Below are 72,089 nucleotides of genomic sequence, written 5' to 3'. Positions count from 1 at the left end.
AATTACCAATACATACTAATATAAAAAAAATCAGTAATCTATGTATTTTAAATTGATAAAATTGAAACTGAAACTGACCATTTTAAATTAATAAAATTGAAACTGAAATTGACCATACATGAAAAGCTTGGCATTTTATATATTAGTTTCAGACTGACTTAATACAAGGCTATCTTATTACATCAAATTATTAATATATAAATAAAAATAAAAAAGCATTACGTACTAATATAAAACAAATCACTAATCTATATATTTTAAATTGATAAAATTGAAACTGAAACTGACCATTTTAAATTAATAAAATTGAAACTGAAACTGACCATACATGAAAAGCTTGGCATTTTATATATTAGTTTCAGACTGACTTAAAATACAAGGCTATCTTATTACATCAAATTATTAATAAATAAATAAAAATAAAAAAGCATTTAATAAAGTTAAGGAATTATAATATTATAAAATTTGAAATTTTATAATGATTAGTTGTTTGATTTGTTTTTAAAATAAAATTGATTAATAATTAAATACTCCATAATGGTAATAAGAAGTTTAAAGACACTAATAAAAATGTTTAAAAAGTATAAATAAAAATCATGAATCAAACATGTCAAAATATTAACGTTCCCATTTTTATACATATCAGATTTCAAGGATAAAAATGAAGATTTCATTTGTCCTTCGTAATTCAGGAAAAAGATTGTTGATAAAAGGAACTGTAATATAATAGGATAAGTTGTTTTTCATAATTCAGGGAAAGATACTTATAGAGGAATTGCAATAAATTATGGTAAGGAAAAGATTCTTCATAAAAGAAATGTAATAAATTATCGCAAAGAGGCATTAATGGTAAATTAATGTTTAATAAGGATGGGTTTTTGGGTTCATTGGAATAATATTTAAAATAGTAAGAATTTATATTTTATAAATAATAAAATTATTGAAAAATTTAATAAGTAATTTGAATGGTTCTAATAATTTTATAAGAATAGAAAATATATTATTAATATTAAATAAATTAATTTAAAATTATTTAATTTTATTAAAAAAAATTATCTTTCAATTCTTTATAAAAATAATATCATCATATAAATGTTATCTTAGAAATATTTAAGTATTAATTTCAATTTCCATTTAAAATAAAATTATAATGTCATTATTTATGGTAATTTGAAAAGTTTATTTTTCCAAAAATAATAGTAGTAATAGGATAGGAAAATCCTTCTTCAATACATGGTTTATGAGAGTTATTTTTTAGAAGTGTGATGTTTAGGATGGTAGGTTTTGTGATTACATTTAAAATAAAAATAAATAAATTTAAAATTATTTTATAATTTATTATTTCAAATTAAATATAACTTTTATGGCTTAATTCTCTTCAAAAATAACAATAACGTTTCTATAAAATTTAAAATTATAATTAAATATTTAGATTATATAAAAATAAAAATTATGATGTTTTTAAGATAAACGAACTATATATATTTAAAAGTGATGGCTCTAGATATTTTAAAATTTGTTTAAAATAATAAATATAATTACTAATATTTAAAATATTAAATCTTATATTTATATGAAATAGAAATAAAAATTTTATAAAAATTCATAAATTTTAATTTAAAAAATCAAAACTATTTCTCTAATATTATAAGTTTGGAAAAATAATGAATAGTACCGAAATATAACAAAATATTATGTTAACTTAAACAAATTTAAAATAAATAAATATTTATAATTTATAAAATATTTATTTCATTTAACTTTTTACATATTTAATAATATAATATATATCTTTATTCAGAGAGAGCACAAGGCTAGTTAGGGTTTTTAGAAGTTAGTTAGGGTTTTTAGAATATTTGTAGACGAGTTTTGGTTCGAATGCTTTTCAGAGGGGAGGGGGCGGGACTCCCTCTTACAGAAATGTTGTAGTGGCCTAAGGTAAAGGATTCAAGGCAAGATTTAAAATTTTGGTAGAGGGATCAACAGACACATGTCGGGGAGTAGGTGAGATAGGTAGTCAAGGTTTGAATGGTCAAAGAAGAGATGAGGACCGAGGTACAACAAGAGACCAATCAAATCAACAACAAAAGCCAAAGGGGGCTAATGGGAATGGCCCATGCAAGCCCAAAATAACAATAATCCCAACAACATTAATCACAGATCCCCAAACCCTGGCTTTCACGAATCACATGCGCACATATGCAATCATATGCAAGTTCATGGGTTTATGGCCCATAGAGAAAGCTTTATGTGACTGGATGAAGCATCATTGGAAGCCACATGGTGAGATTGAGTTGCACTTAGGGTCAAAAGGTTTTTCTACAGTGGTCTTCGCTAATCTGGAGGACAAAGACTAGGTGTTTGATGGAGGACCATATTTCTTTGCCTCTGCGAGATTATACATGTGACCATGGAAGGAGAAATTTACTCCAGAAAAAGAGACATTCCCTAATGTTTCAGTATGGGTCAAGATGTATTCTTACCCCCGGATTATTGGTTACCATCGACCTTGAAGCTCATAGGTGACACCTTGGGGAAGTTCGTAAAGATCTCATATGCGACCTTGCAGGGCAGATATACCTCATATGCAAAAATTTGTGTGGAGATGGATGTATCTACAGCATTACCAGAAGTGATCAAATTGGAATTTTGTGATGAAAAATGGATGTAGCCTATTGATTATAAGCATATTCCCTTTAGGTGCAGGTGATGCCATGAGTATGGACATTTGAGCAGTGATTTCCCTTTAAACAAATCCAAGGATCAAAGTAAGGAACATGAAAAAAAAGATGTTGAAGGTTTTGTAAGGCCAAATCCAAGAGTATGTGCCAACATGAGACAACAACAACAAAATCAAGGAGGGAGAGCAGCATCAAAAAATAGTTATGGGGTTCTTTCAGAGCAGGAACCTGAGGATAACCAGACCAAAGAAGATAAAGCCATAAATAAGGAAGAGGACGAGGAAAACTAAATGATGGAGGTCCCTGAAGACTCTGTTAAAAGCATGGAAATACCAAATCTGGGGAAAGACTTCGAAGGAGATTCAGAAATGGCTCCAAGCGAGGCATGCACAAAGGACTCAGATCTTCAGGATATAGTGGAAAGGGAAGGGATTGAATTACATAATATGGTAGAACAATGGAGAAAAAGGGGTTTGGAGGCAATCCTAGTAGAATAGATGGATCAAATTCAATACCTCTACCTAATGCGGGAGGATGCAAAGCTTCGTGGGTAGAAACAATCACATGGGGAAATTAGAGAGATGGGGGTCAAGATCATGGAGTCCCAAACCCTCTTAGTACCAAATCAAACACAAAGGAAATGAGGAAGGAAGTCAAACAATGTATCCCTTCAAGAGCTACGAGTAATGCTAATAAACCTAGGTAAGATGAGAGCTCTAAGCTCGCCCCCTAACCTCCTTAGTTAAAAAATGAAAGTTATAACTTGGAATGCAAGAGGCCTAAATAGCCTCAAAAAGCAAAGAATTTTGAAGAAGAAGATTAAAATGGAAAAACCAGATCTAATGTTCTTGCAAGAAATAAAATGCACAACATAGAAGATTAAAGAAGTGGGTAGGAAATTAGGACGGGGCTTTACTTATTTAGATGTCATATCTCAAAGTACTGCATGAGGATTGTTACCTGGTGTAACCCACAAGTAATGAATCTAGTAGATGCATAAGCCACTTTATTTTTCCTCTATATAGATCTGTAGGTAATAGGAGTCCCTGGATTTATTCTTATCACAAATGTCTTTCGTCCGCAAAGGATTGATGATACATTAGGTTTCATCTAGGCTCTAAAAAATTTAAGAGGAAGAAAACATTATCTCCCCTACATTATTGGGGGGGGGGGGGGGGGTTAATATGATCACTTCTCTGACAGAAAAGAAGGGAGGTCAAAGGCGAATTGACAGAGACTCTAAGACCTTCAAAAGGTTCATTGAAGAAGCAAATATAATATATATGGAGACAAGTAATGGAATCTTTACCTAGAGTAACAAGCAAGGAGGGGAGCATCAAGTAGCCTCTAGATTGGACATATTCCTAATTTTTGAGGATCTACCGTTGTAGGGGATGGATATAGAGGCAAATATTCTCCCTTGTGGCGGATCTGATCATTGGTCGGTGGTGTTAGTGATTACAATGTTGGGAACCCCTAAAAATAGACCATTTAGATTCAAGGCATTCTGGATAAATCACCCCTCATTTATGGAGAATATAAAGAGATTGTGGGAGGATCCACTCCCAATTTGGGGCTTTAATATGTTCAAATTGCAGGCCAACTAAGATTTAAAACCAAACTAAGACATTAGAATAAAACAGAGTTTGGTAATATCTTCTAGGAAAAAAGAGAACTAGAAACTAAGATGGAGGCGTTATGTAACCACCTTGGTAAAAATTCCATGTAAAAATATATAAGACTGCGGTTGATGGGACACATATTCTAAGATGAATGGTAGGAAAGACATCCTAGTGTGGGTGCTCATTTGGTTGTTTATGGCTAAGGAAATTGGCAAAGGCAATGGCTAAGGCTTTGGAAAGGCAAAGCAACATTTTTGGCACATTTATTTATGAAAATAATGGAAATTAGGAGAAAAGGAAGGTGAAAGGTCACAAGTTGCATGTGAGGTGGAAATTGAAGGAAATTGATGGAAAATGAAGAAAATAGAGGCCTCATTGATAAAAAGGCTTCTGAGGATTAGTTTGAAAGCTTGATCAGTTCAGTTTTTGAGCTCTCTTCTATTCTCTCTCACTCTTGGACACAGAGTTTTATCGGAGCACTTTGGAATTGGAGCAAGAAAGGAAAAGAAGGCAAGAGGAAGTAAAGATCAAGTAGGGAAATGCAGGATCAAGCAACTATAATAGGATCCATTATAGGAATCGACTTGCATGTGTATATTCCTTGCTAGATTTGGCATGCATGGCATTGCATGTGGTTCTTTTCTATCATGGCATGGATTTTACCAAGTGTAACAGTGTTCTTCAGCCTAGCCTTGCCATTTCTTGATAGCTTTGATGAGATGGGTTCTCATATTCAGTTAATGTGGGATGGCCAGATGGATTCGAAGCTGAGTGGGGTGGATCTACGAAATGAAAAACACATGGCCTAGTGGTCCCTAAACTAGACCGTGGATCACCGTAAAGTCACTAGCCTAGTAACCCCTGAGCCAGACTGTGGGTTGTGGTAAATCCAAGATTTTGTGCCTCGGTGGGCCTAGAATCCTTGCCGGTGAATGGCAGGATATACAGTAAATCCAAGATGTGGATTTCTCTACGTTGGGCCTAGTAGTCCCGGGATGGGATGTACGGTAAAGTCTGAGAGACTAGGAGGCACTTAAATTCCTCACGGTGTAGGTGGAGAACTCTGGTGGAATCCATGCTTATTTGGTGTTTTTTTGGTGTGTTCTATGAGTCCCACATTCATGTTTGGAATATGGCACGGGGGTGATTGGCTGAAGAGAGACTTGGCTCAGACAATCTATGGTTGGGTGGAATGTGGTAGTCCCATCTCAGGTTGATTTATTGCATTCATTAATGAGAAATTCATTCCCTTGATTTTCATGTGTAAATGTATTGATGTATATGTGGATTTTATGATTGATATGCTTATGATATTTTTGTCCCTATTATGCTGGTTATATGTATGTTTTATGACAACAACTATATATGGCTCTCAACATGTTTTTACTTGTAAATGAATGGATAATGTATATATGGCCTAATAGATGATAATGCAGCAAATGACATGAGGGAACAGTGGTTCATAATGATTCTTAGATAAGTATGAGATGTTTACACTTAATTTTTTTGTTTACACCTATAGGTTACGTGTTGATGATATGTTTGACAAAATGCTTGTCATGGCTAGTAGGGGTTTGATTAAAGTCTTGTTTAACTTATTTATTTTGCATCATTGTTCCCTTGTTATTTGACTAATCTTAAGATATCATTCCATTCTAGGCAGTGACCTGGGATCTAGGCCTGAAAGAGTGGCTCAAATCCCAAGGCCGCTACATAGAATTGGAAAATTAGGTCTCAAGACACTGGCAGGAAAGCCAGTGAAAGCGACTATGGGTTTTTGGATGCTCTCATGCCTATAGAATGAGAGCGACTGAGGCTTAATATATCCATAACATCAATGGGACCCAGGGACAAGATGCCTAAGTGGCTAACATGTACTTGAGGGTTATGTTGTTGACGTGGATAGGTTGGTTGATGTGTTTCATTGATTCCACTTCCTTAAGGTCATATAGGAGGCTAAATCCAATCATAGTAGCCTCTCATCGCATGTTTACCCTAGTTGGCTGGTTACTTGGGTAGATGTGTGAGGAGGGTGTTACAGAGTGGTATCAGAGCATAGTTCACCCCTTGAACTAGATGGGTGGTGTGTGTTGGTCATGCATGCATTTTAGTTGCATGTGTGTCTCTTATACTTGCATTCCATATGCTTGTTGCATTGCATAATGTTGATCACGGTTGTATTAAGGTTGTCATGAGGAATTTGATGTTGATTTTGTGGAACTCATAATCATGAGTACATGATTGGTTGCATATTGTTATATGTTGCTTACATGTTTTTGTATGTCACTTGATTACATCCTTGTATGTTGGGTTACATTCTTGTATGTTTGATTGCATGTATCAGTCTTGTAGGTTAGTTACAAGTATTGATCGCTTATGCTTGATTGCATGTGTTCATGTGTATGTGTAGTTGATTATGCATGTTAATGGTTGCATGTGGCAATGTGCACAATGGAGTAATGGTAGTTGTCGTGCATGAGGTCATGGTTTGTGAAGTTGATATGGTCATGCATTAATGACTGGACTCTAGCTAGAAGGATGTGTATATGGTTTTGTACTGATGTGTTATATGTCTATATGCAGTCGTTATGCATGTATGGTCTTGGAAATAATACTAAGAGGGGGGTGAATCAATATTATCAAATCAAATTTTTATTTCCCAAACATATTTATATACGCTACTTCAGTGAAGTGAACTAGTGTGTACACGTGACTGTGCTTAAAGAAACTAACATATATGAAGAGAACTTGTGATTTAGACAGTTTATCATGTGTTGAGCTTAAACCAGTATATCATAGATTTATTAGACAATGTAGTAAAAGCAGAATAAAGCATCACACATAAGCAGCACACATGAACACCAAGATTTAAGGTGGAAACCCAATGTGGGTGAAAACCACCTGCTGTTATTGTCTTTGTCTTCTTTTAATAATAAGAAAATCTTTTTACAATCTTGTACTGGTGTAGACTCATACCAGTACGCAAGCTTCTACCTGCAAAAGGTTACAACCTTCTCTCATTTTCCAGCTTCTACTGGAAGGGAGCTACAACCCCCTAGCTCTTGTATTAGCCAATATGTTTACTAGTACATAGGTGCTAGCCTACAAAAAACTCCACTTTTCCACCAGGGACCATGTTTCATGAATTTTCAGAATGGATACTCCTGGATCACAACACCACAAGCTGAAGGCCATGTTTCATCAATTTTTCACATTGGACCCATCAAAGTCTTTTAAACTTAAACTGTATCAACCAATATTCAGTTAATATGAACAACCAGATCACTGACACCAGAACACTGTGCTGAACCCAAAACCTTGCATCATCATCCAGAACCAGCTATAACCTCAAAAATCATGCATTAGAGTGTATACGCTACTTGGTTGAACCCAACCTACATGTATACACTACTTCCTTTAACCCAACTTGCGTATATCTCTAAAAATACTAAATCATAAACTTCTGAACCACAGATTGTATCAATCAGTGACATTCTGAAGATATACTATCATATTATAGAGTTCAAAAACATATAGTAGCAAGGATCACCATTCCTTCTCAATCAATCAATCAATTAGACTCAATTTCCTTATACAACAGTTCTACGTTTAGATCTAAGAGGACTTCATTGATAGACAACAGTAAAACAACAGAATTTGATCAGATAGATCAGCCAGATCTTAATAGAAGCTTTACTTTTTGTATATGCTACTTGGAAGAGTCGAACCTGCATGTACACACACTTTGGCTAAGACAAACCTACGTACAGATCTGTAAATTTTGACTCAGAACTTTGTTGCAATTTCAGACTTCAGACAAACCCAGATGATGATAGATAACAAGTAGAACAGGCACAAAACATCAGATCTAGTCTCAACCAATATTCGATCATTCAAGAATAAGTCATTTCAAGTCTCATGATTCCTGATCCAATGTTGAACTCAAGGTGCACATGAAAATTTTGAGATCCAATCCCAAGCATAACCCTGCAACATAATATATATACTTCAGATAGAAGTATTCCTTAGAATCTCATTACTTGCACACCTTGGCATAATGATCTTCTCCTCCTTATATAATCTTAGTCATTTCTCAATACCTTGGACCAAAAGGTATTGAGACCAAAACCACTTAGGACCAATACCTTGGACCCAAATACCTAGGGTCAATACCTTGGACCAAATGCCTCGGACCAATTACCTTGGACCAAAACACCTTGGATCAAATACCTTGGACCAAAATCTTTGTTTTCCAACATGTATGCGTTTTTCCTCCTGTGAAAGTGCATGTATACGTTATATGCTACTTTTGTTTTGTTAAACTACATGTATACACACCTTGGTCAAAGTGAACCAGCGTATACCTCTCTTTCTTCATTATTTGGAGTCTGATCTGTAATCCTTTGCTGTTGACCTGTTGCACTGTGAACTTTTATCTGAGTGAGTTGCCATCAAGGACAACACCTGTATCATAATGCCAACAATCTCCCCCTTTGGACTTGATGGCAACAAAAACACCAAGACACTCTCCCCCTTTGACATCAAGGGCAAAGGGCAGACCAAGATATTCTCTCCCCTATGTTGTTCATGCTCCCCCTGAGTATATGCTGAATTGTTTGGTTGGGCTCCCCTTTGTACATGTTGAGATGCACTGAAACTGTCCATGCTCCCCCTGAGCACAAGCAGAGTCTACAAAAATATTCTCCAAAAGAATAACATGACTCTATAACTCAACTATGTGAGTATGACCTTCCTATCACCAATGACTCATACATACATCCATCTCCCAACCAAGTGGGGATATACCAAATTTGACTCATCCACCCAACCAAGTGGGGATATACCAATTGTTTATACATGACATAAATATAATTACATCATCCATCTTATGCAAAGTGGGGATATAAATTACATCATTTTTCCAATAAGACTCATTCAAATGTATGAGAAGACATATCACACCCTAGACTTTTACATGGTTGAAGCCATAGCTGGACTCAGCAATCATAATGCCAACAATGTAGAATGTCAGTGAAGGCTAATGCTCCCCCCTGAACCTGTGCTACCTATGCATTCTTAACAAGTTAATGATCAAGGCATCTTTGTCAGTTAGATAAAAATTAATGAACAAAGCATATCAATAGATTGTAATCATCAACATCAAACATAGCACCCATATCAGAGCCTGTCCCACTGTTTTTCTTGTCTGAAAAACATATACGCTCCTTGACCCATAGAAACCTGTGTGTGTACGTGACTATACTTCATGAAACTTGCATATAATAAACTTTCTCTGAAAAAATAGATTTAATAGCAGGATGATGCAGCAACTACTCCCAACTTTTGTCTGAGATATTCACATGTTTCTTTGGGTAGTGGTTTAGTGAATATATCAGCAACCTATTCTTTGGACGGAACATACTCCAATTTGACCTTTTGTTCAAGAACTTATTCACGTTGAAAATGGTATTTGATGGGTATGTGCTTGGTCTTGGAGTGCATGACTGGATTCTTTGAAATACTTATGGCAGTTTTATTATCACATAGAATGGAGATGGGTGGAGTATATGTGATTTGAATGTCTTGCAAGTTTTGCATCATCCAAAGTAGTTGTGTGCAGCAAGATGCAGTAGCCACATATTCTGCTTCAGCTGTAGATAAAGCAATTGAACTTTGTTTCTTGCTGAACCAAGACACTAACCTGGAACCCATATAGAATGCACCACCACTAGTGCTTTTTCTGTCATCAACACTTCCTGCCCAATCTGCATCTGTATATGCATGAAGAGTAAGATCTGCATCTCTAGGATACCATAAACCAAAGTCCTGAGTTCCTTGAAGATATTTGAAAATTCTTTTGACTGCCTGAAGGTGTGATTCCTTTGGGTTTGCTTGGAATCTTCCAACTATTCCTATTGCATGCATGATGTCAGGTCGGGTACCTATTAGATAAAGTAGACTGCCAATCATGGATATGTAAGTTGGTTGATGTACTACTGTTGATTCATCATTTGAGCTGAGACTGCATCCTGTTACCATTGGGGTACATACAGGTTTAGAATCTTCCATTCTGTACCTTTTCAAGATCTGTTTGAGATATTTGGTTTGTGAAAGAAAAATACCATCTTTATGTTGTTGAACTTGTAGACCAAGAAAAAACGTAACTTCACCAAGCAAGGACATTACAAATTCTTGTTGCATTACTGAAGCAAAATTTTGACTCATGGATTCTTCATTGCTACCAAAAGTGATATCATCAACATAAACAATAATAATTAGAAATTTATCAGTTTCAATCTTTGTATATAGATTGCTATCTGTTGAACCTTTTTTAAAACCTTGTTGGTGTAGATATTTGTCTAGGCGGTAATACTAGGCCCTTGGAGCCTGTTTCAGACCATAGAGGGCCTTTTTGAGTCTGCATATAAGTTTTGCATCATTTCCAAGAATGAATCCTTCTGGTTGTTCAATATAAACTTCTTCTTCTAAATCTCCATTCAGGAAGGCTGATTTAACATCCATTTGGTATACTTTGAATTTTTGAAAGCTAGAAAGAGCAAGAAACATCCTTATGGCTTCAAGTCTGGCAACAGGTGCAAAAGTTTCTTCAAAATCTATACCTTCTTGTTGAGCATACCCTTTACAAATAAGTCTGAACTTGTTTCTAATGACTTCTCCATTTTCATTCAGCTTTTTTTTGAATATCCATTTAGTTCCTATAATATTTTTATCATGAGGTCTAGGAACTAATTCCCAAGTATCATTTTTTTCAATTTGCTCAAGTTCTTCATCCATGGCCTTGACCCAACATTCATCTTTGCATGCTTATTTTACATTTTGAGGTTTGATGGATGATAGTAATGCTAGATAGCTAGAGGTCCATGTAATAGTTCTTCTTGTCTATACACTTGCCTCTTTTTCCCCTAAAATTTGAGTTTCTGGATGATTTTTCTGAACATACCTGGACGAAGTCTTTTCTTCTACCATTATCTCTTCTTCTGGTGCTTCATTGGTTTCTTCTTCAATATGATTTTGATTTGATGTGGGAAAATAATCCCCATCTTCTTCATTGTCATAATATTCTGTTGATTTTATCTGTTTTGGATTTTTGCATGCTTCATCAACTACAACATCAATGCTTTCAACAATTTTTCCAAGTCTTTTATTATAACATTTATATCCTTTACTTCTGGAAGAATAACTAAGAAGAATACCTTCATCTACTCTAGGTTCAAATTTACCAAGTTTTTCATCAGTCCTTTTGATATAACATTTACTTCCAAAAAATTTAAAGTATTTCATAGTAGGAGTCTTGCAATACCAAAGTTCATGTGGAGTTTGAGTGTTGTTTACCCAAGCATTTGCTTGGTTGAGAATAGTTACGACAATGCAGCTTCACCCCAGAAGGTTGCAGGAATTCTTGATTCGTCTAGCATAGCTTGAGCCATTTGTTGAACTATTATGTTCATTCCTTCAACCATGCCATTTGCTGAGGAGTCCTTGCGGTGGAGAATTGCCTTTTTATTCCATGTTGTTCACAAAAGTCAAAGAATTCATCCGAGGTAAATTTCCCTCCTCGATCAGATCTGAGGCATTTTATTTTTCGATCTGATTCATTTTCAACCAAAGCTTTGAAGGCTTGGAACTTTTCAAAAGCTTCATCTTTATGCTTTAGAAGACCTATCCAACACATTTTGGAAAAATCATCAATGAACAAAATAAAGTATTCTTCTCCACGAGGTGACTTTTTCCTTGACAGTCCACATAAATCAGTATGGACAAGTTCAAGAGGCTTACTAGCTGACCCTTCCTTTTCCATGAAGTGAACTCTGGTTTTCTTTCCAATTTGACATGGTTTGCATATTGTAATTTCTAGGATGCTGATATCTGGAAGATCACGAACAACCTTGAATCCACATGCTTTTCTTATTTGAGAAAATCTTAGATGTCTCAATCTTCTATGCCACAGCCAATTTTCATAATTTTTTCTTAGATAACATTGTTGTTGTCCTCCCTTGAGTATGTATAAGTTGTTTGGAATTCTTGTACCTTTGATCATGGTCTCTCCTGTATCAATCTCACGAACAACACATCTGTTTGATTGAAACACCACTTCATTTCCTTGATCACACATTTGACTGACACTCAACAGTTTATGCTTTAAACCATCTACATACATAACATTTCTAGCTTTAACCTTTTCTTTCAAGAAAACAGAGCCTTTACCTTTCATGATAGCAGGAGTGTAATTTCCAAATGAGACATTCTTTTCCTTTTCTAAGGTGTTATATGAGTGAAGTTTTTCTTTGTCACCTGTCATGTGTTTTGAGCATCCACTGTCGATGTACCACTGATTTTCTTGTCCTTCTACATACAAGGCTATACCACATCTTTCTGTTTGAGATTATTTCCTTCTCCATATCTTGGGATTTAATGGAGTTTTCTCTTTTTGAGATGTTTGCTGAAATTTTCTCCTGCATTCAGATTCTTCATGACCAAAGTTGTTATAGATTGAGCATTCTATTTCATTTTCAAGAAGAGAAAAGTTATTATAGGAACTTTTCTTGATCCCTGTTACATTCCTTTGATTTCGTGCTTCTCTAGTCATGATGGCTTTGTAAGAAACACATTGAGCAGCTTTGTGTCCAAAATTATGACATGAAAAACATTGTCCATTAAAGAAGTTCTTGCGACTATCGAATCTATTGACCTGGTGATTGTAGTTTCTATTGATATTCATCTTTGGAGCAAATTGAGTATGATTTACCTGAGGTTGGTTGTGGCTTCTATTCATCCTTGGAGTAAATTGAGTTTGATTTACTTGGTGATCTGCTTTATGCATTTTCTGACGATTGTCATAGTGTTCATTGGTCTTTGCTGCATCAAGATAGCTTTTGGTGGAGGTTGACGGCTTCTATGGTTGAGATGCTTCTTCAGTATATCCAAGACCTATCTTTATCAGAGGAGAACGTTGAACGTTGATAATTTCATTTAAATTTTCTGATCCTTTAGCAAATCTAAGATTGAGAGATTTTGTTTTCTCAAGATCCTTTCTTAGACCCACAATTTCACATTCTAGTTTTTCATTGTGTTTTTCTTTTTTCAGCTAGTTGATATGTCAAGGTATCTATAATCATATTCTTTTCTTCTAAATAGATTTTGAGTTTAGATATTTCTTCATGAAGGTCTTCCTCTTCTAAATCATCCCAAAAATTATCATTGTCATAAGCTATGAGAAGTCTGTGATCTTGTCCAGTTTCATCTTCATCACTATTAGATAATCCATCGCTATCTTCATGAGTATAGTAACTCTTTTTATTCACAACTTGTTTTCTATTCCATTTTGCATATTCCTTTCCTTTTTCAAATTTATATTTATTAGGACATATGGCAGCATAATGACCGACTCTGCCACAAGAAAAGCATTTGAAGGGTAACTTACCTCTAAATCTTCCAGAACCCCGTTGAAGCTTTTTGACAAAGTTTACCTCATCTTCTTCTTCTGAAATATGTCCTAATTCATTGTGTTCTTCCTTTCCTTTTGCTGAAGCTTTGAATGCGGCTTCTCTCATATCTAATGGTCCTCCTTTTCTCATCTCAAAGGCAGTTAAGATTCCGTGAAGCTGCGTCATAGTGATATTCTGCAAATCCTGTTTTTCTTCTATGGCAGACACTTTGGATTCAAATTTAGTAGACAAGGATCTCAAAACTTTCTCAACTAAGGTAACTTCCTTAATTTCTTCACCCAGATTCTTCATACAATTGAAAACCTCATCTATATGTAGGAAGTAACTAGCTATGCTTTCATCACTATGCATATTAAGAGTTTCATATTGAATTCTGAGAGTTTGAAGCTTAGCATGTTTTACCTGAGAGTCTCCTTCGTAGCTTAGAATGATTTTGTCCCATATTTCTTTGGTTGATTTGAGCTGCATGACTTTGACAAACTTTGATTATGACAGACTTCCCAATAAAGTATTGACAGCTTTGGCATTGGTTTCATATTTCTTTTTACCTGCGCATCTATAGGAATTGCTGTTGGAAATGTATATCCTCCTTCCATAATTTCCCAAACATCCGTTCCAAGTGATTGTAGATAGGTTGTGGTTCTTATTTTCCAATAAACAAACTTGCTTCCATCGAATATTGGTGGTCTGATGGATCCCATGCTTTCTTGATTATTCATGTTAATGGATCTCCCTTCAAACGATCAAGCTTCTTTTGAAGGACCTGCTCTGATACCAATTGTTGGAAATAATACTGAGAGGGGGGTGAATCAGCATTATCAGATCAAAATTTTGTTTCCAAAATAGATTTATATACGCTACTTTAGTGAAGTGAACTAGCGTGTACACACGACTATGCTTAAAGAAACCAGTGTATATGAAGAGAACTTGTGATTTAGACAGTTTATCATGTATTGAGCTTAAACCAGTATATCCGAGATTTATTAAACAGTGTAGTAAAAGCAGAATAAAGCATCACACATAAGCAACACACATGAACACCAAGATTTAAGGTGGAAACCCAATGTGGGTAAAAACCACCTGCTGCTGTCGTCTCTGTCTTCTTTTAATAATAAGAAAATCTGTTTACAATCTTGTACTGGTGTAGACTCATACCAGTACGTAGGCTTCTACCTGCAGAAGGTTACAACCTTCTCTCGTTTTCCAGCTTCTACTGGAAGGGAGCTACAACCCCCTAGCTCTTGTACTAGCCAATATGTTTACTAGTACATAGGTGCCAGCCTACAGAAAACTCCACTCTTCCACCAGGGACCACGTTTCATGAATTTTTAGACTGGATACTCCTGGATCACAACACCACAAGCTGAAGGCCACATTTCATCAAATTTTCACACTGGACCCATCAAAGTCTTTTAAACTTAAACTGCATCAACCAATATTCAGTTAATCTGAACAACCAGATCATTGACACTAGAACACTATGCTGAACCCAGAACCCTGCATCATCATCCAGAACCAGCGGTAACCTCAAAAATCATGCATTAGAGTGTATACGCTACTCGGTTGAACCCAACTTGCGTGTATATGATACTTCTTTTAACCCAACCTGCGTATATCTCTAATGATATTGAATCATAAATTTCTGAACCATAGACTGTATCAATCAATGACATTCTGAAGATCTACTGTCATATTACAGAGTTCAAAAATAGATAGCAGCAAGGATCACCCTTCCTTCTCAATCAATCAATCAATCAGACTCAATTTCCTTATACAACAGTTCTACGTTCAAATCTAAGAGGACTTCATTGACAGGCAAGAGTAAAACAACAACATTTGATCAAATAGATCAGTCAGATCTAAATAGAAGCTTTAATTTTTGTATACGCTACTTGGAAGAGTCGAACCTGCGTGTACACACGCTTTGGCTGAGACGAACCTGCGTACAGATCTGTAAATTTTGACTCAGAACTTTGATGCAATTTTAGACTTCAGACAAACCCAGATGATGATAGATAACAAGTAGAACAGGTGCAAAACATCAGATCTGGTCTCAACCAATATTAGATCATTCAAGAATAAGTCATTTCAAGTCTCATGATTCCTGATCCAATGTTGAAGTCAAGGTGCACATGAAAAATTTCAGATCCAATCCCAAACATAACCCTACAACATAATAAATATACTTTCGATAGAAGTATTCCTTAGAATCTCATTGCTTGCACACCTTGGCCTAATGATCTTCTCCTCCTTATATACTCTTAGGCCTTTCTTAATACCTTGGACCCAAATACCTAGGGTCAATACCTTGGACCAAATTTCTCAGACCAATTACCTTGGACCAAAATACCTTGGATCAAATACCTTGGACCAAAAACTTGGTTTTCCAACATGTACGCACTTTTCCTCCCGTGAAAGTGTGTGTATACGTTATACGCTACTTTTGTTCTGTTAAACTGTGCGTATACGCGCCTTGGTCAAAGTGAACCAGCGTATACCTCTCTTTCTTCATTCTTTGGAGTCTGATATGTAATCCTTTGCTATTGACCTGCTACACTGTGAACATTTATCTGAGTGAGTTGCCATCAAGGACAACACTTGTATCATAATGCCAACAATAAGAGCATAGTTCACCCCTTGAACTAGATGGATGGTGTGTGTTGGTCATGCATGCATGTTAGTTGCATGTGTGTCTCTTACACTTGCATTCCATGTTCTTATTGCATTGCATAATGTTGATCACGGTTGTATTAAGGTTGTCATGAGGAATTTGATGTTGATTTTGTGGAACTCATAATCATGAGTATATGATTGGTTACATATTTTTATATGTTGCTTACATGTTTTTGTATGTCACTTGATTACATCCTTGTATGTTAGGTTACATTCTTGTATGTTTGGTTAGATGTATCAGTCTTGTAGGTTGGTTACAAGTATTGATCGCTTATGCTTGACTGCATGCGTTCATGCATATGTGTACTTGATTATGCATGTTGATGGTTGCATGTGGCAATGTGCATATTGGAGTAATGGTAGTTGTCGTGCATGAGGTCATGGTTTGTGAAGTTGATATGGTCATGCATTAATGACTGGATTCTAGCTAGGAGGATGTGTATATGGTTTTGTACTGATGTGTTATATGTCTATATGCAGTCGTTATGCATGTATGGTCTTGGTTATAGTTATGCATGAATAGTAGGTCAAACATGCCTTATGAAGTCATGGTATGAAATTTAGGTCATCATGGTGCTATTGGTATGTTATGATGCTAATGTGTTGAATGAGGTAAAGTAGGAGATGCAGATCATCAAAGTGAAGTTGCAGCATTGGACCTCGAGGCAAGAGCATGTCATCATACAAGTTTGTATGTTGGGCATGCAGGTATGTAGGTTAAGGATTGTTATATGCATTAGGTTTATATACATTATCTTTGTGTACATTTCTTTTGATGTTATGGTAACGTACATGATAGATGATAGTTGATTAGCAGAGTCATATGCACATGAGTCAGATAGTCAAGAATGATGGTAACTTGTGGTTGTACGCATTGTTATTGTTGTTTTACATTAGATAACTTGATGATTAGGTTATATGTTGTTGATGATCATGATATATGACTTATTGTTGTTATATGCTATTAACTTCCTCATTAGGGTTATTTCATTGAGATCTTGATGTTGTAATTTGGATTGGTCATATGCGTGATGGTTATGTTCATTGCATTGAAGATCTTGATGTTATATGTATTGTGTTAACCTGGTTTGAACTATGCAGATGGTTATGGTTGCGATATTCACGTATGAGCTGACATATTTGTGATATGGTGTCATACTAATCTAGAATGATCGTACATATGTGCTTGTTATGCATGAACGACAAATGCTTATGAGCTTATGACGTGAACATATTAGTTAGTTACTTTTATGGATATCATGATTTATGTTTGAGTTGATATGTTGTGAAGTTGTATCATGTTAACATGGATTTATTGTTCAGACAAGATCACATCCCCTGAGATACATTAATTTATCAGTTTGCTTATGTTGTATATTTGGTACTTGACTATTCGATTATGTTATCTAGTTGATTTATTTAACATGGTATGCTTGCAAGTTGGTTGAATATTTTATGAATTGCATAATATGAGTATGTGTTGAAATGATCTTGTTTTAAGATGGTTGTACTTATACATATGTGTTGAGACTGTTGATATGTACCTGAGCATAGTAGGTGATAGTTGTAGTGTTATGTATAATGACTATGCGTTGATTTTTAGTCTTGGTAAAGGTTTATTTCAAATTGATAGATATTATTATCTCGATATTTGGAACATGTGGTTGACATGTGTGAGCAGTTGCAGGAAACATGCTTGGTATTAGTGTGACAAGGTAATAGTTGATGTGTTTATATAACGAAGTCTTGATTGCATCAAGGTAAAAAGGTAAAAGAAAGGAATTGGGAAAAAAATCCTTGGGCTATGTTTGGAAACCCTAATTCCAAATGAATGAGTGCTTTGCACACAGGAAGTCTTCTTAACCTTGATTTGTCTGAAATTATGTGGATATGTGCTATATTCATGGACATGTATTTGACAGGTATATTAGCTAGTCTCTAGTTACAGGTGGATTTGTCAAGGGGATTGGAGTCCCTTGAGAGATGGCGTGGACTTGTTGAACTACAAGGCAACGTGCTTGATACAATAAGATAAGGTATCTGGTGTATTGTTATGTTTATTTATGCATTGACAATTATGTGTTTATGGAGATATGATGCAGGGGATTTCATGGCAAAGAGACTGCCATGAAATCTTGAAGAACAATCAGGTTGAGATTTCCTTTGGAATCACTGGGAACCATGGGGATTGAGTCATGGTGTCTATTTTTATTCTTTTGATTTTGGTATTTTGTGATTTTCTTGTGCTTGATTTGTAGTTTTTTTATGTCTAGTGCATGATCATGCCACTTTGTTTGTGGTGACGTACTGTTGTTGGTTTTCCATGGTTTTCTTCTTATTTTCTTCTCGGTCTTTCCTTTATTGTTTTGAGAGTCTTGGGAATTGGTTGGGAAAAGAGGAAATTAATGGAGCTTGGGGAGAGTCGTGTGGTACCCAACAGGTAATGTAAGACATGGATGAAGCTCAGTGCATGAGTAAGCACAGTGGAAGGCAAGACTATGGCGGTCGATTGGACTGGTTGAGTCCATTGTGGTAAATGAACAGTGGTAGTACAGACATGAGAAAGGTAATCAGAAAGGTAAGGTGAATGGACTTGATACATCATATGCCTTGGCTATGTTGGGAACAACTATTCTTAATGTTGCGCATGTGTTGCATGAATAAAGGAAGTTCTCTTAAACCTTGACCTTGATATCTGGGAATTATGTTATGATCATGATTATGTTGATGTTTATATATGTATACATGTAGGTGTGTATGTATGTCATGTTTGACAAGGTCGTCATGGATCATGATTATTAACGCTAACATTTATGTGTATATATATGCATGTATGCATATTGTTGTCTAACAAGATCATGATTGTTTATGCTAATGTTTACGTATATGTTGTGAAAAATTATGCTGCAGTGATTGATTTATTTCTCCTACTTATTTACAATAATAAGTTATTCACCAATGCTTCAATAAATATCAAAATAAATTCAGTTTCAGACTTCAAAAACTATGAACTGAAAAAACAAGAGAAACACCAACACATGAACAATCACATTAACACATTTGTTTTTGGACAAAATCCCCCAGAAAAACCCAATGCGGGAAAACAGGTGCAACAGATCTGAGGGTTTCTATTATTGGAAGTAAATTTTTCAATACAATATGGATGCCCCAGAGAAATGGCAATCCACTCAGAGAAGATAACTGATAGAAAAATAGTGAGAATTTTCTCACACTGAATCTGGAGGTTTTTCACTGATCCCAGCTCCTGGATGACCCATTTTGGAGTCTCTGCGTGAGCCTACGCAATCACTACATGGCTTCTGCGTGGAGGCAATCACTACGCAATCACTACATGGCTTCTAACTGCATCACCCTTTCTTCTGTTACGCCTGTTGCTGATAATTTGAGATTTCATCTATCAATCACACACAATGATTCCTGACACTGATCTCTGCTATCCCCTAGCAGTTTTGTGTCAACCTCCTCCAGTTGTTGCGTTGTCCCTCCTTAGCACTGCGCTACCCCTCTGATCCTTCACTGTCTTCTCTGAAGTATATTCATTGCAACTGGAAATCACTTCCTTCTAGTACTTCCTTTGATCCTCACTTCTTGATCACTTGTTCGAATTCATTAGCCAACCCTGCCCTAGGAATATCGAACTGACTGATCAACTTCATGTGTGTTTCTGAATGAACCCTAAGCCTCCTTCTTATACTTTTCTCATTGAGACTTCAACGACCAAGATTAAGTCTCTAATCAATGAATAAGATTAAAAACTTGACTTGATCCACTTTCTAGAACATTCTCACCCATATTTTGATTAATGCCCATTAATACTTCAATTTTGCTAAGTTTAGACTTAGGAACCCCATAAAAAATATTAATTAATTTAATAAAATACAATTCGTGTGGAATTTCACCAAACGGTTTCTGGGTTCTTTAGAACTCATGTGCCTTAGCCTCTCCACCATTTTTATGGCTAGAGAACATCTAATGTTACCAAAAGCTAACAATCCCTATTAGCGAGGAATGTGCTCTAGCAACAATGTCCAACTACATGTTGCTCTATCTCCGAAGCATCTCCTTTCCACACTATTGTTGCCATCAACACTGTGCTACTTCTTTTACTATACTACTTCCCATGAAAATGCCATTGCCACTACTACATATGTACTACAAATCCCTCTCAAATGTTGCATCACGCTATTGAAAGCGGTTTTCCAACATACCCAACTGTTCTCGGAATTGAACAAACTTTGTTCTTCCTATAGCCTTGGTGAGTACATTTTCTACCTGATTTCCTGTGGCAGTATAATCCAACTGTACTACCCCACACTAAACGCAGTCCCTGATAAAATGACACTGAATATCAATGTGTTTGGAGCAATCATGAAACACTGGATTTTCAGAGAGACTGACACAACTCTGATTATCACAAAAGATTTTTATCGCTTCCATCCTCTTCTTGAATAGATTTACAAGAAGTTTCCTTAGCCATATAGATTCACATGTTGTTGTGCTAGCTTCCATATACTCAGCCTCCAAGCTCAATGCTACAGGCTTTTGCTTCTTACTGCACCAAGAGGTCATCCTAGATCCAATACCGAAGCAAAACCTAGTGGTACTTTTCTTGTCTATTAAACTTCTTTCCCAATATGCATCAGCGAATCCACTCAATTTGATATCATCACCCTTGCTGTATCTTAATCCAAAATTGATTGTTCCCCACACATACTTGAGAATTTTCTTTGCTTCTGCCTAGTGTGCCCTTTTTGGTTCCACCATGAACTGACTAAGGGTGTTGACAACATAACATATGTTTGGCCTGGTGTTGACCAGATACATAAGTGAACCAATGTGATTTCTGTATAAGTTGGGGTCCACTTCCTTGTCTCCGAATGCATCTATTTTCTTCCAGTTGGTAATTATAGGCATAGCCATAGGTCGAAAATCCTACATTCTCAATCATTTCAGAATCTCTGATGCATATCTACCTTGGCTAAGGAAGATCTCACCATCCTATTTCCAAACTTCCAATCCCACAAAGTAGTGCATTACCCCAAAATACTTCATGTCAAATTCTATTTCCAGGTTCTTCTTGCGATCCTCTATGATTTTGGATGATCCTGTCAAAAATAGATCATCCACATATAATACCAGAATTAACGGCTCATCTTCTATTAACTGATAATAAAGATTGGGATCGACATCGCTCTTGATGAATCCCAACTGCTGTAAGTAGTTGTCAATTCAACCATACCAAGCTTTGGGTGCTTGTTTCATCCCATACAAGGCTTTCTTCAATCTACACACATGGGTTCTCTTTTCATGTGTTTTGAAACCTTCTGGTTGTTTGATATATACCTCTTCTTCTGTCACGCCATTCAAGAATGTTGTCATGACATCCATTTGGTGAATCTCCCATCCCATCTGTGCTGCAAGGGATATAATGGATCTGATAGAGGTATACTGAGCTACTGGGGAAAAGGTATCTTCATAGTATATTCATTCCTTTTGAGCATAGCCTTTCACTATGAACCTAGCCTTATACTTGTCTATGCTACCATCTGCAACAAACTTGATCTTGTAGACCCATATCGAACCCACAACTGATCTATTCTCTGGTCTTGGGACAATTTCCCAGACATCATTTGTCATAATGGAACTATACTCTTCTACCATGGCATCCACCCACACCTGGTTCTGTACAGCTTCATGAAGACTAGAGGGTTCCTCGACTTGAGCTACCAATGCTTGGTACTGGTTAGGTTGTCTACATTGTCTTTTCTCATCTCTAGGAGCTCCAACAAATTCCTCTGCGTCCCTCAGAGTCTATCGTACCTCTCGGCTAGTCCTTCCACTGGTGGTGGGAGGTTCCATATTTTATTCTTCCTATTGTTGTACATGTTGTGGAACTCTTGTCTCCACTTCTTGAGGAGATGCTAGTACTAGTTCCAATGCTCAAACCAGATACTTGTCTCCCTGCTAGATCTAGTCCCTATTGCTAGACCAAAGGAACATCCTCAGCCTTTTCTTCAAAAGGCATCTATCAAGATTTCCTTAAAGCTCTATCTTCCATGAAATTTACAACTTGCCTTACTACAATCTTCCTACTACTTGGAATGTAGATTCGATATGCCTTTGAAGTCTTGTTGTAAGCCACGAGATATCCAACTTTAGCTGTCTTCTCTAACTTTCTTCGCTTGTCGTTTGCAATATGACAATAAGCCACACTTCCAAATATCCTAAGATGACTCACTTTTGTCTTATTTTCCGTGAAAACACCCTCTGATATCTTCTTTCCTAAAGCCCTATGAGGGGTCATGTTTTGAATGTATACAACCATGCTACATGCTTTTGCCCATAAATACTTGGGTAGATTCTGATCATATTACATCGCCTTTGCTGCTCCAACAATAGTTCTTTTCTTCCTTTCTTTGACTCCATTTTGTTCTGGATTATAAGGTGTTGTCCATTCTCTTATGATCCCTTCTCTTGCACAGAAATCTGTGAAGTTTTTATCTGTGTATTCTCCACCATTACCTAAGTGAAATATTTTGATCCTCCTTCCTATGAGGTTTTCCACTAGAGCCTTAAGCTCGTTAAACCAATCAAAGACCTCATCCTTGGTTTTTAGGAAATGAATCCAAGTTTTCATGGAATGGTCATCTATGAAGGTGAAAAAATACTCAACACCACTAATATCTCTTATGGACATTGGACCATAGATGTCTGAGTGTATTAAACCCAATACACTTTGAGCTCTATTGTTGCTTCTGTAATAAGCCACTTTGATGTACTTGCCTAGTATGCAGCCTCTACATGTATCATCATGCTTGGTAGTAAGCACCGGAACCCTCGTAATAGTTTCCTTGGGAATCCTTAACGCCCCATGATGTAAGTGTCCCATCCTTCTATTCCACAGTTCATTCAAGTCTTTCTCTCCACTCACATTATTGCTTATCAGTTCCATAGGAGACTCGAGCTGCAACTTATATAACCTGTTTCTTCGAGTTCGTATCTAGGCCCTCTTTTTCCACTTAGGATGCTTGGCATATACTTTGTTACCGATGAAGTATACATCATATCCTTTATCTTGTAATTGAGATACTGAAATCAAATTCATTCCCATACCTGGCACATGGAATACCGTAGTGACCTGAAGACTATCTCCTACTACTATCTGGAATGTAATGGTTCCCTTTCCTACTGGGGTGCATTTCATCCTATTACCCATTGTGATTTGGAAGTTCATCTATTCCTCCTGATAGCTCAAGAAATATTCTCGTTCTTCAGTCATATGAGTTGAAGCCCTGCTATCAATGTACCAATCCTCGACTTATGCAGAACTCGATAAGCAAGAAAATTCCTCTTCCATCGTGGAAGCTAATTCGAAAATATTATGATCCCTACTGTTCTCCATGCTATTTTTCTCTGCTGGTAATTCTGCAAGGGACTATGTGAATCTTTTTGGAGATCGATTTGCTACCAATGTGGCACCACCACCCTATATTGCAGAAATTACTGCCATCCTGCCTGATCTTTGCTCCGATACCATGTCAATAATTATGCTTCAATGATTGATTTATTTCTCTTACTTATTTACAATAATAAGTTATTCACCAAAGCTTTAGTAAATATCAAAATAAATTTAGCTGCAGACTTCACAAATTATGAACTAAAAAAGCAAGAGAAACACTAGCACATGAACAATCACATTGACACACTTGTTTTTGGACAAAATTCCCGGGAAAAAACCCAATGCGGGAAAACTGGTGCAACAGATATGAGGGTTTCTATTATTGGAATTAAACTTCTGAATACAATATGGATGCCCCAGAGAAATGGCAATCCACTCAGAGAAGATAACTGATAGAAAATTAGTGAAAATTTTCTCACACTGAATCTGGAGATTTTGCACTAACCCCAGCTCCTAGATGACCCACTGCGCAGTCACTGCGTGGCTTCTACATGGAGACTCCCTCTGACTGTGTCACCCTTGATGTTTTTATGTCTATTGCTTAGAATTCAAGATTTCATCTGTCAATCACCCATAGTGATTCCTGACACTAATATCTGCTATCCCCCAGCCATTCTGCATCAACCTTCTCCAGTTGTTGCACTGTCCATCCTTGGCACTGCGCTGCCTCTCTAATCCTTCACTATCTTCTCTGAAGTATATTCATTGGAACTAGAAATCACTTCCTTCCAGTATTGCCTCTGATCCTCACTACTTGATCACTTGTTTGAATTCCTTAGCCAACCCTGCCCTAGGAATATCGAACTGACTGATCAACTTGGTGTGTGTTTCTGAATGAACCCCAAGCCTCCTTCTTATACTTTTCTCGTTGAGACTTCAACGACTGAGATTAAGTCTCTAATCAATGACTAATATTAAAAACTTGACTTGATCCTCCTTCTAAAACATTCTCACCCATATTTTGGTTAATACCCATTAATACTTTAATTTTCCTAAGTTTAGACTTAGGAACCCCATTAAAAATATTAATTATTTTAATAAAATTCAATCCAGGTGGAATTTCACCAAACAGTTTTTGGGTTCTTTATAACTCACGTGCCTTAGCCACTCCACCAATTTTTATGGCTAAAGAACATCCAATGATACCAAAAACTAACATATGTATGTATGTATCTATGTATCTATGTCACTGTCTGACAGATCATCAAGAATCATTCTTGTGGTGGAATGATTGCCTATGTAGGCGAATGCCATGAAGAAGTTCCTGGCTATGAGGAATCAAGCGGATAGAGTAGTCATGACAAATATATGAGGTCAATATCATGTGAATATGAATTTATATTGTATGCTTGTGTTATGCCTATGCTTACGTTATGTACAAGTTATACCGAGGGATACATAAGTAAAATTAAAGTAGTGTGGTTTGCAACATGTTAGGATAATACACTAGAAGCAAGGTTTCTTGGTAAGGATAGTGTGGTTTTGGATGTGTGGTACTACAATTGTACATATTGCATCTATGATGTGTGCATATGCGGTGTTGTGTATATATAGTGTGTGTACATGTTGTTTATGCAGTGTTATGTACAAGATGGTACATATAGTGTTGTGTGAATATTGCATATGGTGTTGTGTGCATGATTGGATATGTAGTTTTATGTAAAAATGATGCTATGTACATGTTGGATATGCAGTTCTATGTACAGGTGGTGTCACGTTTTCTTGAATTAAGCTGCATGCAACATTGACTAAATGACTCCAACCATTAGTTTTATTTACATTTTTTGGACGATGCCTACTTACTTCTTCATTCATCATTATTAAATAGTTAAGTGCAGAATTACTTAACAAAAATAGTCACAACATAACATTAATGCAAGAGACATATCATTTCTTCAATAATTCAGTTTTATATAAAAATTTGCAATTTTTACAATTTCCGGGGAGACTATGTCTCAACCCGTTTCATAAAACATTACAAATTTTAGTGCACTACCTTGTCATTTAGTCCTGTTGTATGACATGACTGCAACTACACCACCATTTAGCTTTGCCCAGCCTTGGGCACCCGACCCATCGTGTTGTGTGACCCGCACTATTTACCCGAGGCCCAATTCATTGACTCATCGTGCAGACCCATCGTGCAAACCCGCCCACTTGTGTTGTTGTGACTTTTTGTTCACCCTGCGCTCACTTGAAACTGGTGTCGGGTTGGCCCACCCAACCTATGGCCACCCAACTCTTTTCCACTACGTTAAGTCTTCCCAACCCGCGGGCTCATCTCCACAATGTTCACCCATTTCACCATATTCTGTTTTTTGAGTTCAGTTGATATTGTTTTCAGTTATGCCGCCACTCTATATATATGCTGCTCGAACTTTGGAAGGGGCTCAGTCTTTTCAAAGCCAACCTTCCCTTTCCAAGACTCGTGCCCCTCCGTAATATCATCACGTCGGCCTATCTTTACTTTCAACACATTGGCCCATCAGAAACCATGACCATCGCCTATAACTTCTACTCGCCCACATGCACCCAATACTTTGTCAATTTCGTGTTGGCTTCCCCCATCCTGCCCTCCAACTCGTCAGTTATGTGTGCTCACCTAGCTCATCAGTTAAATGAGGACACCTCAGATTATCGATTAAACATGCCCATCCACTCGTTGGTCATGAGCGTGCATGCCCAACTTGTCGGTTAAACGTGCTCGTTGACTTGTCCACTAGCTCGTTGATTATGTGTATCCCTGCCCAACTCGTTGGTTAAACACACCCGTCGAATTGTATGCTAGCTCGTCGATTAAACATGCCTAGGTTGGGCGCCCGACTCATCCAAGTGTGACAGTGATGAATCAGGGACCTGACATCCTTCCCCACCAGAAGTCATTGTCGTCCCTGGAAATCCAACTATCCTCATCAAGTCAACATCATACTCAACAATCTCTTTCCTCCATATCCACAGTGAATCCTCCATTTCCTAGCTACTCTCCTCCGGTGCATTCTTACATTTAATGAAGAACTCCTGTCATGTCATGTTCCCAACACCCATAGTTCGAAGATCCAAAATCTTCTCCAGAATAAGGTGTGGCCTATCCACAATCATGGCTAGTCCTCTCAGTGGTTCTATCCTCTCAGGCTGATGTGCATCAAGTCGACATCTCATGAGTTGACTCATATGGAACACAAGATGTTTCGAACGCATGTGGTTCGGAAGCTTCAACTCATAGGCAACTTCCACAACTCACTTCTTTACTTAGAATGGTCCTTCATACTTCCTTTTCAAAGATCTCGCAGTCCCTTTTGGTGGCTGAAACTGATCTCCGGTGATCCTCAAAAAAACCATATCTCCCACACTGAAGTGTGCGTCCCATCTATCCTTATCTGCCCATTTCTTCATCCTCCTTGTAGCTTCATGCAAGTGCACCTATGTTAACTCCAAGTTCTCCTCCCATGCTATCAAGAATCTCTTCACATGTGGACTTCTCATAAATCCCCTTGATAACACGGTGTGTGGAGAAACTGGCACCTTTCCATTTACCAAATCAAATGGACTATACCCGGTTGCAGAACTCTTCTGCATATTGTAGCTAAACTGAGCCACATCCAAGAGTTCAGGCCAATTTTTCTAATCAGCCATCACATAATGTCTCAAGTAGTCCTCTAGAAGTGCATTAATCCATTCAGTCTGCCCATCTGTTTGTAGATGGTAACTCAAACTCTGCAACAACTCTGTCCCGACCAACTTGAACATAGTGGTCCAATCTATGCCTATAAATTGTGGATCTCAGTTCGACACAATACTCAATGGCATACCCTAATAGTTCACAACATGTTTGAAGAATAGCTCAACAGTCTTCTTGGGTCCACATGGTATCTTCATCAGAATGAAGACAACATACTTAGAGAAACGATCGACCACGACCATAACTTCGTTATACATATGTACTTGTGGTAACTAAGTGATGAAGTCCATCGAAACACTCATCCATGGTCTCTCTCGAATCAGTAAAGGCTGCAAAAAACCTCCTTGCTTCTGTTTATCCAATTTGTCTTGCTAAAAAATGATGCACATAATTATATACTCCTCTACATCCTCCCACATCTTCTCCCAAGAGAATCCTCTCTCCAACAATGCCAAAGAACGACACTGCATTGGGTGGCCAATGCATGGACAATCATGGCACTCCTTCAAGAGGTGACTCCTACGTCCCGATGACTTAGGAATGTAAACTCGGTTCCCAAATAAAAAGAGTCCATCTCGTAGGAAAAACCTCTGTGTCTTTCCCTCCTTCACTTGCTTCAAGATGCTTTGTGCTTGAGTATCTGTCTCCATAATAGCTCGAAGTCTATTCTGCGTCTCATCGATATCTATAATCGACTCCTATTGTGTTCTGCCCGATATTATTCCTCCTCAAGTGTAGCTAACTTTCCCTTCCTACTGAGGGCATATACAACTACATTGAGTATACCTAGTCTATACTCAATAGTCAAGTCAAACTCTACCAAGAAGTCTTGCCAACGAGCTTGCTTCGCTGACAGCATCGGTTGTGATGTAATATAACTCATTGCAACGTTATCAGTCTTGACAGTAAAAGGCTTCCCAATCAAGGAATGCCTCCATATGTGTAAACAGTGGATTCTCGTAGTCATATCCTTTTCATGAACCAGATACCGTCGTTCTCTATCCTACCACTTCAAACTCGCATATGCCACTAGATTCACGTCTTGCATAAGAACCCCTCCTATCGCAAAATATGAAACATCTCTGTTCACCTCAAAATGTCTCTTGAAGTCAGGTAACTTCAGTATTGGTGTTGTAACCATCCTCTTCTCCATATCTTCAAATGTTGCTTGACACTTCTTCATCCAACCCCATTTCTTTTCCTTCTTCAAAAGGTCTTTCAGTGGTGATGTCGCTTTGGAGTACCTCTCTACAAATTTCTGTTGGTAGTTGGTCATCCCCAAAAACACCCTCATATCATAGAAATTCTTCGGTTCTACCCAATCCTCTATCGGCTTCACCCTGCTCGGCTCCATCCATATGTGTCCTTGACCCAAAATGTGTCCAAGGAATGAAATCTAGGTCTGGGCAAACATGCACTTTGACTTATTCAAGTACAACTGGTTCTTCTTCAGTGCCTCAAATACCAAAGGCAAGTGCTTCTTATGATCCTCCATGTTATCACTGTATATCACAATATCATCCAAGTATACTACTATGAACGAATCCAAATATGGATGTAGCACATCATTCATCAAAGTGAAAAATGTTGTAGGAGTGTTGCACAACCGAAAGGCATAACAAGGAATTCAAAACTTCCATACCTTTCCACAATTGCGGTCTTCTTCTCGTCTCCCTCCACTATTCGCACCTGATAGTAACCATGCCTCAATTCTAGTTTGGAAAACACTTGGGCTTTCGAAAGATTATCGAATCAATCCGTAGCAAGTGGTAAAGGATACATTTTCTTTTTTGTTTTCTTGTTGAGAGAACAATAATCATAGCACATTCATAGCTCATTTGTATCATTCTTTCATTGGAATAATACAAAAGCACCATAAGGGGACCTTGAAGGTCGTATGAAACCTACATCTGCCAAATCCTTCAACTGTTGTTTCAACTCCTCCAATTTTGGCCCTAATAAATGATAAGGAGATTTTGTCGAAGGTTGCTTCCCTGGCTCTAGCTCAATGCTATTTTCCATTGTACGCCTTGGTGGAAGTGTTTTCGGTAGCTCATTGGGCATCAAATCTACATACTTTTCCAATACATTGGAAATAGCAGCTGGAATAGGTGTCCTCAATCCATCATCACTTTCAACTTCCATGATGACAATCACATATGTCTCCACATCTAAATCCTGAATCACCTCCCGCATACTTAGTGCAGAAATATGTTGCACCTTCACTTCTTTCCTTTGTTTATGAGTTGGAAAAGTCCAATTTCATGAGCCTCCAATTAACATGATCTCATCGCAAACGGACAATAATTTCCTTATTGCCCTTCAGAAAATCCTACCCCAATATCATATCAAAGTCATTCATCTCCATCACTGTGAAGTCCAATCAACCCTGCCAATCTCCAATTCGAATTGGCACTTCATCTGCCAATCTCGACACTTTAGCCTTCAAGTTCACTACCTTGACTTCCACATTAGTTGGAACAATCTACAACCCAACTTATTTTTCCAACCTTTTCGTCATAAAGTTGTGTGTGGCACTCATGTCCACCAAATATTGGATGGTTTTGCCATGAACCTCCAAGTTAAGAAACCCCAAACTATGTATCCAAGATTTATTTTGTTCAAAAAATTCAGACTACATACATACCTAGCCTTTGCATTTTTTTGGTGTACTGGCTCTCATACCATCTGTCCCTAATTCTTTTTTCCCAAATTGAGCTATGTGCGGCAACAAATAAATGACTCCAACCATTAGTTTTTTTACATTTTTCGAACTACACCTACTTACTTCTTCATTCATCATTATTAAATAGTTAAGTTTGGAATTACTTAACAAAAATAGTCACAACATAACATCAATGCAAGAGACATATAATTTCTTAAAAAATTCAATTTAATATAAAAATCTACAATTTTTACAATTTCCGGGGAGACTATGTCTCAACCTGTTTCATAAAACTTTACAAATTTTGGTGCACTGCCTAGTCGGTCAGCCCTGCTGCATGACCCGACCGCAGTTGTACCACCATTCATCATTGCCTAGCCTTGGGCACTCGACCCACCATATCATCTGGCCTGCACTGTCTACCTGTGGCCCAACTCATTGACCCACTGTGCAAACCCACCCACCTGTGCTACCACGACTTGTTGTTCACCCTGCGCTCACCCAAAATTGGTGTCGGGTTGGCCCGCCCAACCTGCAGCAACCCAAATCTTGTTCACTACGTTAAGTCTGCTCAACCCACAGGCTCATCTCCACACCATTCACCCGTTTCACCATGTTTTGTTTTGTGAGTTTGGTTGATGTTGTTTTCAGTTATGCTGCCTCTCTATATATATGCTTCCTGAACTGTGGAAGGGGCTCGACCTTTTCAAAGCTGACTTTCCCTTTCCATGACTCATGCCCCTCCGCAATATCATCATGTCGACCCATCCTTACTTTCAACACGTTAGCCAGTCAAAACTGACCACCGCCTATAACTTCCACTCGTCCACTTGCACTCAAAACTTAGTCAATTTCGTTTTGGCTTCCCCCGGCGTGCCCTAGCTGGTCGGTTATGTGCGCTCAACCAGCTCGTCGGTTAAATGCACCCACTTCAGCTCTTTGGTTAAACTTGGCCATACGCTCGTCAGTTATGTGTGTGACCACCTAGCTCGTTGGTTAAATATGCCTGTCGACTCATCCGCTATCTCGTCAGTTAAACATGCTCGAGTTGGACGCCTGACTCGTCCAAGTGCGACGGTGATGACTCGGGAACCTGATAGGTGGTTTTGCATGCATGTAGTACATGTGGCACTATGTACATATGGTGTTGTGTGCATGATTGTACAAGTGGTGTTGTGTGCATATGGTGTTGTGTACATGTACAAGTGGCATTGTGTGTAGGTGGTGTTGTGTACATGTCGTGCCTGTGGCACTATGTACATGTGGTATCGTGTACTTGTCGTGTGTGTGGTACTATGTATATGAGGCATTATGTACCCATTGTGCAGGTGGTGCCATGTACATGTGATGCTGTGCACATGTTGTGCAAGTGGTGTTTTGTACATGTGGTACTGGTGTACATGTGGGATTGATTACATGTTGTACATGTTGTGTTGTGGGCATGCGGCACTGTGTTTGTGCATTGTGTAGTCATGGTATCATGATATATGCATTCATTGTGTTTCACTCTATATACATATTTGTGTTTCATTATATGTCAGGTGTAGGTGCATGTATTTCATGGTGTTGTATGCAGTGTGTGATTGTATGTGTATGATCCACACTATGTGTATGTGCACATAGTTTAGGAGAAGGCACTAGGTATTTGTCTGGTGTGCCAACCAATCCGGAGTGCATACAGAATAAAGAAAAACGAAGCACACAAATGCTTAGTTGGATGGTTGAAATTAACTGCAATAATTAGTAGCAACAGTGAAAGAAATTGGAACAGGCAGCAGTATGATGGTAAATAACTTCTGGAGTAGGGCCATTGTGGGACACTGGTACCCAATAGTGTCCATTGATTTCCATGAGCATGCTATGACCGGTATAATGGTTTTGAGGTAGGTATATGCCTCGATTGTTTGATATTCCAATGCAAGGAAACCTTGCAAAGGGATGGATCACCCAGGATAGGGGATGCCAGGAACTTGGAAGGTGAGTGATTGCAAGGAAAGGATGACCGAATTTCCCGAGGAACTATGTAGCAGAGAAGAGAAGGTCGGGGATATATTTATTTTGGTCATGATCATTGCTAGATGGAATCAGATGCACATTAGGAGTGAGCCCTAGAACAATGAGTTGGTAACTATTCACTGAGAGGACAAGTGGCGCATGATTGTAGCGTTCGACATTGGATGTAGCTTTGACTGTGGCAGTGGATTCTAGACTTCCTGGGAAGGAGGTGAATCCTGGTATTACTTTTAGGGTGGAGGTGTAAGCCTCTAGATTCCCCTGTTGCGGATGTAGGCATCATATCCTTTACTTGTTGGTTTAGAAAATGTGCATATGTGTATATCTGGTTATTGTAAATATCGTAATGAGCTATGTCATAAAGCTCTAGTATGTGGTATGATTACTAGTTGGTCATGTTGTCATGATGTTTTGCTTTTGAGCAGGTCATTCACTGTAAATAGTACAATGAGTTTTGTTATAAAGTTCCATGGGTAGTATGTTTTGTTTTCAACATTCTTGTTGGTTATAGGTGTCATTGAACACTGAGGATGGTGTCCCCCAAGGGGGAGGGTTTTGTAACAATGTTGGTAAAAATTCCATGTAAAAATATATAAGACCACGGTTGATAGGACATGTATTCTAAGCTGAATGGTGGGAAAGGCATCCTAGTGTGGGTGTTCATTTGTTTGTTTATGGCTAAGGAAATTGGGAAAGGCAATGACTAAGGCTTTGGAAAGGAAAAATGGCATTTTTGGCACAATTATTTATGAAAATAATGGAAATTAGGAGAAAAGGAAAGTGAAAGGTCACAAGTTGCATGTGATGAGGAAATTGAAGGAAAATGATGGAAAATGAATAAAATAGAGACCTCGTTAATAAAAAGGATTTTTGAGGATCAATTGGCAAGCTTGATCAGTTCAGTTTTGGAGCTCTCTTCTATTCTCTCTCTCTCTCTCTCACTCTTGGACACTTAGAGTTTTCGTGGAGCACTTTGGCATTGGATCAAGAAAGGAAAAGAAGGAAAGCAGAAGAAAATATCAAGAAGGGAAAGGCAGGATTAGGTAACTACAATAGGCTTCATTGTAGGGATCAACTTGCATGTGTATTTTCCTTGCTATATTTGGCATGCCTGGTATTGCATGTGGTTCTTTTATACCATGGCATGGTTTTTTCCAGGTGTGACAATGTTCTTTAGCCTAGCCTTTCCATTTCCTAATAGCTTTGATGAGATGGGTTCTCTTAGTCGATTAATGTGAGATGTTCGAATGGATTCGAAGTTGAGTGGGGTGGATCTTCGAAATGACAAACACATGGTCTAGTGGTCCCTAAACTAGACTGTGGATCATGGTAAAGCCATTGGCCTAGTAGCCCCTGAGCCAAACTGTGGGTTGCGGTAAATCCAAGATTGTGTGTCTCAGTGGGCCTAGAATCCTTGCTAGTGAATGGCAAGATATATGGTAAATCCAAGAGGTGGATTTTTCTCTATTTGGCGTAGTAGTCTCAAGATGGGATGTATGGTAAATTCTGGAGAGTGTGTCTCGGTGTAGGGCCTAGTGCTCCCTATATCAAACTATGGATTACGGTAAAACATAAGAGACTAGGAGGCACTCAAATTCGTCATGGTGTAGGTGAACTCTAGTGGCATCCATGCTTATTTGGTGTTTTTATTGTTGTGTTCTATGAGTCCCACATTCATGCTTGGAATATGGAACGGAGGTGATTGGTTGAAGAGAGACTTGGCTCAACGAATTTATGGTCGGGTGGAATGTGCTAGTCCCATATCCGGTTGGTTTATTGCATTCATTAATGAGAAGTTAATTCCGCTTATTTTCATGTGTAAATGTATGATGTATATGTGGATTTTATGGTTGATATGCTTATGATATTTTTGTCCCTATTATGCTGGTTATATGTATGTTTTACGACAACATCTATGTATGGATCTCTGCATGTTTTTACTTGTAAATGAATGGATAATGCATCTATGGACTAATAGATGATAATGCAGCAAATGAAATGAGGTAACAATGGTTCATAGCAATTCTCAGATAAGTATGAGATCCCTACACTTAATTTTGTTGTTTACACATGTTGGTTACATGTTGATGATATGTTTGATGAAATGCATGTCATGGTTAGTAGGGCTCTAATTAAGGTATTGTTTAAATTATTTCTTTTGCATTATTGTTTCCCTGTTATTTGATTGATCTGAAGCTATCATTCCATTTTTGGTAGTGACCTGGGCTCTGGGCTTGAAAAAGTGGCTCAAATCCTGGGGACTCTATCAAAAAAATGGAAAATTGGGTCTCTCGACACTGGGAGGCAAGACTGTGAGAGCGACTCTGGATTTCTGGACACTCTAATGCCTATAACGTGAGAGGAACTGAGGCTTAATATGTCCAGAAAATTAGTGGGACCTAGGGACAGGATGTCTCAGTGGCTGACATGTCTCCTAGGGCTTCTCTTGCTGATGTGGATAGGTTGGTTGATGTGTTCCATCAATTCCACTTGCTTAAGGTCACATAGGAGGTCGAATCTAATCATAGTAGCCTCTCGTCACATGTTTACCTCGGTTGGATGGTTACTTGGGTATATGTGTGAGGAGGGTGTTACACATTATATAAAGAATTGATAAAAGAAGGGTACTCAAATGCGAGAAGGAATGAGGAAATAGTGATGCAAAATAAATGGGAGGAAATATGCTTACAGGAGGAAATCTTATGGAAACAAAAATCGAGAGTCTTATGGCTACAAGAAGGAGAAAATAATACTAAATTCTTTCAGAGATCTGCAATAGAGCATTAAAACTCAAATATAATTCTCAGGATCAAGGATCCAATTGGGAAATCATATGAAGAACACCAAGACCTTGAGAAAGTGTTGGTTCAACACTTTCAGAAGACGATAGAGGATCCATTTCTGGATAGATCAGAAGCCATTCAGAAAATTGTTAAACATATTCTAATATTAATAAAAGAGGAGGATCATATAAATATAAATAAACCCATCTCCATGGAAGAAGTCGCCCAGGCTATCCATGAGATGCCTAATGGTAAGGCACCTGGCTCAGATGGCTTCACCATAGATTTCTTTAAATCTTGTTGGGAAGTAGTAAAGATGAATGTTTTTGAGGTGGTGGAGGGCTCCCAGGGCTCAACCATGATCCTTAAATCTCTAAATTATACGTTTATTACTCTCATCCCGGAAGAGGAAATAGATAGTAGTCCTAAGAAGTTTCGATCGATAACTGTTTGTAATGTGATATATGAGGTTATATCAAAAGTGGTACCCAACCATATCAAAATGGTGCTTCCTATCTTGATCTCATAACAACGGTCAAGCTTTGTTGAAGGAAAAAAAAATTTGGACAATGCATTCCCATGAGATAGCACTTTCCCTAAAGAGTCCATAGAAGGCAGGAATGATAATTCAACATGGCCTTTTGAAGGCATATGATAAGTTCAGTTGGGATTATATGGAAGTAGTTTTAAATCCCTTTGGTTTTGATAATAGATGGATCAAATAGATCATGGCCTTGGTCACTTCTCCTAGCTTTTCGATTTTGCTAAATGGAGCTCCTGCTAAACCCTTTTTACTTTATCGAGGAATTCACTATGAGGACCCTATGTCACCTTTATTGTTTGTCATAATGATGGAAGTATTGGGTAGAGTGATCTCAGTAGATGCCAAGGAAGGGGGCATTAGAGGCCTTCAACCACATGAAGGGTTCCCAACTACAATTCACTAACATTTTGTAGACGATACCCAGCTACATGGTATCCTTATAGTGAAGGAGACATGACATTTTTATTGTAGCTTCATGTATGGATATAAACCACTCCAAATCTATGATTTTATTCTTTAACACGAATATTTCTATATAGATAATTTTGTAAGCTATCATAGGCTTCCAAAGGAAAAGTCTTCCTTCCAAATATCTGGGTATCCCTATAATTGTTAAAGCTTGGTAGAAATTTAATTGGGACAAGATTGTATAAAACTTGGAAGATAGATTCAAGGCATGGAACTTTAGAGCCTTAAACCTCACTAGAAGGTTGGTTTTGACTAAAGTTGTACTGCAAGACATTTCAGGATATATGTTATCAATACTCCCAGCTCCCAAAGACGTTTCTTCCCTAGATCTAGCTCAATGATATGGTCCACTACACGCCTTGGTGGAAGTGTTTTCGGTAGCTCATTGGGCATCAAATCTACATGTCCAATACATCAGAAATCTTAGTTGGAATAGGTGTCCCCACTCCATCATCACTTTCAACTTCCATGATGACTGTCACATATGTCTCCACATATGAATCCCGCATTGCCTTCGTCATACTTAGTGCAGAAACACGTTGCACCTTCACTTATTTCCTTTTCTAATGAGTCGGAAAAGTCCAAGTTCATGAGTCTCCAATCAACATAATCTCATTGCAAAATGGGACAATAATTTCCTTATTTCCCTTCAGAAAATCCTGCTCCAATATCATATCAAAGTCATTCATCTCCGTCGTCGTGAAGTCCAATCGACCCTGCTAGTCTCCAATTTGAATTGGCACTTCATCTGCCAATCCAAACACTTTAGCCTTTGAGTTCACTGCCTTGACTTCCACATTAGTTGGAACAATCTACAACCCAACTTACGCCAACCTTGTCATCATAAATTTGTGTGTGGCACCCGTGTCCACCAAAGCTTGGATGATTTTTCCATGAACCTCCAAGTCAAGAAACCCAAAACTATGTATCCAAGATTTATTTTGTTCAAAAACTTTAGAATGCATACATACTTGGTGTCTGCATTTTGTTTTTGTATTGGATCTGATACCATCTTTCATGATGCTAATTCCTTTTTCCTGAATTGAGCTACATGCGGCACTAGCTAAATGACTTCAACCATTAGTTTTCTTTACATTTTTTGGACTACGCCTACTTACTTCTTCATTCATCATTATTAAAAAATTATGTGTGGAATTACTTAAAAAAAATAGTTACAACATAACATCAATGCAAGAGACATATCATTTCTTCAATAATTCAATTTTATATAAAAATCTACAATTTTTACAATTTCCAGGGAGACTATGTCTCAACCCGTTTCATAAAACTTTACAAATTTTGGTGCACTGCCTGGTTGGTCAGCCCTACTGCATGACCCAACCACAATTGTACCACCATTTAGTGCTACCCAACCTTGGGCACTCGACCCACCATGCCATCTGGCCTACACTGTTTACCCATGGCCCAACTCGTTGACCCACCGTCCAGACCTGCCCACCTATGCTATCGCAACCTGTTGTCCACCCTACACTCACTCAAAACCGATGTCAGGTTGGCCCGCCCAACCTACGACCACCCAACTCTTTTCTGTTGCATTAAGTTTGACCAAGCCGCAGGCTTATCTCCACACTGTTCACCCATTTCACTATGTTCTGTTTTGTGAGTTTGGTTGATGTTTTTTTCAGTTATGTTGACGCTCTATATATACGTTTCCTGAACTTTGGAAGGGGCTCGTCCTTTTCCAAGCCAACTTTCCCTTTCCATGACTTATGCCCCTCTATAATATCATCACGTCGGCCCATTCTTACTTTCAACACGTCAGCTCGTCACAAACCATGACCACCTCCTATAACTTCCACTCGCCCACCTGCGCCGAACACTTAATCAATTTCATGTTGGCTTCCCTTGACACGCCTCTAGCTCGTCGGTTATGTGCACTCACCCAAATCATCGGTTAAATGTGCCCACTTAAGCTTGTCAGTTAAATTTGCCCATCCACTCGTCGATTATGTGCGTGACCATCCATCTTGTCGGTTAAACGCGCTCGTTGACTCGTACGCTAGCTTGTTAGTTAAACACACTCGGGTTGGGTGCCCGACTCATCCAAGTGCAACAGTGATGACTCAGGAGCCTGATAGGTGGTGTTTCATGCATGTTGTACATGTGGCCCTATGTACATATGGTGTTGTGTGCATGATTATACTAGCGGTGTTGTTTGGATATGGTGTTGTGCACATGTTGTACAAGTGGCATTGTGTGTTGTTGGTGTTGTGTACATGTCGTGCATGTGGCACTATGTACATGTGGTGTCGCATACTTGTCATGTGCGTGGTACTGTGTACATGAGGCATTGTGTACCTGTTGTGCAGGTGGTGTCGTGTACATGTGATGTTGTGCACATGATCCGAATTGGATCCATAGAAAGATTGTCAAGAACCATGACTGAATCAGGTCGAACAAATCTCTAATGAAATCTAGAACAGTATCAAAAACACCCTAAACCAGCAGCCATGGCAGCTGACATGGAACGACGAGGACCTCGGTCAAAGTGCGCTAACCGAGGCCCATGGAGACCACGCAGGAGGCCAAAGTAGCCCCTGGGAGCCCCGGAATGGAAAAAGGGCGAGGTTTTTGTGCTAATCGCACATCGCTAAGCGAATAGGGCCAAAATGGGAAGCCCGAGCACCCGGTCACATGGGGGAACCAGAGGACCTTTGGCGAGAAAAGGTAAAAGCGCTAAAGTACAAAGGCAGGACCCGCGCTCTAGAAACTAGCGGTTTTGATTGGGGCACCCTTGAATGGTAAGAGGTCTTGGGCAGGAGCAGAGCAATTCCATACATCGATCAACGCGTGGAAGGCGGAGGTGAGAGAAAATTGCCATTGATCGCGCGCTATCGGTCGAGAAAGTCAACCACGCGAAACGTGTGTATGGTGTCAGATCTGGAGGGCCCAGATCGGACGGTTGAGATTGCGCCCGATGGAAAGAATCAGAATCAACAGGGAATTAAGCCGCATTCTAAAGGGATTTGGAATCCGTTTGACCGCCATGATGGAGGAAGAATGCATCCATGACGTAACTGAAGAAATGAACCGACGAAGCATGCTAGCACCATTTAAAGGAGGACAAGTGGCCACTCCCTGAGCGTTCATGATGATGCCGAATGCAGGGAACTCCAAGCATAGCTGCAGAAGGTGAATCGACACAGTCGGAAGGCGAACCGAACAGGCATACGCATCGAATGGCTAAAGCCATGAATAGAGACAGTCGAACTTGTTGGAGTTGATTTGGAATCAGAATTGAGAAGAGTCCAAGCGACCAAGAGAGATAGTGAACAGCAAACCCTGAGAGGAGGACTGAACACAGAGAATAGTAAAGCCAAGCAGAAGAGACAGAGGGCTGAGCTGACTGTTAGCCTCCTGTTGCAATAGGTTTCATATTTCATGATTGACAGTGGAAGTGCCAAAAATGTTCATCTTTTTCATGCTGCAAAAGTTCCATTTTTGAAATATTTCTCAGTTAGGGAAAGCCAAACAACCTAATCTTGGTTTCCCTAGGTTTAAATTGTTTGTCTTAGATAATAGAGAAAGAAAATTTGTCCAAACAGTTTAAGCTTGGCAGGTTAGTAGCTAGGTAGAGAATGAAGGCGCCCAACTATCTAATCTGGGCCCTTGGAAGCAATAAGGGTAGTTTTTAGATAGGAGGGCAGTTAAAAAAGAAAAAAGCAATCAGGGTCTGCAAGTCCAAGTGCACCCTTCCTGAAGTAACAAAAAATGCTGGGTGTATTAGGTTGGGTAGGTAGCTTGGGGTTGCAGAAACAAGATCATCTTCGGTTTTTGGCCTTGACTAAGAAAGCTCAGCTCATCAGTGGCAGAGGTAGCAAAGCACTGTTTTAGTGGCAGAATTTTGGAAAGCATGTCTAATTTCCATTCACTCCCCCTCAAATTTTCTTACTAACACCCCTAAAGGACCTTGGGATCTGCCCAACAAGTCCTGATTCCATTTCATTTTTGTGAAACATTAAGTCAAAGTTTTGGCTTTCTTCATGAAAAGAAGCCACATTTCTTGTGTAAAAATGTTTTCATCTTCTACACAATTTCTATGTCTATCATCACTTCATAGATTTATCATCATTCCCCTTACATTTTCATTTCACAAACTCATATTAACTTCTAGTCCTATTATATAGCTCCCTAACTAAATTTTCCCGTCCCTATTATTACAAAAAATTATATAAAATCCCAAAAATAATAATATCCCCACCCCTTGGCACTATAGCCATATGTTCTAAAAATACGGGGAAATGTCAAATCCATCTGGGACTTACATTTAACCCTCCCCATTTGTCCCTTGGGATCAGTTAACCCCTGGTTGAACTGATAGCCATTTATTCCCCTCCGCAGTCATTTTTACAAAGTTAATGTTTGAATATTATATTAAACATTAAACTAAACATTTAACCCCCGCTCGCATATAAACCCGTAAACCCACTTTCCTAAAGCTTCCCCCCCCGGTGAATCAAATAAGTTAAAAGGCACCATGGGTCCCGTCCCTTATCCTTTCGCCGCCTTGTCCACCCCGCCAGCCGTCAGATCTGGCGCGCCCAAGATCTACGGTGGGCGGGTGTTTTCACGCCCGAACATGCGAAGGGTTAGCGTCCGGGAGATCGGCGGTTTTCCCGTTGTACTTCCGCCATGCGTCACCTCCTCGGCTGTGGCGGAGCCCCCTCCTCCCAAACCACCCAGGTGCTAAAGCAGTGCACCATGAAACTGCTTACCGCCCTCGCCTGTATGACATTAGCGTCACGTTTCACCACGCGTCACCTTTCGTGCCTCCACTGCTGTGCCACGATTGCCGCCACCTCATCCCTCACCTCCCCTCGCCCTGCCACCGTTTCATTGCCACGCCACTGCCTTGTCAGCTGCCACGTCATCCATCTGTACCTAGGACCTGTCGATGATGTCAAGGTGACGTCACCCCGAAAAAGCGCCAAAATGTCAATTTTTTTTTGCTTAAAAGAAGCGCACAAACGACCATTGTATTTCACTTCTATTGGTTCATTTGAAGGCTCCGGTTCACTATTTTATTCATTTCCTCATTCCCAAAGTTTGAAATCAACCAGACCAGCTGCTGCGGCCTGCAATTCGACTTCATAGCCTACCTTCGCTCTAGCTCGCCCACTCTCGGTGCTGTTTAAACCAGGTATTTGTCATATCTTCCCCTTTTTCACTCCTGTTTTTCCTTTTATCCACTGCACATACTGGAAGCCTGCGGATTTCCCCAATTGGCAGCTCTGCCATGCTTAAATCTTTATTCAAAACCACTGGAAACCCTTCACTTCAAAAAAGGCCTCGTAAACCTTCTGCCCATTTACAATTTCACTGGCGAGTTCCGTTTAGAGCTCGGCCTCCAGGAAAAATCTTGCAGCAGCTCAGCATTGCCCTATTTTACCTTATTCCACTGCTTAAGCCAGTCCATTGAAACTATAATTGTCCTCGGCCCCCTTTGCATTGTTTCTCATAGTCTCTAACTCCAGAGAATTCACTAAGGGAAGGAAAGTTGACCCAAAACTCCGCAAAGTTGGTCTCTCACAACAGTAATCCTCCTTTCAGCTCAAGCATTCAAAAGTTGCATAATGGCGACTCCATCAGCTCTGAACATCGCTCCCATGAACCCACCAAGTAAAGTGCTTGAGTCAATGGCCTTGGCTGACACATATTATCTTATTCAAGACTTGGTTGTGAACAGAAATCATTTGCATACCTATTGTCAACTAAGAAACAACTTTAAAAACAACACTGACATGTATGGCATATGGGAGTCCAATTTGCCACATTATTTCCTCCCCTCTATCAATATTTTTCCTGAGATTATTCACCTGTGTGCTGCAAATTATGAGCCAAGTCAGAGGGCTGTTAAGTCTCCATCTGGGAGCATACTTTTTCATATCACACCTGACTCCATCAACCAGATGTTGAATTTCAAACAGACTCAGATACTATTGCCCTTCTCCATGAACAACTTGCTGGAAGAAGCCTCCTGGCTCCCTGGCCCCAAGATTGAAAAAATTGCTAAGACATTTATGAGGGCAGATTGCCAACCTAAGGAACCACCTCCATTCCTTTATGACCATTTCAATGAGGTGGGCAAGCTACTTGTAGACATGATATCCTATGTGTTAGGCTTCACAACAAGTGAGCATGTGGATGAGACAGTGTTGGTTCTGTTGTCTTCATTCAGCCAAGGACAGCCTCCTGCTATCAAATATAATTATGCCAAGTTCATAGCAAATAAAATCCATGACCAGCTCATTAAGCTAGATAAGCAGGGAGTTTTTAAATATTCCTCCTACATCTATCATTTGTTCATGTATTACCAATCTGAATGCTTCCAATGCCCCATCAAGAAATTGGATTCAAAGGGAGAAAGAAGATCTGTTATCTTCTGGTCACTAGTATTTCATCAAGTCCAGCATTCTCCTTACTCATACTGTGAGTTCATTGACCAGTTTGTTTATCCAGTCTCCTACCTCTTAATGAAAGCTCCCCCTCCCAGAATAACTTATGAGATGCAGAAGATATTGCAGCTATCTAAGAACTACAAATTAGGTGATTGGTACCTATACCAGGATCACACTGTCATCAGAATCTATGGCTGCGAGCTTTGTCCTTACAGGCTCCCAAGATATGTACCAATGAGGCTGTTTGCTTTGGAATACTACAGGCAGCTTATCAATTCAGACTTGACTCATTTTCACAGCACCAAGAAGAAGGCTCAACTGAAATTTAGAGACCACCTAGGCCCCTTCATCATGAACAAGAAGGAAGGTTGGCAAGATGCTGACCTGATACTCAAGGATCAACTTAAGTTGAAAAGAAGTTTCTGGTGGGTCCCTTATGACTCGCTTGGCTTTATTAATGCCATGAGAGTCAAATATAGATTGACACCCTATGAACACTGCAAAATCCCACACATTGAAAAATATGCTAATCAAGATGCGTGGGCACAAGGCACTTTAGTTGAAGAATTCACTCAGGAGGAAATTTTGGAGTAAACTGCTAAAGATTTTGAAAAGACTCTTGACTTGGATTCTGCTGACCAGGTAACTTTGAAGCTGCCATACCAAGTTGAAGAGGGCACATCTATAGCTGCAGCTTCACAAGCTACCCAAGGAGCATCTACATTAGCAACAGGTACAACCAAAGGAAAAGAGCCAATGGAAACAGAACAACCAATGGTCACTGAACAACCTGTCACTTCAATGGAACAAACTCAAGAGCAAGCCCCTCCTCAACAAACAGAGGCACTACAAGTGCCACCACTGCAAACTCCTATCAATGAAGAAAGAGGCAGAAAACGAGACCGAGAGGACTCCACACCCGCTAGTGGGTCTACACAGCAGCCTGAATCTAAAAGGAAAAGAGTTGACTCTCCAATTGAGGAGGAAGTCAGTGAAGAAGTTATGGAAAGCCCGAGAAGGGAAGCAAGCCAGCATACACCTACAAGCTCTTTTCAGCAAGAGCAAGACAGGCAGCACGACATGGAGGTGTCTTCCTCCACACAACGAGGCAAAAGACCAGCTAGCATCAAGGCTAGCTTCAAAGAAATCAAAGCTCAAAATGAGCTACATAGAGTGCAACTATATGACCAATTTCTTAAGGCAACACTTGCCAAGCAGGAAAGATTGATGGTAGCATTTGACATCAAACAAGAAAAAATGGTTCTCAGCCACTTCAAGCCCAAGGTTCAGCAGCCTCAGTCAGCTGCAGACTTTGTCAAGACAAGGCTAGAGGTCCTAGCCAAGGACATTCACCCCATGGATCAAATAGAGCTACATAAGCAGACAACAGAAATGCTCTATGCCACCCTTGCAGAGAAGGCCACACTGGCTCATGAGTTGAATGAATCACTGAAGAATACGAACACTCAACTGGATTTAGAAAGAATGTCCTCCACAGCCGAAGACAATAGAATTAAAACATTGGAGGACAGTATTGTGGACTTAGGACATAATCCTAAGGATCCCAAGGGTGTGAGGGCCCTTATGAAAAAGAAAGATGATGATATTGCTGCGTTGAAAAAACGATTGAGGTTGCTTCCTACTGAGCACCCTCAAACAGGTGAACTGGTCAAAGAGAAAGAAGCTGAAGATACATTGGATTTGCTGATGCAACTGAACCAGAGAGTAATTGAGATGGAAGGAGAGTTGGAGAGAGCACTACAAGAAAAGCAGGGAGAGTTGACCTCCCAGCCACCTCAAACAGTTCCAACTGTTATTACTGTTCCTCCTATACAGGCAGCAGCGACCCCTCCAGTTATTCCAGCTACTACAACAGCGACAGAAGCTACAAGAGCAACAGCTCCTGACTCTAGCATGAGCATGGATGAATTGACAAAAGATGTCAAAGAGCTAGAGCTTCAAGCAACATAGATAAAAGAGTCCAAAGAAAAGTTGGCCAATCTGGAAGGAAAATATGATAAGTCCAAAATGACAGTGGCTGAGCAGACAAGGGAAATTAAAGCCCTGAAGGACAAAATAAAGACCTTGGAGAAAGAGCTATCTTTGGATAAAACCTTGGATGAAATAAAAAAGATTCTGTGGACCAAGATTAATCAGTCAATCACCAGCCAATGGAGGTCAATTCAGGCAATGTATGAACAGGTAGAACTAATTGGCCTTGCTCATTTTGAAACTCAGAGAGCCAAAGCAGCATTGGGAAACATGCCTGAGTAGGCCAACAGAATGATCAATTTCTTAAATCATCAGACCAAGGAAGAGTTAGCAGCACTGCATATCATGAACAAAACAGATGCCATATTGACAGCAAAGAGGGTGCTCACATTGAGAAGCTTTGTGTAAACTCTGGAAGCAAGGTGTCGAGAAATACAAAGGGATGTGGATAATTTTGAAATAAAGCTTGCAGCACTACAGACTAAAGGATTGCCCAGCCTACTGACCAATGCTGGAAAGTTATTGACACGCGACCAATATGCAACCAGGATCAATAATTTTGTCACAAATCAGCTTACTGCTGCATCAAGTTCTCTAGCGCAAGCAGGACCTCCTTCAGGACAGACTCTCTATGATAGGCTGGAGAACTTATTTTACATGGAACATGAAGTTAACCATCTGTTTGAGATGTCGCCCAACTATTACAAGTATATAGAGGCCGATGAGACACTTGTCAAAATACAAAAGCATCAGTTACCTCCCGAGGATTGGTGGCAGGAAATGCTAGCCATTTTGCCCAGGTAATTCCAGTTTTTGCCCCTTTTTGTTTATTTCAAATATCGGTCAGCTATGAGTTAGCAACAGGTCAGCAGCAAGCACTGGACAGGGCAGTTAAGAAGCACGCAGAGCAAGTCAGAGCAGTCACAAAACAAAGAGCTGTGACGGCAAGCCTAAGAGCGCGGATTTTGAAAGCGTAGTCCAGCCGACTTGAATGAACTCAAAGGTCAACATTCGCTGACAGAAATGAACAACTGTTACATTTGTCTTTATTTCAGCATTTACTTTCTCATCAACCACTCCTTAGGAGTTGGTAAAGAAGTTATGAGCTATTAACTCATCATCTAGATATTTTTGCATCTGGTTTTTGTATATATACCACCCTCTGCATTGTTAAAAGGGTTGGTCGGCAAATGTACTCCAAGAGAGACTCGCACTGCATATCTGATATTTTCTATAATTAAAGACTGTTTCAAGTTTGAAGAATGGACTGTTTGATGTGTTATTAATGGTTTCTGAAGAATTGAATGTGGAATTCTTGTGCTGCAACATGAATCAATAAGTTTTCCTTACCTCTGTTATTTCAATTTCATTTATGCTCAAGTTGCAGAACGAAGGATTGGTTTAGAATTTGCTTAGCTGCACTCTATGCTCAGTTTCTGTGGATTCTTAATGTTTTCTTCTTGATTTAGGCATAAATATGAATTTTGTCATGTGTTATAGACATTTTTGTGCCTTACAGCATTGAGCATGAAATGTCCATAATCTAAGGGATCCAAAGTCCCTAAATATGTTGTTCCTACCCCTAGAGGAACAAGGCTAACAAACCACAGCAATTCACAGAAGTTCTCCACCTGAAAACACTCAAAAACAAGCCAATTCTGGATCATGTCAACTGCTCCACTGAGCATCTGCGCTGAATGTCAACTGCTCCACTGTCTACCTGCGTTGAATGTCAACTGCAACAAAGGCTACCTGCGCTGAGCGTAACTGGACAAGTGGCAGGCTCATTTCTCAATGTGTCAATGCTCAGGAAGCTTCCAAAATGACACTTGCATCAAGGAATTCGACTGGTGATGAGTAAGAGGTTCCAAATCTCCAAGTGGAAGCAAGAACCTCCAAGTGGACTCAAGAATTGAGAGAGGGAGAGGACACTAGTCAGTTTCATACCAGCCTCAAGCTGACTCATCGTCTCTCCAAAAGATCTATATATAGATCTCTCCTCCATGGGAAGAGGAGGCTGGAATTTTGTTATTGCAAAGAATTGCTGTTGGTTTGAGACTGGAATCATTGGGTGCTTAATGCTTTGAAGGGAGGTGAAGATAGGAATTCCATTCTGCTGGGAAGGAGATGCTGGATTGGAGCCCTCTGGGTTGTATCTCTTCCTGAACCTTGTTATTTATCAATAAAGCTATCTTGGTTTTCTCCTATATACTGATGTATCTTTGATGTATGATTGCATTAGTGTATTTGATTTATTTCTAATCCTGAATCATTTATGAATATGAATATCTGCCTTTGTGTTTTGTTCTTCTCTTGTGATCTTGCAGGAAGGCAAGTAGCTGTTCTCTTGTGGTTTTGCGAGGAGGCAAGTAGCTGTGAACACCCAAAGGAGAAGAGGATCTAGATCGAGGGACAAATGGAAGACACTGGTAAGTCCATTGATCTCTCTTCTTTCCCATTTCATAAAGGAAGAAACCAGAATAGTTGTCTCTGTTTGTTGCTAAGGCACTGTCACACCTTAGGTGGATAGGATCATCCTGCATAGGCATTTTTCCCCACAACAAATTGGCGACTCCGCTGGGGAAGCATTGTTTTAGTCATTTTATTTGTGTTTACATCATTGTTTACCTCATAGACTTAACAACAACAATCGAACTGCTTCTGCAAAGTAGACTGTTGCTGCCTTGATCCTTCACTGGATTTTGTCTATGATCTGAACAATGGACTCACAAATGACTTGATGATCCTTTGTGATAGATCTTAGTACGCTCTCAAAGCATCCCTCTGATTATACCTTGCTTGTGTTTCTGATTTGGCCTGAAACAGTTGATTTTTGAGCGTTTTGTGACCCAGAACCCAAGGGAAACGAGAGTTTCTCCTTCAGCGCAACTGCTGTGAAGGCAGTCTGCATTTCAACGCAGGTCCCGTGAAGGCTACCTGCATTAAATGTCAAACCCATAGTGTTGGACTTGCGCTGAACCAGTTTAGCCTTGTGCAGCTGGGGTTCTCTGCTGTCTGTTGCCCTGTTTTGATCTCTGTTTTTTGCAGCCTTTAACCAGCATAGGTACCAGTCTGATAACTCCTTTTCTTTGCTTAGATTCCGCCTCCTTTTGTACAAAAGACTGTGAGTGTTTTTGTGTTTTTTTACGTCATTTACAGTTTTCCTTTTGCATGAGTGAAATAATCATCCTGTAGCCCTTGATTCAGATCTGATTGACTGTGATCTTAGGAGAGAGTTCATTGGCTGTTTACAGTTGATTATACATTTGCTTTTGCTTATTGGTTTGAGTTTGTCTCTTTTAAGTGTTGAAACAAGTATTCATTTCGAAAGTCGCAAAGTGTTGTAATCTCTTCTACCCTTGTTGATTTCGAAAAAAGTAAACTTGTTTGTATCTGTCATTTAAAAGAAAATTCAAAGTTGTACAAAAAGCTTTCTTTGTAGGCATCAATACTAAGAAAGCGGAAAACAAACACCTGCATTGTGCATTTGCATTGTGATAAGTTTGCATGCTTGATTTAGGAAGAGTGCATTAGAGTGTGCTGATTGCTCTTTGAGAAAAGATGGTGTCTTTCTTTTCCCTTAGTAGCCAGGATTTTCAAAGTTGAAAAGATATAAAGCTTGCTTATCATCTTTAGACTGCATTTAGGAATTTGTATCATACATCTCGTGGTGAACCTTGAAAGGCAAACTTCTAAAAAGATCAACTTAAAATAAACTGAATGAACCTAACAACACTTTGCAACATAACGCACAACATAGAGGTCTAGGCTAGAGACGTGTTCCCGCGTCGTTAAGCCTAGTGACTGTCGATCTCGTGGAAGGTGGGTGATTCCTCCTGAGGGACGATAGCGCTAGTACGGACTGTGCTCCCACATACCGTCGCGTATATATTGGGAGACCCCTATAGGCATATATCCTTTATCCTTAGGAAGCCGTGTCGGCCGCCCTACTGATCGCAATGCAGTGAACACAGCATTCACGAAGATCGACCGCCCGTACCCTAAAAAGTATTCTGTGGTTTTGCGAAAAGTTTGGCACACCCTCTGCCTAGATCTCCAGAGCAGTTTCTTTTGGCCTTTTTCAGACTCTATAACAGAAAAAGTCCATCCGAGCATTTGTCACTTCGGGCTCGTTAAAACATTGAAGGAGACTAGAGTCATCTTTAGCTTTTTCTCGACTCTTTAAAAGTGAAAAAGCAAGTTGTGTCTAAAGCGTCGTTAACAATTTATTTTAAACGGAACAATCACCCATTATTCCCGCGTTGATCTTTAGGTTGAAAAGATGGAGCACACCAACCAAGGAATTCCCCTTGGTGGAAATCCTAGTCCCTTCTCCTCTTAGGGAGATGTTGGTGCGCCCCACATGGCCACATTGTCGCTTCCAGGATTGACAATTGGCCTACCAGTCTGGCTCTTTTCAACCAATGTCGTTCAGAATACCACAATTCCTGAACAGTCGAGTCAACAGTTAGATCAGACAAGAGTTGCCTCCCAGCCTTCTACTTCATCTTCCTCTCCTCCTTCCTCTTCGCTTGACAGAACTGGTAAATAAAAAAATCGAGTTCCTAAGGAGAAGAAGGAGAAGAAGAAGAAAGAGAAGAAGAAGAAGGAGCCAAAGGTGACTGGGGGCAAACAAGTGTCATCTGACAAAAATCCACACACAGCACTCGTAAGGCCTAAATCGCCATGCGTCATATGCAAGGGAGACCACTTCCATAGAGATTGTCCTTGTATCCCCCGGATACTAAGAGACTGGTCCCCCCGTTTGCACAATTCGGTAGCGTCGACCTCTGATAACCATGTCGACTGTTCACCGTCAACTAGTGGGAGTGAAGCCCCAGGACAGAGTGGGAAAGCTAAATTTCCCTGCAAACTGTGTGAAGGCGATCACGCCATCCACCGTTGTCCCTTCTTAGACGAGGCAAAAAGAGTTCTGGAAGATCGCCCGATTTTATGAGCGCATCTTCCTCCTGGATATCAAAAACTCTTGCCAAGTCCCTCACTAGTTGAGAACCCGGCTGACCCGCCCAGGTGGTCAGCCGAAACACCTGTCATTGAAGATAAACCGTCTGAATCCATCACTGACGAAAGTCTAAAGGTTGAAACGGCAGTTGACCCGGTTTTGCCTTCAGAGGCTCTATCTTCGAATGACATCATCATAGAGGAGAATAAAGACGACACCGTCCAAATTCTCTTCATCAGCACTGACTCTGATGATCAAGGGGGCAATGCCACCATTCCTTTATCGCAGGAAGGAAGTTCATCAGAGCAATATCTGGCCGTATACTCGGTCCCACCACCAAGCAACCTAGTTGTGTCCTTTGACTGGAACCAACTAGGCAGACCCCGCTTGCCAGCTAGCATACCATTCAGAATTATCGTCCAAATATACAGAATGGTAATGGCTGGTACAGTTATTGATGAAGGGGCATCTGTGAGTATCCTTTCCTCTATTGCTTGGAAAGTGCTTGGTTCGCCAGCGCTTTTGCCTGAAATGAGAAATCTATCAGGCTTTGATAAGGGAACCAGTCGCCCTTTAGGGATCCTCCCCAATGTGCCCATAACATTGAAAGGGAAGATCGTTCAAATGAACGTGATGGTCGTTCAAGGACCCTTGGATTATAACCTACTCCTTGGACGAGACTATATATATTGCATGGGAGCCATCGTCTCATCACTCTTTAGAGTAATGTGTTTTCCGCATGAAGGAAGAATGGTCAAGCTCGTGGACCAACTTTCATTCCCCGGATCATGCATCGCAAGTAGTCATGAACCATCCCTAAATGGTCTATTCACGCAAGAAGTGTCTCAACCCACGGTCCGTCCTCCTGATGAGCGCGAGTAATCTGGGAGGATATGACTGGAACCCAGGGGGCATGCATCCTGGTCTGCTTCGGCAGAGAACTTTGGGTATAGGGTAGGTTTCCACGGGAGAATATGACTAGTCCGTACCCCGTCCGTCTAGGAAAGAGGGTTGTTCTAGAATAAGATTCTTTTGTCAAAGTTATGTGAGAGGACGGAACCCGTCGCTCACCTTTGTCTATTTCGGTAGACATTGCCGAGGAAGTGTTTTGTTTGAAAGATTAACGAGACAATCTTTGGGTAGCCTAGAAGAGGTAGACCTCGTGCGGTAAAACATTTGTTTTGGCGTAAAAGAAAGAGGTAACCTTGAAACTCTGTTTTATACCTGGGGGCATGCAAACCTTTTGGAGTGCAAGCAAGGGGAAACTATTTATTTTTTTAAATTTTTAGGACCTCTAACCCTTTAAACTCGTAGGATTAGTCGTTTCCGAACTTGCATAAAGAAAGGATGCGGAGCAAAGCGTAGTGAGATGAAGCTCCATAAAAAATAGCGATCTCCAATGAGACACTCTTATCATATGACTGGTATATACGAGCAGTTTTAGCATAAAGTTCATGCTCGTTAAAAAATAAACGCAAGATTCGAGCAGTTTTAACGCGGAATTTATGCTCGTTAAAAAATAGAAAAGCGATGTCGAGCAGTTTTAACGTGGAATTTATGCTCGTTAAAAAATAGAAAAGCGATGTCGAGCAGTTTTAACGCGGAATTTATGCTCGTTAAAAAATAGAAAAGCGATATTGAGCAGTGTTTTGGCGCATTCAAGCTCGTTAAAAAATGAACCCATCCCGGTAAATAACCATTGAGTATGTAACCTGATCAACCATAAAAGCCTTGGTCGTGTTTTGTGCACCATCACCTCCACTTTTCATTTGGCCGATCGTTCACCTCCATCTGATTGTTTACCCATTTTGAGGAACAGCTGCGAAGAGTGATTTCACCTAGCCATCCTTGTGACACTGCCGTGATTGGAGAATTCCAACCTGTACCTGGAATCAGCTGCTAACCCTGTTTATCACTCGTTCCTCAAAAGACGAGTCTTCTTTAAGCTCTTTTCAACTGACTCGTAAAATATGAAAAGATTGCCGAGTTTTGGCCTTCCAGCTCGTTAAAGCGACTGGAAGTGCTATCCCTCCTCTAGATTTTAATCTTTTTGGACCTGAGGGATTATTGCACAAAAAGATCGAGCGCTTGTTTTGTTCGGCTCATTAAAACGATCGAAAACTCATCCCTTCTGTATCGTTTTATACTTTTTCGGACTTAAGGGATTAGATGACGAAAAAGGAATTTTGGAGTTAACTTTACGTACCTTTTCAGACTCTCTAAAAATGAAAAAGGACCGAGTTGTCTTTGTCGTTAGACTCGTTAAAATCACTAAATAGCGACAAACTTGTCTTTAGACGAGAACGAGTTTCACTATCGCTAGGCTCGTTAAAACATAGTGATGGGCTTGCCCGACGGGCAGGTTATAGAACAAGCATATGTTATCCTCCTCAAATCTTGACAAAAATAAAGAGGTACTGGTCAGCAATGACTGGGGAAAATTGGGAGAGAACTAAAGAGAACTTTGATGGTAGCAGGTCGCTCTTGAACATGACACTTTTCCTCCGTACCACAATCGGGTTGGGTTGTTTCATTCACCAGTCACATCACCATGGTCTCGCCATACCATCCATATTTGGGGTAATGCTACCGATCCATCGCATCAGTGTCGCCATATGTTCAAGAGAAGTCGTTCAGAAAGAGTCAACCGGGTCCCATCCACTGCCATACATTATCCTTCATCCATTCATGACCGCCACCCTGAATCATATGTCACAGATCGTTTTCACCTCCATTAAAATCATTAGCTCCGTTCCGTGTCACTGATGTGGGATTCATTAAGGCCCTCCTTTGACGGATCGCTTCTTGTCGACATCAGCTCATTATCCAAGAAGTTGATCTAGGAACACCCCCTCAGTACTTTGAAGCTTGCATGCCTCAATGGCAAGTTTCTCACTTCCGGCGACAGGTATACATCAATGGCCTTCGACCAGAAGATTTTGCGTGGTGTTCGACGCCAAGTCCTTTATTCACACCACGTGAATTGTACTGCAGTACCTTGAGGGTCATTATCATTATCGGCGATTCCTCTCGCGCTTGTTAACGGTTTACATCATTGACCGGTAATCAAGCGATGTCTTTCCATGTTCGACTTCAGCGCAATTCTCACATGGATCGGCTTGTACTTAGAGTGAAGATCGAACAAGTTTGAAGACCCCGGATCTAGTTTCATCCATCCGGGCTGCGATACATATTCAGGAAAAATAAAGACATTTGACATGTACATCATTGCGGCAGATGATCATCCTACTCAAAGGATGATAATTTCACCAAAATTATCAGTCTACCATTAGACGATTGTCTGTGCTATGTACAAAAATGAATTTATAAAGCTGAGCATGGGAATGCCCGCCTCAGCCAGATCATGAAAGCAGTATGAATCATAATGTATTGTATTGTATCTTATGACAGCTCTCCTCCCAGCAAATGGATGAACTTCGGACCCTCCTGGATAAAGCATTTCACCCGATAAACGGCCTCATACTTTAGGGGGCAATTGTTATAGACATTTTTGTGCCTTACAGCATTGAGCATGAAATGTCCATAATCTAAGGGATCCAAAGTCCCTAAATATGTTGTTCCTACCCCTAGAGGAACAAGGCTAACAAACCACAGCAATTCACAGAAGTTCTCCACCTGAAAACACTCAAAAACAAGCCAATTCTGGATCATGTCAACTGCTCCACTGAGCATCTGCGCTGAATGTCAACTGCTCCATTGTCTACCTGTGTTGAATGTCAACTGCAACAAAGGCTACCTGCGCTGAGCGTAACTGGACAAGTGGCAGGCTCATTTCTCAATGTGTCAATGCTCAGGAAGCTTCCAAAATGACACTTGCATCAAGGAATTCGACTGGTGATGAGTAAGAGGTTCCAAATCTCCAAGTGGAAGCAAGAACCTCCAAGTGGACTCAAGAACTGAGAGAGGGAGAGGACACTAGTCAGTTTCATACCAGCCTCAAGCTAACTCATCCTCTCTCCAAAAGATCTATATATAGATCTCTCCATGGGAATAGGAGGCTGGAATTTTGTTATTGCAAAGAATTGCTGTTGGTTTGAGACTGGAATCATTGGGTGCTTAATGCTTTGAAGGGAGGTGAAGATAGGAATTCCATTCTGCTGGGAAGGAGATGCTGGATTGGAGCCCTCTGGGTTGTATCTCTTCCTGAACCTTGTTATTTATCAATAAAGCTATCTTGGTTTTCTCCTATATACTGATGTATCTTTGATGTATGATTGCATTAGTGTATTTGATTTATTTCTAATCCTGAATCATTTATGAATATGAATATCTGCCTTTGTGTTGTGTTCTTCTCTTGTGATTTTGCAGGAAGGCAAGTAGCTATGAACACCCAAAGGAGAAGAGGATCTAGATCAAGGGACAAACGGAAGACACCGGTAAGTCCATTGATCTCTCTTCTTTCCCATTTCATAAAGGAAGAAACCAGAATAGTTGTCTCTGTTTGTTGCTAAGGCACTGTCACACCTTAGGTGGATAGGATCGTCCTGCATAGGCATTTTTCCCCACAACATTATGGCTCATGTTTGACCTATTTCACATATGGATGACTGTTATCTAGGAATTCTTAACTGCTCCTAGATAGGGCTCATTCATCTTCCTTCTTCTAACCTGATAGAGGGATTCTTTGTTGCCCCTCATCCCTTAGCATTCATTCCATCCATTAAGCTTAAATGTTGTTTCATGAGCAGCTACCTTGCTCCTCATTTTTCTTGTGACCAAGAAAACACACCAGCAGTCTTACTCCATGACTCCATGCCCAATGGTTTGAAACTTACCACACTATGCATTGCCTCTCTACTTGAAGGCATCCTCCTTCCCACCAAAACACAAACAAAACCCCTTGAACCCAATAACTAGCCTAAAATCATCGTCAACAGAGCTAAATCACAAAGAGAGAGCCCTCTCTGATTGCAGGTGGGCTAGAACCTGCAGTCCAAAGATTGGTTTGTGGTTACCTCGGCCGTATCCTTTCAGGAGCTTAAGGACAACCTGAGTGATAACACTGACCACAGGCAGCGTCAAGCACCAGAGAGCTTGAAGATTCAAGCCTTCCCATAGAGGAATCTATCTGGACCGAGCATCACATTTGGCTCTTTCCACTGTAGACCAAGGGTCATAGAGCTGGTAGGAAGAAGAAGAGTCTATGTACTCTGAGTGGCTTGGGGAATCCAAGGACCACCCTGCCAAGCAAAATCTACTTCAGGAGAACTCATATTGAGTCCTTGTATTGTAATTTCTCTACTGAAAGACACAATAAAAAAAGGCCACCACTGAAGCTGGACCGGAGACAGAGCCCTGGAGAATAGGGTGAACTCCTTATTAAAATTGTTTGTGTCTTTGTGTTGCTTACTGTATTTCTCTGTTGTCCTTCCATTTTATTTTCTGTGTATTGGCAATCTGATTGATCCGTTGTTTCAATAACACAGAACACCCACACCAGTACATGAGTCTATAATACCTTTAGTTTAATAAATCTTTAACTGATGGCACTCATAGGGTGAATATCAGATCAAGTGGTATCAAATCTATAAGGTTGTAAGGTTAGACAAGCTTGTGTTGGTATAGCTGTGAATGCTCACAAGATCAAAGCTCAAATTAGGAGAAGGAGAGTTGGTAGAAACTAATCCTGAAATTGGGAGAGTCTATCCTCGAAAGACCATGTCAGAAGAAAGTTCTGTAGGACCAGACCCTCAATTCATAGAGAGTTTCCTAGCTATGAAGTCCATGGTTGAAGAAATGTACCAAGACTTTAGAAAGCAAAAGGTGGAAGATGCATCAGGCTCTAAGCAAGAGAAAGGAGAAGATGAGTCTCACTTCCATGAAAACTCCAAAGGAAAAGGGAAAGAGGAAAATTTTCTCACACCTCCTAATAGCCCTGTACATAATAAGAAAGCATCTTTGATTAAGTTAGATGTTAAATTTGATTTTCCTATATATGATGGAGAGCCAAATGCCAAAAAATTGGACAATTGGATTAGACAAATTGATGTGTATTGTAGTGTACAGAACATAAAATCAGACAAAAGTAAGATTCAGCTGGCAAGCCTACGCTTAGGAGGTACTGCCTTGGTTTGGTGGGAAGGTAGAACCCAAGCTGATATGAAAAGCCATGGTAAGACCATCTCTGTCTGGAGTGACTTTGTTTCTGCAATCAGGAAATAGTTCTATCCTTTGGCCTACATGCAACAGGCCATGATGAGTTGGCAAACTCTTTGGCAGTTGAAGGGGAAAAGTGTACAAGGGTATACTCAAGAGTTCAGAAAGAGAGAATTGACGTTGGGTATCTCACTAGACTCACCAGAGACTCTTTTGAAGTATATTGGTGGTCTGCATAGCTACATGAGGCATACCATCCTCGTGTTTAATCCCACTAGTATAGATGAGGTGTCTGTACAAGCTACTCATATAGAGGCTGGAGGAAAGAATGGCAATCCAGAAGTTGGGGGACCATCCCAACCCACTGTAAGCAAGAGAAAGGAGAAAAGAAAATAGAAGTGGAAAGCAAGGAAGGCTAACACTGCACAAAAAGCCAAAGCTTCATGCACTCACTATAAAAAGGAGGGGCATGATGATGAGCATTGTTGGATTCTGCATCTAGAGCTAAGACCTAAGAAGTCCGAGGGCAAGAAGAAGAAGACAGCTGCAGCTATTCAGAGAGATTTTGGGTCAAACTCGGGAGATGAAACAACCATAGTAGCCACATGTATAAAAGGTAAGAATTCTGAAGCATCTACTAGTAATTTTGCTCAATCTATTATTGATGAAGAAAATGAGAGAAAAAGACATGAGCTTTTCCATATTCGAGTTATTTCCAAAAATCAAAAGATTGATACTTTCTTTGATATTGGCTTTCAAGTAAATTTGATTTCTGAAGCAATTGTAAAGAAATTGGGCTTAGCAACCACACCTCACAAGAAACCATAACCATTAGGATGGTTGAATGATAAAGCACAACTACAAGTGACTAGACAGTGAAAACTCAAGTTTTCGTTTAGGTTAGCATTTGTAGATGAGGTTGAGTTAGACATAATTCCTTTGGATATATGTGGAATTGTTTTAGGAAGTCCTTACTTGTACGATAGAAAGGCTATTTTCTATATAGCTGAGAACAAGTATCTACTGGTTAAAGATGGAATCGAATACTTTGTAAGAGCTCATAATCTCAAGAATAACTATACTCTCATAAACTCAAGGCGGATGAAAAGAATGATTAATTCATGCAAACAATTCTTACTGATGGTTGTAAAGGAAAAGAAACCTGATAAAACCAATGTATTTGAGGGTTCTAATGTTGAACAACAAGATGATATAGAAAAGGTTGTTTCAGAGTATGATGTCTTGTTTCAAGAACCTAAAGGTCTGCCACCCAAAAAGGGAATAGTACATGATATTATTTTGCAGCAAGATGTTCCATTGCCTAACATTGGGATGTACAGGTTGTCTACTTTAGATAATGCTGAAATCAAGAAGCAGGTGCAGGAGTTGCTCGAGAAGGGCTTCATCAGCCCTGGCACATCATCATGTGGGTCACCAATCGTTTTGGTGAGAAAGAAAGATGGCTCGTGGAGAATGTGTATTGATTACCAAGCACTGAATAAGATAACAATCAAGAATCATTATCCACTTCCTCGCATAGATGATCTCTTAGATCAATTAAAAGAAGTTGTTTTTTTCACCAAGCTGGATTTGCACAATGGATACCATCAGGTCAGAGTTGCAGAGCAAGATGCATGGAACACTGCTTTCAAAACAAAGCAGGGATTGTATGAATGGCTAGTTATGCCTTTTGGCTTAACTAATGCTCCTGTTACTTTCATGATATTAATGAATGATGTACTTCGGCCTTTCCTTGATGATTTTGTTATTGTGTATCTGGATGACATTCTGATTTTTAGTAAAATGTGGGAAGAACATTTAAATCATGTTAGGCAGACATTAGATGTTTTGAAAAGAGAAAAACTTTATGTTAAACTCTCAAAATGTGAATTTGGCAAAACATCTCTAAACTACTTGGGTCACATAGTAGGATGAGATGAATTGAAAATAGATCCCTATAAAGTGGCAGTCACTATAAACTGGCCTAAACCCAGGTCTGTTACAGAAGTGAGAAGATTCTTAGGAGCAACACAATATTGGAGGAAGTTCATCTCTAACTTCTCCACGATTGCAGCTCCCTTACATGCTTTAACAAGATTGAATAAGGTGTTTCAGTGGGGAGGAAAACATCAAAAAGCATTTGACACCTTGAAAGAAAAAATAAGTACAACACCTGTACTAGCACTGCCAGATTTGCAAAGACCATTTGAGATCCAAACTGATGCCAGTGACTATGCCATGGGAGCAGTGTTGACACAGCACGACAAACCCATATGCTATCATTCCGAGACTTTTAATCCTGCAGTAGTTAACTATCCTACATATGATAAAGAATTGTATGCATTAGTTCAGAGTGTGAAAAAGTGGAAACATTACTTAATGGGAAAAGAGACAATAATACATACTGATCACCAGCCACTCCAATATCTACACTCCCAAACTAAGTTGCAACAATCAAGACATTACAGGTGGATGGGTTTTCTACAATAGTTTCACTTAGTCATCAGATATAAAAAGGGCATACATAACAAGGTTGCAGACATGTTATCTAGACCCATTATAAATGCATCTACCATACTTCAGCATAATTCTTTACTACATGAAAGCTACATAGAACAATATGCTCAGGATATGGATTTTAAAGATGTATATGCAACTTTGAGTCTAGGCAAAAGAGTAGAAGAATTGGACTATCATATAAAGGACCGACTCTTATACCATTGTGGGAAACTCCACATTCCACAAACTGAGAGGATAAAGATAATTAGGGAAGCACACACTTCTCTGATATCAGGTCACTTTGGGGTAAGCAAAAGAGTTGCACAGCTGCAAAGATTCTGCTATTGACCGAAAATGAATGAGACCGTTTCTAGATATGTAAGAGGGTGTGCCATGTGTGCTAAAAGCAAGCCCAGCAATAGAAAACTAGGCTTGTACACTCCATTGCCAGTGCCTTCTCACCCTTGGGAAAGCATTTCCATGGATTTTGTAGGAGGACTACCTAAATATAGGAAAGGTCATGATTATCTATATGTTGTTGTGGATAGGTTCAACAAAATGTGCATTTTGATACCTTGTAGTAAATAGGTCACAACTGAACAGATTTCAAAATTGTTCTTTGAACATGTATGGGTTCATTTCAGATTACCCATTTCCATTGTATCTGATCAAGTCACCCGATTTGTGGGGAAGTTTTGGTCTAGTCTGTGGGAACTGATGGACACCAAGTTAAAGAAAAGCACAACTTTTCATCCACAAACAGATGGCTAGAAATAAGTAGTAAATAGGACTATGATTTAGTTACTGAGAGGATATTGTAGTAAACATCCTAAGCTTTGGGATGAACACTTGTGTTATGTGCAACATGCTTACAATAGAGCCAAACACTCTTCTACACAGAGATCTCCTTTTGAGACCTGCTTTGGTTTCACACCAAGGTCTCCTTTGGATTTTGTCTTTGGTAAAGATACCATGGTTGATGGGCACAGTGGTGTGGATAAGGCAACTAGGTTCATTGAACAGATCCAAGAGATCCATTAGGCAGTACAGGAACAGCTGGAAAAGAGCCAGGCCAAGTATAACGCTAGGCATGATAAGCATCGGATGGAGCATAGTTTTCAAGTTGGAGACCAAGTTTGGCTGTATATCAGCAAGGATAGGATGCAAGGTGAAGGTAAAAAGCTAAAGCCTATCAGGTATGGACCTTTTAGGATACTTGAGAAGATTGGTGAATTTTTTTTTTTCCTTGATCTACCAGCTTAAATGCACATCTACTCAGTCGTAAATGTAGATTGTTTGAGATTGTTTGAACTTTCAATGATTGAGGACCCTGAAGAGCAAAGTCAATTGCCTTCTATTGATGACCTACTACTTGAATACCTCAATGAGTTGCAGGAAGACACAGTGCTAGATAGGAAGGTGAGGACAACGTGCACGGGAGAAGTTGAGTACCTCAGGATTGGGCTCAAAGGTTCAAAGCCAAGCAGCGCAAAGTGGATTGAGATTTGACAAGTGAAGAAACAATATCCTCACTTAGCCAATGCTTGAAAACCAACTTTTGGTGGTCCAAAAGCTTTTTCAGTAGGGAGGCCGTGATCCGAATTAGATCCATAGAAAGATTGTCAAGAACCATGACTGAATCAGGTCAAACAAATCTCTAATGAAATCAAGAACAGTATCAAAAACACCCTGAACTAGTGGCCATGGCAGTCGACGTGGAATGACGAGGACCTCGGTCAAAGCGCGCTGATCGAGGCCCATGGAGACAGTGTAGGAGGCCAAAGTAGCCCCTAGGAGCCCCAAAATGGAAAAAGGGCGAGGTTTTTGATGCGCTAAGTGAACAGGGCCAAAATGGGAAGCCCGAGCACCCGATCGCGTGGGGGAACCGGAGGACCGCGGGCAGGAAAAGGTAAAAGTGCTAGAGTACAAAGGCGGGACCCACGCTCTGGAAACCGGCGATTTTGATCGTGGTGCCCTTGAATGGTAAGAGGTTTTGGACAGGAGCGGATCGATTCCATACACTAATCGATGCGTGGCAGGTGGAGATGAGAGAAAACCGCCGTTGATCGCGCACTATCGGTCGAGCAAGTCAACTGCGTGAAACGTGGGTATGGCGTCAGATTTGGAGGGCCCAAATCGGATGGCTGAGATTACGCCCAATGGAAAGAAGTGGAATCAACAGGGAATTAAGCCGCGTTCTAAAGGGATTTGGAATTTGTTTAACCACCACGGTGGAGGAAGAACGCATCCACGGCGTAACTGAAGAAACAAACCGACGAAGCATGCAGGCACCATTTAGAGGAGGACAAGTGGCCACTCCCTGAGCGTTCATGATGACGGCGAATGCAGGGAACTCCAAGCACAGCTATAGAAGGTGAATCGACACAGGTGGAAGGGGAACCGAATGGGCATAGGGATCGAATGGCTAGAGCCATGAACAGAGACAGTTGAACTAGTTGGAGTTGATTTGGAATCAGAATTGAGAAGAGTCCAAGTGACCAAGAGAGACAATGAACAACGAACCTTGAGAGGAGGACTGAACACATAGAATAGTAAAGCCAAGCAAAAGAGACAGAGGGCCGAGTTGACCACAGGTAGCATCGAGCACCAGAGAGCTTGAAGATTCAAGCATTCCCATAGAGGAATCTGTCCGGACTAAGCATCACATTTGGCTCTTTCCACTGTAGACCAAGGGTCATAGAGCTGGTAGGAAGAAGAAGAGTCTGTGTACTCCGAGTGGCTTGGGGAATCCAAGAACCACCCTGCCAGGAAAAATCTGCTTCAGGATAACTCATATTGAGTCCCTGTATTGTAATTTCTCTGTTGAAAGACATAATAAAACAAGGCCACCACTAAAGCTGGACTAGAGACGTAGCCCTGGAGAATAGGGTGAACTCCTTATTAAAACTGTTTGTGTCTTTGTGTTGCTTACTGTATTTCTCTACTGTCCTTCCATTTTATTTTTTGTGTATTGACAATCTGATCGATCCGTTGTTTCAATAACACATAACACCCACACCAGTACATGAGTCTGTAATACCTTTAGTTTAATAAATCTTTAACTGATGGCACTCATAGGGTGAATATCAGATCAGCACATGTTGTGTAAGTGGTGCTTTGTACATGTGGTACTAGTGTACATGTGGGATTGAGTACATGTCATACATGTTGTGTTGTGGGCATGCAGTACTATGTTTGTCCATTGTGTAGTCATGGTATCGTGATATATGCATTCATTGTGTTGTATTCTATACACATATTTGTGTTGCGTTGTATGTCAAGTGTAGGTGCATGTATGTCATGGTGTTGTATGCAGTGTGTGAATGTATATGTGTGATGCACACTATGTGTATGTTCACATGGTTTAGGAGAAGGCACTGGGTGTTTGTCTGGTGTTCCAACTGATCCAGAGTGCGTACGAAATAAAGGCAAAGGTATCACACAAATGCTTAGTTGGATGGTTGAAAATAACTACAATAATTAGTAGCAACTGTGAAAGAAATTGGAACAGGCAACAATATGCTAGTAAATAACTTCAGGAGTAGGGCCATTGTGGGACACTAGTACCCAATAGTGTCCACTGATTTCCATGAGCATGCTATGACGATATGATGGTTTTGAGGCAGGTTATGACTTGGTTGTTTTATCTTCCGATGCAAGGAAGCCTTGTAAAGGGATGGATCGCCCAGGATAGGGGATGTTGGGGAACTTGGAAGGTGAGCGTCTACAAAGAAAGGATGACTAGATTTCTCGAGGGACTATGTAACAGAGAAGGGAAGGTCGGGGATATATTTTTTTTGGTAATGAGAATTTCCATATGGAATCAGATGCACATTAGTGGTGCGCCCAAAAACAATGAGTTGGTAACTATTCACTGAGAGGACAAGTGGCACATGATTGTAGCGTTGGACATTGGATGCAGCTTTGACTATGGCAGTGGATTCTAGACTTCCTGGGAAGGAGGTGAATCCTGGTATTACTTTGAGGTTGGAGGTGTGAGCCTCTAGATTACCTTGTTGCATATGTAGGCATCATATCCTTTACTTGTTAGTTTAGAAAATGTGCATATGTGTATATATGGTTATTGTAAATACCGTAATGAGCTGTGTTATAAAGTTCTAGTATGTGGTATGGTTATTATCTAGTCATGTTGTCATGATGTTTTTCTTTTGAGCAGGTCATTCATTGTAAATACTGCAATGAGCTGTGTTATAAAGCTCCATTGGTAGTATGTTTTGTTTTCAGAATTCTTGTTAGTTATAGGTGTCATTGAACACTGAGGACCGTGTCCCCCAAAGGGGAGGGTTCTGTAACAACCTTGGTAAAAATTCCATGTAAAAATATATAAGACTACGGTTGATGGGACACGTATTCCAAGATGAATGGTGTGAAAGCCATCCTAGTGTGGGCGTTCAATTGGTTGTTTATGGCTAAGGAAATTGGCAAAGGCAATGACTAAGGCTTTGGAAAGGAAAAAATGCATTTTTGGCACATTTATTTATGAAAATAATGGAAATTAGGAGAAAAGGAAGGTGAAAGGTCACAAGTTGCATGTGAGGAGGAAATTGAAGGAAAATGATGGAAAATGAATAAAGTAGAGACCTCATTGATAAAAAAAGATTTTGATGATAAGTTGGCAAGATTGATCAGTTCAGTTTTGGGGCTCTCTTCTATTCTCTCTCTCTCTCACTCTTGGACACTTAGAGTTTTCTTGGAGCACTTTGGCATTGAAGAAAGAAAGGAAAAGAAGGCAAGAGGAAGAAAATATCAAGAAGGGAAAGGCAAGATCAAGAAGCTACAACAAGCTTCATTGTAGGTATCGACTTGCATGTGTATTTTCCTTGCTATATTTGTCATGCATGGTATTGCATGTGTTTCTTTTATACCATGGCATGGTTTTTTCTAGGCGTGACAATGTTCTTCAGCCTAGCCTTTCCATTCCTTGATACCTTTTATGAGATGGGTTCTCATATTTGATTAATGTGGGATGGATGGATGGATTCGAAGTTGAGTGGGGTGGATCTCCAAAATGAAAAACACATTCTCTAGTGGTCCCTAAACCAGACTTTGGATCATGGTAAAGCCACTGACATAATAACCCCTGAGCCAAACCGTGGGTTACAGTAAATCCAAGATTGTGTGTCTCGGTGGGCCTAGAATCCTTGCCAGTGAATCGCTGGATATATGGTAAAGACAAGAGGTGGATTTCTCTCTGTTTGGCCTAGTAGTCTCAGGATGGGATTTACGGTAAAGCCTGGAGAGTGTGTCTCGGTGTAGGGCCTAGTGATCCCCAGATCAAACTGTGGATTATGGTAAAACCTAAGAGACTAGGATGCACTCAAATTCCTCATGGTGTAGGTGGAGAACTCTAGTGGCATCCATGCTTATTTGTTGTTTTTTTGGTGTGTTCTATGAGTCCCACATTTATGCTTGGAATATGGAATAGAGGTGATTGGCTGAAGAGAGACTTGGCTCAACGAATTTATGGTCGGGTGGAACATACTAGTCCCATATCCGAATGGTTTACTGCATTCATTAATGAGAAATTAATTCCTTTGATTTTCATGTGAATGTACTGATGTATATGTGGATTTTATGGTTGATATGCTTATGATATTTCTGTCCCTATTATGTTGGTTATATGTATGTTTTATGACCACATCTATGTATTTATCTTTGCATGTTTTTACTTGTAAATGAATGGATAATGTATCTATAGACTAATAGATGATAATGCAGCAAATGACATGAGGGAACAATGGTTCATAGCGATTCTCAGATAAGTATGAAATCCCTACACTTAATTCTGTTGTTTACACATGTAGTTTACATGTTGATGATATGTTTGACGAAATACCTGTCATTAAGGTCTTGCTTAAATTATTTATTTTTACATCATTGTTTCGTTGTTATTTGATTGATATTAAGCAATCATTCCATTCTGGGTAGTGAACTGGGCTCTCGTCTTGAAAAAGTGGCTCAAATCCTGGGGACGCTAGCACAAAACTGGCAAATTGGGTCTTTAGACACTGGGAGGCAAGCCCAAGAGAGTGACTCTGGATTCTGGACGCTCTAATGCCTATAGCATGAGAGTAACTGAGGCTTAATATGTCTAGAACATTAGTGGGACCTAGGGATAAGATGGCTGAGGGGTTGACATGTCTCCTGAGGATTCTATTGGCTGATGTAAGGAGGGTGTTACACGCTATATAAATAATAGATAAAAGAAGGGTACTCAAATGCGAGAAGGAATGAGGAAATAATGTTGCTAAAGAAATGGGAGGAAAGATGCCTACAAGAGAAAAGCTTATGGAAACAAAAATTGAGATTCTTGTGGCTACACGAAGGAGAAAATAATACTAAATTCTTTCAGAGATCTGCAATAGAGCATTAAAACTCAAATATAATTCTCGAGATCAAGGATCCAATTTGGAAATCTTGTGAAGAACATCAAGACATTGAGCAAGTGTTGGTTCAACACTTTCAGAAGATGGTAGAGGATCCCTTGCTGGATAGATCAAAAGCCATTCAGAAAATTGTTAAACATATTATAATATCAATAAAAGAGGAGCATATAGAAATCTAAATAAACCCATCTCCATGGAAGAAGTCGCCCATGCTATCCATGAGATGCCTAATGGTAAGGCACCTGGCGTACATGCCTTCACTATAGATTTCTTTAAATCTTGTTAGGAATTAGTAAAGATGAATGTTTTTGAGGTGGTGGAGGACTCCCAGGACTCAACCATGATCCTTAAATCTCTAAATTATATGTTTATTACTCTGATCCCGAAAGAGGAAAAAGCTAGTACTCCTAATAAGTTTTGACCGATAACTCTTTGTAATGTGATATATAAGATTATATCAAAAGTGGTACCCAACCATATCAAAATGGTGCTTCCTATCTTGACCTCATAAGAACAGTCAAGCTTTGTTGAAGGCAGAAATTTTTTGGACAATGTCATTCATGCCCATGAGATAGCACATTCTGTAAAGAATCTAGGGAATGAATGAATGATAATTCAATGAAGGCATATGATAAGTTCAGTTGGGAGTATATGGAAGTAGTTTTAAAGGCCTTTGGTTTTGATAATAGATGGATCAACTGGATCATGGCCTTGGTCACTTCTCCTAGCTTTTCGATTTTGCTGAATGGATCTCCTATTAAACCCTTTTTTTATTTCTCGAGCAATTCACTAGGGGGACCCTATGTCACCTTTCTTGTTTGTCATAATGATGGAAGGATTGGGTAGAGTGATCTCAGCAGCTGCCACGGAAGGGGGTATCAGAGGCCTTCAACCACATGAAGGGTGCCCGACTACAATTCACCAACATTTTGTAGATGATACCCTGCTACATGGTATCCCTATAGTGAAGGAGACATGACACTTTTATTGTAGCTTCAAGTATGGAGATAAACCACTCCAAATCTATGATTTTCTTCTTTAACATGAATATTGCTATACAGAGAAATTTGAAAGCTATCATAGGATTCCAAAGGAAAAGTCTTCCTTCCAAATATCTAGGTATCCTTATAATTGCTAAAGCTTGGAAGAAATCTAATTGGGACAAGATTGTATAAAAATTGGAAGATAGCGTCAAGCGATGGAAGTTTAGAGCCTTATACTTGACTAGAAGGTTGGTTTTGACTAAAGTTGTACTGCAAGACATTTCAGGATATATGTTATCAATACTCCTAGCTCCCAAAGGTGTTCTGCAATAGATTAGAGAAATTTAAAGGAACTTCTTATGGATAGGAGTTGAGGATAAGAGGAAGCGGGTGTTAGTAGCCTAGAATACGATATATAAACCAAAATGTATGGGTCTCTTAGGTTTACATGACCCAAAGACTATCAATAGAGCATGTGGAGCTAAAATTTGGTGGTGTTGGTTAAAGGGAGGTTCTTGGCCATGGGCCCAACTCTGGAGGGCGAAATACGCCCATAATTAGCTCTCACAAGACCTTATCCATATGTCGGGAAGAATCAAAGATTTAAAAATATGGAATTTGGTCTGGGGAAACAAGGAGGTAATACAAAAGCATTGTTTATGAGAGATAAAAAATGGGAAGTCAACTCTATTCTGGGAGGACACTTGGCAACAACAACCTAGTTTAAGCAAGGAAGTGTGGTGCCCAATTCAAATGAGTACTAAGAGTTAGTGCCAAATAAAAGTAAATTAGTTATGTGAATAAGTGACTGATGGTAATAAATGGAGAATATGGAACCTTAGTATCTTTCAAGAGCATAGTGAAAATGAGGAGGTGATCCAAGAAATAGTAGTAGAACTAAGTAAGGGAATAATCCTTTGTACTGACGACCAAGATGAATTGAGATGGGGAAATATAAGGCGGGTAATTTAACCTCAAAGAAGCTAGAACTTATATTGAATATCACCAATGTGAGACAATAGTTTCAGTATGGAAGAAAATATGGTCTTTGCCTCAATGACCCAAAATTAAAAAATTCTTGTGGCTAGTCTTATATAGGAAATTTCTAACGTGGGAAAATCTCGTGAAGAGAGATTTTATTGGGGCCTCATGGTGTTGTCTCTATGAATGCTAGGAGGAGATTCTCAACCATTTATTAAATACATGCACCTATACTTCTATAATGTGGGATTGGATGTCTTATATTTTTAGGAAAACTGATAGAATTAGGGATAATATTCAAGATACTATCAAGAAATGGTGAGAGAACTATACTCTAAATGAAATGGTAAATATCATCTGGTGCCTGGCCCCAGGATTTATCATTTGGGCTATATGAAAGTATCGAAACCGACAAATTTTCTAGAATAAGAAGCTCCCTCCAAAATGTCTGGTTGAACTCATTCAACGCCAATTGAAGGAAATAATAATCAGTAGAGGAGTCTAGGTTTCTGATGATCAACCATCACCACAGGAGGTAAGAATCCTAAAATTACTATATATGGACAATGTTGGTACGCAGGTAACTCAGGTCAAGGAACTTCGAATCCATATGGGTTCAATGATCTTGATTCCTCCCCCGAGGGCTTCTTCAAGTTGAATTTTGATGGGGCTTCAAAAGGAAACCCTGAGAAATCACCTTATAAGTTTCTTTACAAAATTTTGAAAAATTAATAAAAATATTATATAACTAAAAATAATAATTTAAAAAATGATAATTTAATATTCTTGATATTTTTAACTATATAGAAACAATAAAATTAGTAATAAAGAAAAAAATATATTTTTATGGATAAATGATTAGTTAAAAAATTATATGTTTGATGATAAATTAATTAATAAATTTAAATAAAAAAGTTAATGATATACATATATTTTTTAATTTTATCAACTAATTTTTAAAATTAGACAATTTATTCTAATCCACTGAGACATAACCTTTTTAGTTTGACATTGAAGCAAGTCTTCCCTAAGCCTTGGATGGAGAGATTTATTGTGCCCATCTTTAAATGCGGTGATAAAACTTTCCTTCTAATTATAGGACCTTTATGATGAGCCACATTTAAGCTAAGTTGTATGGGATTCTTAGGGAAAGAATATTAAGCTTTGGCTTGAAAGCCATTGTAAAAGAACTAAAGGCCAAGCTAGGTTTATGAGATATCATTCAATGTTGGGCAATCCTGTTACTCTTAGGATAATTATAGAGGAATGCAGTAATAAAATTGTTTTCTTATGTTGTTTTATTGAATTTAGAAAATATTTTGACACCATTCCTAAAATTAAGCTATGGAAGAGCCTAGAAGAGATACTAGTTCCTGTTGATTTGAGGGATGTTGTGATAAGGATGTATGAGAATTTTATTGGAAAATTAGAACCATTAAGGGTTGGGTAGAATAAATTAAATGTAATATCAAATTCAACTGTAACACCATCCTCCCACATTTACCCAAGCTAACTGGTCCACAGGGGTACAAATGTGACAAAGAGTTACTACGATATGATTCAACTCCCCATGTACAGTTAAGGAAGTGGAACCAACAAGACAAGAGAAATATGACTTTCCTTGGGAGCTTCAGAACCTTCAGGATCCGACGAACCCCTCCAGGTGTCCAACCCTTAAGCAAATTTGATGTTTTGTTGAACTAGACCCCTAGTCACTCCCATGACAAGCCTTCCATGCAATTGAGACCCTCTAGTGTCTCCCACAATAAGAAATCCATTCGACTGTGGATTTTTTCAGGCAATTCTGTGCCAGCGACCCCATATTCTAAGCCAATTTTTGAGGGCTAGGATTGAGGTCTATTCCCAGAAGTTAATGAAACTTCCAAAAATGATAAATAACATTGCGACAAGGCTAATAATAAAAAAAACTGAACAAGGTTTTGACCTGACCCTTAATATCCATGACAAAAATTCCATCAAACACATCATGAACATGTAATCTACAAGTGATAACAACATATCTGAACATAGGGACCTCATATTTATCTGAGATTCATCAAGAAGGTCTGATGCCTTCTCACAATAGCTACATTATCATATATTAGGTCATACATTCATTAAAATTTCATTTACTAATCAAAGCATGATGAGAGCCACAACCAAATTTTGTCATAAACCATGCCTATAACCAACATAATAACAATGCTAGAATAACCATTAAAGCCACATAATAATAAGTACATTTACACATAAAACACAAGAGGAAAAGAGCTCTTATTAACATATGAAAAATCCAACCAATTCAAGGACTTCCACATACCATGTTAGCTACGTGCAGCCTGACCCAGGTTCAACGTTAATTAGTTAAACAAATCCCTACACTACTGGCCCTTTTGACATCATCCCGCAAAGCATGGACTGAAGTCTCACCCGAAGTAGTATGGGAGGATGCTGGAACCAAGTTTCCGCACCCTGAGATGGTTGTGATGTCGGTTTATACCCTTTGTTCCTACTTTCGCACAGGTCACTAAGCCTTAGGGCTCTGTTAGTCTAGCCTTTTATTCCGCCCTTTAGTACCTCCGCGAAGGTGCATAATTGACCTTCGTGCAACCTTAACCTACAGCCCAGGTACTTTCACGCTGCTATGACAACGTATTATATAGATTCCCAAGTTATCTTAGGTGTTCACTTATCTTACTAAACAATCACAATTAGCGTCGCGTAAACAGATATTCTTACTTGCATTCAATTAACCAACATAATTACATACATTCGTGCATCACATGAACATTGTAAATTAAACCCAAATTGCAATATAACAAGATGCATTAACATGAAATAAAGACACATAATTTGTAGAATACTTCTCTTTATTGATATCTCTAGATTATTATATACTCTATCCGCCTTGCGCACACAGCTGTAGATCCTCTACCTACGCTAAGACCCGAAACTTAAACTTCTCTACCAAGACTCCAACACTTGTCTTCTCCTCTCAAAAACCTATCACTACTTAGATCTTACTTACTTAGCTATTTTTATACAATCCCATGGTTCGTGGACCATGGGTGGATCTTTACAACCAACTTTACATTTACAAAATAAGCGTGGACAACCCTTTGTGACTCATGACACGTTTGCACTCCGCGACCACAAAATGTGGAGACTTTACAACTTTATTACAAAATTGACCCAAAACATGGGCTTTAGCCCCAAAATATGGGCTTTTTAGCCCCAAAAATATCCTTAGCGGATCCCATTCTCAATAGGCCCCCAACACCAACATCATGACTCGCCCTCGAGTCACTCTGCGGGCACGAAGATCTTAGGGAAAAGACCTCCCGGATCAACCTATATGACTACAACCTCGACAGTGCACTGTGCGGCTGCCTATTTTGCTTCTTCAACCATCTGCTTGGTCACTACTCCTGAACTATCGGCCTGAAGCTTCTACTGAGTTGCTTGTAAAGTCACAAGCTTTCCTTCAATACAGGCCGTAACTGCGTAATCCTCATCCAATAAGGGCTTCAGTCGTGCCTTCAGCACTGCCTGCTTATGCTGCGCTACATCTACTTGTTCTTTCAACTGCTTGGCCTCTTGCAGCTTTGCCAGTCTTTATCTGAGCGCGACGGTTCATGCTGTGCCTTTTACCTCGTCATAGCATTGCTACAGTTCTTGCATGTCTATCTCCAACCGTTTTACATTAGGGTCCTCTTGTAGGCTCGTCAGGGCCTCGAATGACTGTTCAAAAAGTTGTGTGCAATTTTCTACTGCACTATCAATCGCTGCTATTGCCTCTGTGACAGTGGTTGCACGCGGCTCCTTTACTTCTGACGGGGTTGAAGACTGGGCCTTCAACTGTAATTCGGTGATCTGTAGGTTAAACTCCAACAGAACCCGAGCCATCTCTGTGCGAGCATCGTGCACCTCTATAGCCAGCTTGCGGATGCACACCTCGACCGGTTCTTCCTTACGAATGGCCAACTCCGGGACCATTCGACATGCCTCCTCCATGACCTAAATTATTCGCTTGTTTTGGGCGGTTACCTCAGTCATAGCAGCGATGACCGAGTCGTGTTGTAGGGCCATCTGCTCATTGTTGATTCGCTACTCGCTGATCACCTGTAGAGCACGGTGTTCACGGGCCCTCAGCTCCGCGATCACTCCATCCTACAATAGGTGGAGCGCCTCACCAGGGAGCATTGCCAGATTCAACCCTACTCCCTTGAGGGCACTGACAGTGGGCCTGTCAGCTTCATTCTCCATGGTCAGTGCTCCATCGGGCAACACTATCGTGCTGGAGACCTTCGTGCGTAGCATCTCGACAGCTTCTAAAGTGCTGATAGCAAGGCTGGTGGACACCATGCCATCCTGTGACGCGTGGGTTTGCAACTCGTGCAGACCTGTCTGGATGGACCCCAATATTAGTTGTTGTTGCTGCTCAAACTGTTGTAGGGCCTCTATGGTGACATCTCGCACCGTGTCTCCAATATCGTGCAAATCGCCCTCTGTGAGGGTGATTGGGTCCAACGACGTCTTAGTGGCCTTGGACTTCTTCCTCAACCCTCCTTTCTCTTGTTCCCTTAGATGCTTGATGTGGGCAAACATCGCTTGTGGGTCCGCGTCGTGCTGCTCTATCTACGCGTCCGTCTCTTCCTCTGTCTCGAGTGAAGCCAACATCCCGCCTTTGTTAGAGCTTCGCTCTATTCCACCTATTTTCCTCTCTACCTGCTGAGTGGCATTGCACTCCGCCTGGGCCTTGTTAGCAGCCTCCTTCTTCTTGTTTTCAGCCGGCTATGCCATCTTGAGCTTGGCCTCCTCTTTCTTGCACTGCACGGTGGACTTGCTCGCCCCCACCGCCAAGTCTAATGTAGTGTGCCATTCTGTCAGCCAACGATCAAGTACTGCATCAATGTCATCATCTGTTTCCAAGTAAGGCAAGTCATACCATGTTTGTGCAGGGTCCTTCCATGCCTTGATGGACACATGGTGAAAATCTGCCTTAAACTCCGCGTAGCCTTGCAGGTTGGAAAACACAGTAGGTGACAACCACAGTTTACGATTAATAGCCATGTGGATGTTCATCTCCATCAAGATCCAGAAGATCTTGCTTTCCTTGTTGCGATGCACATCCTTGGTCACTCACAATGAAGCGTACTTCGTTGCTTTTGGTAGGTCTGGCATGACTGAAGGGAATTCACTATCTTCTGGCAGCTCCCATGCTACCAGCAAATTCGACAGCAAGCGCTACACGTAGTGGAAAGTCTTGTTGAGCTCCTGTGCCTTGCGGCAGCTCGCAAGGAACTCATCGTAGAGATAGTTCGCCTAATTGAACTAGACTCCTTCGGCGCACTAGCCTGCTAGTGCGATGATAGATGCGGGCACGTCATCAGCGCGACACTTCCTCATCACCTTCCTGGCCAAAATCTGCGTGACCACCTTTACTACAGGGTCACTGATACTTGATATGGCATATCCACGCTGCTTCTTCACAAGCTTAAATTTCTCCATCATGACCTCCGCGAGGGCCTTCTCACCACCTTTTCTGCCAAACATCATGGCCAGATTCTCTCCTGTGTAGGGCAGCCGTGTGATCCATTGGATCAATCTGTCGGTGATGGGTATTGGCTCCTCCAGCCACAGACACCCATCA

This window comes from Pinus tabuliformis, chromosome 1_2 (assembly GCF_031772625.1).
Source record: "Pinus tabuliformis cultivar Carrire ecotype Pingquan chromosome 1_2, CPIR1, whole genome shotgun sequence".
Classification (NCBI taxonomy): domain Eukaryota; kingdom Viridiplantae; phylum Streptophyta; class Pinopsida; order Pinales; family Pinaceae; genus Pinus; species Pinus tabuliformis.
This window is presented reverse-complemented; position numbering follows the sequence as displayed.